Raw genomic sequence first — 72,089 nt, 5'->3', positions numbered from 1 at the left:
GGTGTTCTCCACAATCTTTCTTAGAGATAGGACTTCAAGTCGAAGTTGAGTTGCAGAATGCCTTTCTGCTAGAACTTGGGACTGAAGTAGTCGAACTGATTCAGACAACGAATTATGTGAGCTTGTCTGACTGCTAGTCTCAAGTAACTTGAACACTGCATCAAGTCCAGACTTTGGGGTTGTCTCGCTATCTTCAAGATGTTTTGCCTTCTTTGCTGCAATATATGTTGGGTTTGTCTCACAACCTTCAGCAGACTTGTGCATGCCATCAGGCATTTCACCCTGAAACAAATAGAGAGATGACAGGTTTTGCACGTGTATAAACAAAGATGGTAACTGTGCTGTCAATTCCGTCCAATTTCAAAATAGAAAATAAAGAGTAAATTCAAAATATCAATAGCATAATTTGGCATAGTTCATAATGCGGGGAGCTTCACCACACTACTGGATTACCATGTCAACATAACAAGCATAGATGAAGGGCAAAGACAATCATTGTATCTATTTTGGTTAATGTGCATGGCATGTTGTTCATATCATCAACCACATCAGTAAGATAAAACAGGAGATGACAAGGTGCAAACATGGGCTGCTTCACCACACACTGGATTATAGATCCACAAAAACAAGCATACATATAGGGAGTATTGAGTAATGTACATGGTATGCATAAGGAATTTGGTTTTACAAGTAAAACTTGGAACTTACAGTTGTTGTGAATATGCATTTTGATACAAACAACAAACTAAACAACAGTTGGCAATAGGGAGTATGAGCAAATGAAACAGCAGCTGAGGATAAACGCTTTAGAAGGACTGACTTACATTAACAGTTAACACCGGCTTTATAATGCCCTTCTCCATGTCAAGGGAAGGATAACTCAAGAATTTCAACATAGAATCTTCTTGATAAGCATTACCTATACTCTACACTTTGTAGAGAGTAATTATAGATATGATAATACTGGAAGAGATAGAGGATAATGAAGATAAGACGCAGATTGATGCTACATAATCAACTACCAATCCCTAGAAGTACAAGTGTTACAGGACAAAATGTACTAAGATGAGCAATGGGCTACACTTCTGCACTGGCATTGTCTGTGTACTCAACTTTTTCGTAAGATTAAACATAGATCTGATATTTTTTAGTAAATGGTGGGCGAGGGAGATAAGATGTGGAATGGTACACAATGAACCAATCCCTCTTCCCATAATATAAGAGTGTTTTGAATGCCGGTTGAGGGAGTCCTGGATTAGGGGGTCTCCGGACAGCCGGACTATATCCTTTGGCCGGACTGTTGGACTATGAAGATACAAGATTGAAGACTTCGTCCCGTGTCCGGATAGGACTCTACTTGGCGTGGAAGGCAAGCTAGGCAGTACGGATATGGATATCTCCTCCTTTGTAACCGACCTTGTGTAACCCTAGCCCCCTCCGGTGTCTATATAAACCGGAGGGTTTTAGTCCGTAGGACAACATATACTCATACCATAGGCTAGCTTCTAGGGTTTAGCCTCTCCGATCTTGTGGTAGATCAACTCTTGTAATACTCATATCATCAAGAATAAATCAAGCAGGACGTAGGGTTTTACCTCCATCAAGAGGGCCCGAACCTGGGTAAAACATCGAGTCCCGTGCCTCCTGTTACCATCTACCTTAGACGCACAGTTCGGGACCCCCTACTGAGATCCACCGGTTTTGACACCGACATTGATGCTTTCATTGAGAGTTCCTCTGTGTCGTCGCCATTAGCTTGATGGCTCCTACGATCATCGATAGCGATGCAGTCCAAGGTGAGACTTTTCTCCCTGGACAGATCTTTGTGTTCGGCGGCTTCGCACTACAGGCCAACTCGCTTGGCCATCTGGAGCAGATCGAAAGTTACGCCCCTGGCCACCAGTTCAGGTTTGGAAGCCTAAACTACACAGCCGATATCCACGGAGACTTGATCTTCGACGGATTCGAGCCTCTGCCTTGTGCGCCATGCGGTCACAATGAGTACGATTTAGCTCTACCATCGGACAGTGTTCAAGAAATTGCACCAGCAGCCGCTCCGACCCTCAATTCGGAGCCAGTTGCGCCATCCATGGACGGGTGGATAGACCCCGCCACGGAGGCCGAATCCTCTGTGGTGATCGAGCCAAATATCAACCTTACCCTTCACGAGAGCCGTGTTGCCAAACTGCCGGATCCTTCTCCGGCCACGGACTCCGAGCCGCCTGCGCCCGTTCCTGTCGAATCTGATTGGGCGCCGATCATGGAGTTTACCTCCGTGGATATTTTTCAGCACTCGCCCTTTGGCGACATACTGAACTCATTAAGGTCTCTCTCCTTGTCAGGAGAGTCCTGGCTGAACTACATCCGGTAGGATTGGGATGTGTATGACGAAGAAATTCGCCGCCCACCCACCACCCACTTAGTAGCCACTGTCGATTACTTAATCGACATGCTCGACTTCGACTCCGAAGACATCGACGATATGGACGACGATGCGGGAGGCGAAGAGGAACCACTGCCCACAGGGCACTGGACAACCACCTCATCATATGACATATACATGGTGGACACACCCAAAGAAGGCAATGGCGACGGGATAGCGGAGGATGACCCTTCCAAGAAGCAACCCAAGCACCGGCGTCAGCGGCGCCGCTCTAAGTCCCGCCAAGGCAAAAGCGGTGATACCGGCACCGGAGATAATAGCACTCCGGACAGTGCCGAAGGCAACAACAATCCCCTCCAGCAAGATTTAGAGCAGGAGGATGGAGAAGACAGCCCTCCTAAGGGAGCGGCAGATGGAGAGGCGGAGGATTATAATTACATGCCTCCCTTCGAAGACGAGGCAAGCCTCGACGATGACGAATTCGTCATGCCAGAGGATCCTGTCGAACAAGAGTGCTTCAAGCGCCGGCTTATAGCCACGACAAATAGCCTTAAGAAAAAGCAGCAACAGCTTCAAGTTGATCAAGATTTGCTAGCTGACAGATGGACTGAAGTCCTGGCAGCCGAGAAATATAAACTCGAACGCCCCTCCAAGAGTTACCCAAAGTGCAGGTTGCTACCCCGACTGGAGGAGGAAGCACCGAAACCTAAATCCCCGGCGTATGACACGGCTGACCGGCCACCTCGTGGCCACGACAGAGAGGCATTCCAGCCAAAAGCTCAGCCCGCACCCCGACGCCACTCAAATAACAAGGCATGGGGAAATACGCCAGACCTGCGAGACATATTGGAGGACAAAGCAAAACACGCAAGATCGATCTACGGATCACAAGGGCGCGCCACTATGCGAGACGATAATCGTCACGCCGGATACAGTAAAAGTAAGTCCGTCCGGGCCGAACACAGCGGGCAAGACTCATTTGAGCTGCGTCGCGATATAGCCCAGTACAGAGGCACCGCACACCCCTTATGCTTCACAGACGAAGTAATGGATCATCAAATCCCAGAGGGTTTCAAACCCATAAATATAGAATCATACGACAGCACAGATCCCGCGGTATGCATCGAGGATTTCCTCCTGCACATACACATGGCCCGCGGTGATGACCTACACGCCATCAAATACCTCCCACTCAAACTCAAAGGACCAGCTCAGCATTGGCTCAACAACTTGCCAGCAGAGTCCATTGGCTGTTGGGAAGATCTGGAAGCCGCATTCCTCGACAACCTTCAGGGCACTTATGTGCGACCACCAGATGCCGATGACTTGAGCCACATAATTCAGCAATAACATCAAAGAACCATGGTACTTCGGATACTAAGGACGGCAACGGCAGGTCATGTCGCAACAAACATAAGCGCCGCATTAACAGCGACAATACCGAGGATACGGCAGTCAATGCCGGATTCAAAGGCTCTAAACCCGGTCGGCGGAAAAAGCCATTCAAAAGAAGCACTCCGGGCCCGTCCAGTTTGGACCGTATACTCGATCGCTCATGTCAAATACACGGCACCCCCGACAAGCCAGCCAATCACACCAACAGGGATTGTTGGGTGTTCAAGCGGGCCGGCAAGTTAAATGCCGAAAACAAAGATAAGGGATCTAATAGCGATGACGAGGAGGAGCCCCGGCAGCCGAACACCGGAGGACAGAATAGGTTCCGCCCACAAGTGCGGACGGTGAACATGATATACGCAACCCACATCCCCAAGAGGGAGTGGAAGCGTGCGCTCAGGGACGTATATGCGTTGGAGCCAGTCGCCCCAAAGTTCAACCCATGGTCCTCCTGTCCGATCACCTTCGATCGTAGGGACCACCCCACTAGTATCCGTCATGGCGGATTCACCGCACTAGTCCTAGACCCAATCATTGACGGATTTCACCTCACTCGAGTCCTTATGGATGGTGGCAGTAGCCTAAACCTGCTTTATCAGGATATAGTGCGCAAAATGGGCATAGACCCCTCAAGGATCAAACCCACAAAACGACCTTTAAAGGCGTCATACCAGGTGTAGGGGCCCATTGCATAGGCTCAGTCACACTGGAAGTGGTCTTCGGATCCCCGGATAACTTCCGAAGCGAAGAGTTAATCTTCGACATAGTCTCGTTCCGCAGTGGCTACCATGCACTGCTCGGGCGAACTGCATTTGCAAGATTCATTGCGGTACCACATTATGCATATCTCAAGCTCAAGATGCCAGGACCTCGGGGGATCATCACGGTCAATGGAAACACAGAGCGCTCTCTCCGCATGGAGGAGCACACTGTGGCCCTCGCAGCAGAAGCGCAAAGCAGCTTCTTAAGGAAATCCACTAGTTCGGCGATTAAGGACCCGGACACCTTCAAGCGTGCTCGGGGTAATCGGCAACTAGACCGCCTGGCACGTTCCGAGCTTGCATAGCAATGCGGCCCCACCCCGGTCCCAGCCAAATGGTGAAATCCGTGCCACGTGTACATAATTACGCATTAAAAATACCATGGGCACATGTGGGGAGGGGGGCACGACTACGGCACGCTCCAAGACACGGCTTAAACCGCACTAGGGGCTTCCCGCTCTGTTATTTTTCTCTTTCAGGACTTTAATCTCTAAAACCCTGTCCGGCAGCATGATTGTTGAACACATGATGCAACAACCAAGGAGGCAGAAAGCTACGTCACACCACGGAACTCCCAGGTGGATTAGGATAACGAGTCAAATATTTGCTTTAATACTATTCCTCAGCATGCCCTTGGAAGGGACATGCCAAACAGTCCTACTGTTTGCTTATCGCACTACTTGTATCATTCTGCTTTAACGCACCTTTTTGAATAAACAAGGCATAGCATTAAGACTATTATTGCATTCTTCCTTATATATATATGTTCATTCATGACATCTAGCACCCGTACATTCTGGTACGGCCAATACGCTAGGGGCTTAGGCATACCCCATAATACGGCGTGAGAAGTCCGCACACTTTAGACAGTGTGGCACCCTGAACTTATAGCATTATATGCATCAGCTCCGAATCATGTCTCGGGTCAATAGTTGGGTTTGCCCGGCTCCCATGTTTTGGTACCTTACGTTCCGCTATATCGGCTAAGGTAGCACTGGGAGAACTACTGTGATTGTGCCCTGGTTCTGCTGGGCTATGTACCTCATTAGAGAAAGCTAAAACTAACTGTCATGATAAGGCAAGAGACTGGTCGCTGTTCGAGAGGTCTCAAGTCCCTAAAGACTTATGCCGCTTCGAGCGAGGAGTCGGCCCTGTCCGGCTTAAGGCGTGTATAGCACCCCAAAATCGGCCTTCCGAATACTAGGGGCTTCGCCGAAATTTAAAATTATAGAATTCTATGGCTAAGTGAGAGTGATAACGCATTATAGTCCAATTGCCTTGTTCGTTGTGCTGAGCACCTCCCTCGAAGGACCCAAAAATGGGAACAAGAGTGCTCAGGTTTATCCCGAACACCCCAGCACTCGTGGTGTTGGGGCAGAAGCCGACGACTAGCCATCTCTCAGATTTGATAAATAGCCGAACAGAAGGCAATATTCTAAATTCAAACAAGCGTTGCATAGCGCATATGAACTAGTTTTCATATTACAGGATTATACGAGCAAGTTTATTCAAATATTAAATCTTTCTCACACTCGTCTGCTACAAGACGGGCACCCTTCAGGACACCCTCATAGTACATCTCTGGGTGGCGATGCTCCTTGCCCTGCGGCGGCCCTTCCATCACCAGCTTCACGGCATCCATCTTGGCTTGTTTTGATTTGGTTTAAAATACCAAATAACTTTTATAAATCCTGCAAATAATTGTCGGAACTATTTGAGTTATTTTCAACAGCCCACATTTAGTTCCATAATTATTTGAGCAATTGACATAACTATAGCAGTTAAATGCCCAAATTCAAATACATAATGATTTAATTCAAAATCCAGAGTGACCTAGAAAAATGTGTACCATTTTTGGTAGAGGTTCTGGACCAATTCAAAAATGATGAACTTTTCAGAAGGGCATTTTGGGTTTATTGAAACAATTTCAAATTGAGCCTGGTTGAATTCTATTTGGTGCTAGGATTTGAACATCCCCATTTCAAGTTTAAGAAAAATTTAAACATGATGCATGGATGCCGATGCAACTAATTATAAACAATTCTGGGGTTGTGACATGTGTCACCCTAGGTTATGACTGCTACATGATGAATATCATCCAACACAACTATCATTATCGACCCATTGCCTACGAGTTTTTCATATATTGATCATTGCTAAGTTACTTTCGTTGCTACTGCTGTTACAATCACTACAAACTGCTATTGTTACTTTTTCCACTGTTACCGTTACTTCCATATTACTTTGCTACTAAATACTTTGCTGCAGATATTAAGACTTCTAGGTGTGGTTGAATTGACAACTTAGCTACTAATACTCATGAATATTCTTTGGCTCCCCTTCTGTCGAATCAATATTTTTGTTGAATACTCTACCCTCGAAAACTGTTGTGATCCCCTATACTTGTGGGTTATCAAGAAGTTTTTCTTGCGTCATTGCCGAGGAGCATAGCTCTATTCTTTGAGTCACTTGGGATTTATATCTGTTGATCACTATGAGGAATTTGAAAGATACCAAAACCAAGATTTTCCCCTCTACTACGAGAGGAGGTAAGGAACTGACATCACACTCTACACTTGATTCACCTTTTGTTTTGAGTAAGCTGGCGACACCTACACCTGCTATTGATTCTAATATGTCGCATGTTATTGATGATGCTACTTTGCTATATGATGATACTACTACTTTTCTTGATAGTAATATGCCACTGGGTGAATTTCTTGATGAACAACTTGCTGGAGCTAAAAATATTGAGAAGGCTGAAGATGATGATATTTCTGAGACTGATGAAATTATTGAAACTGAACACTTTGAAACACCTATTAGACCTTGCTCTCCTAGATATGAATTTCATGTTATGCCTGAGTGTTATGTTATGGATGGAGAGGTAGCTAGGGACTTTTTTGCTTGTAAGGATAGAGATGATCTTAAGAAATTAGAAATTACTATGCAAGTGGAAAGAAAAATCTTTGAACGCTAGAATGCAATATGATCCTAAGTTTGCTACTTCACCTATCTTCGTTACTAATAAGGATTATGAATTCTCTGTCAATCCTGAGTTAATTACTTTGGTTGATTCTGATCCTTTCCATGGTTATAAATTGAATGACATGGCCACCCTATTTGCTCATGAGGAAAAAAATTGCTATTACTATATTCTTAAATTGTTTCCTTTCTTGTTAAAGGGTGATGCTAAGTTATGGTTTAATTCTCTTGCTCCTGGTTGTGTGCGTCGTCCCCAGGATATGATATATTACTTCTCTAAAAAATATTTTCCTGCTCATAAGAAACAAGCTGCTTTACAGGAAATATTTAACTTTGTGTAAATTGAAGAAGAGAATCTCCCACAAGTTTGGGGGAGGCTTCTCCAATTACTTAATGCTTTTCCTGATCATCCTCTCAAGAAAAATGAAATACTTGATATCTTTTATAATGGACTAACTGATGCTTCTAGGGACGACCACCTAGATAGTTGTGCTGGTTGTGTTTTCACGGAACAAACTGTTAAACAAGTTGAAGTGCTATTGAATAATATATTGAGAAATGATAATGATTGGACTCTTCTCAAAACACCTCCTAAGCCAACTCCGAAGACGAGAGGTATTCTATTTATCAGTCCTGGAGATATGCAAGAGGAAAAGAAATCTATGAAAGAAAAAGGTATTAAAGCTGAAGATGTTAAGAATTTCCCACCTATTGAAGAAATAGATGGCCTTGATAACCCGACTATCGCGGGAAACCACGGCCACCGATGGGACCAAGACTCCCTTTCTGGTTCGGCGGGGGGGGGGGTGGCACGTTGTTCAAAGAGCGGAAGAGCGTGGAACAACACAGCAGAGATCACACAGACAGTATTTACCCAGGTTCGGGCCGCCACGAGTCGTAAAACCCTACTCCTGCTTTGGTGGATTGATGGTGGAAAATATGATGGTGAGCATAGCATGTTTTCCCAGCAGGGTTGCCTCTGGGTGAGAACGGCTACACGCGTACGAGTGTTTGAGGGTGTGGATCAGCCAACCCTTTCTACGGTTGCCTTGGGCCTCATTTTATAGATCAAGGGGTCACCACAATGGCAAATCAGTCATTGCCCACTGATTAGATAGCAAACATTGCTATCATACCTAACTCTGCAAGCTGACGGGGCGCATTAAATGCGCCGCTCAACGCCACATCATAGCATGCTCGGCAGACCCTGCCGAGCTGTTCTGCTAGCTTCGTACTTGCTCGACACGTCTCAGGATGGGTGTCACTTGGACGTATTTTCTGTAGGAAGTGGCTTCCATGTGGAAAATAGGAGCCACTTAGTCACCTTCGAGCTTGACACTGCACTGATCGACGACGTGTGTCATGGTGAGGTGGTGCGGTAGAGCGGTTTGCCTCCATAAGCCCCGGCAGGCCTGCCAGGACGATCCAAAGGCTTGCTTCTGGGGGCAACTCCACCTTTGCTAGGCTCGCCTTGACGAGGACATCAATACAATTGTTACACCCACAGCCCCTGCTGCTATACACACTAGACCAATTACTAGAGCTCGCGCACGCCAATTGAATTATCAGGTACTTTCGTTTCTTGGTAACGATTCTAATGTTCATGAGAATATGATGCTGCCTAAATTGGATACATTTGTTTTGCTTACAAATGAAGGGCCTAGCTTGGACAAGAAAGATGAACCTTGGAGCAAGTTCAAGCATGGAGATGATGGCATGCGCAAGGGGAACAAGAACGGAGTTACAAGTGATGATCCCAGGACTCTGAAGCCACCATAGTGAGTGCATGAAGCATGGGACGAAATATACAAGATGCCACTTCATAAATTTCGTCCAGAGGCTATTTTAGGTGCTGCGTCACCTTATTATTGGGCCAGGCCCATGTATTTTCGAAGTACTTAAGTATAGGCTGTTTTTAGAGTCCGTATGTGTGGGGAAACAAGAGTTAGGGTTGGTTTCGGACCCCTCCACCAAGGGTCACGAAATTCCCCCTCTCTCCTCCATATATACAGCCCTTAGGGCATCGTTTAGGCTTTGGGTTTTGTTTAGATTAAAAGTTCGCCATAGCTGCAACTTCGCGTACTTCGTTTGTGTCCAACGACCAGACCAAGACGTCACAGAACCCCACCTTGATCAATAAAGCTTTCATCTTATATTCGCAATATCCAGATTGCAATCTCAGTTTCTTGCTTGTTCTTCGTTTGCTCGCAGGAAACAGACCCTCGTGGTCAGGTTGATCGTGCTCCGGCGTGGTCAATAACCCTCGGAAGTTGGTTTAGCAATTGCTAAGGCGCGACGTCTCGCACGTTCGTAGTCGGATCGTCAAGGTCGACTCCCACAGAAAACGATAGCCACCATCTCATCGAAACATCGGGACACCTTTGCCTCTATCAAGTGGTATCAGATTTTCAGGTTGCTCGGTGAGATTTTACAGTTTTTCGTAGATTAGATCGAGTCTGTTCTTCATACCTACAGTCCACGAAAAAGCCAAAAAAAATTAGGGTTAGTTCATCCTATCCGAACCAATCTGAGCCTTTGCATAATCTTTTCTGTATTTGCTTTGTTGAATTTGCGGTTGCATCGTCGTGTCAAGTTGCTGGTCTTAGCGTCTAGTCCTTTAGAGTTTCGAGTTCTGTTCACAGGTTGTCACGCCGCCGCCGCACCATCGTCATCATCATTACCATATACCACCACCCCACCATATACATCGCCGTTGCCATATACAACCACCAATCCGAGTCCACATATACCATCGCCATATACCACCACCAATCCGAGTCCAGATATACCATCGCCATATACCACCACCAATCCGAGTCCAGATATACCACCACAGTCCGAGTTCCACCAGATTCATCTCCGCCACCAGTCCTAGTCCGGGTCCAGTATTTGTTGCTTTGTTTTCGAGTTCCAAATCACGCCATACTCCGAGTCGTGAGAGAGTAAGACTCCTGGGATTCCATGCTACCCGTAGAAGAAAAATAGTTCCAAACTCAAAAAAAACTAAGTCTGGAAAATTCTGGCTAGGCAGTTTTTAGACCATTTGTAGACTTTTTCGAAAAAAAATTGTTGCGGAGCAAAAAAAAGAGGAAAAAAGTGCAAAAAAAAGTGAAAAAAGGAAAAAAAATTCAGTGTGTGCTCCTCCATTGTTTACGTGCAGCGCCGTGATTTTGTTAGTGTTCTAGGCTCGCGTCTCTAGCACGGTCTAGCCTAGGACCAGCACAGTACCGTCGTTGAGCGTTTATTCAACTTTGCATCTCTGAATTGATTATTGCTGACCCTTTTTGCTACCATATTATAAGCCTTCCCAGCTCCACATACATCTACGTCGTGCGTTTGACTCTCCCTGGTAATCACTCTATACAAGCTTTGAGAGTTTTGACTACGACGGTTGCCGATCACCGCCTGCTGCTGGGTAAGAACTGGTAAGAATTTGAGATTGGCTTGACGGATTTGTGACACCACCACCACCTCTTGTTAGTATTCTGTAGGATCATATTCTTGTGTGTTTCTATTGTTGCTAACCATGGCAGGATCACAAGCCGACGAGACTGACTGGGAGAACATGACGAATAAGGAGTTGCATGATAAATTTCAGCAAATGATGAGTGGACAGGTGCAAGATGTGCTAAACAGATTTGAAGAGGCCATGGAGAAGATAGATGGCATGGAGAAGACGTCCGAAACAAAGCTCGATAACAGGTTTAATGAATTGCTCGCGCGTCTTCCACCACCACCACCGGCTGCACCTAACGCACCTCTACAACAACAACAACAACAACGACTACCTACACATCGTGAAACAGCCCTCCGCCGAGCGAGCCGTCTCCCTCTTGCACCTGGCCAAACTGTTGGTGCTGCTGTTGATACTTCTGTGGCTCCTGCTGCTGATGCGGAGGAGGATGATTTTGCGGAGATTACGAGGATGAGGTTGATCAAAATCAGAACTACGTGCCACCACCAGCACAACAACCACCAGGTCGTCCACATGCAAATAATGGCAATGGTAGGGCTCACCCTCAGGTACGAGATCATGACCATCTCCCTAAACTAAAATTGAATATTCCACCATTTGAGGGTAGATATGTTCCTGATATATATCTTACTTGGGAGTTAGAAACTGAACAACGATTTACATGTTTACAATATCCCGAGGAGAGACGTGTTCCTGCTGCTGTTTGTGCATTCACTAGTTTTGCATGTGTTTGGTGGTCTGAGCATTGTAGATTATATCCTATTCCAGCTACTTGGGCTGCTTTGAAAACTGCTATGCATACTCGTTGGGTTCCGCCATATTATCAACGTGAATTACTTCAAAAATTGCAGCGTTTAAGACAAGGAAAAAATTCTGTAGAAGAATATTATCAGGAATTACAAACTGGCATGATTAGATGTGGTATTGTTGAGGAGAATGAAGCTATGCTTGCACGTTTTATGGGTGGATTAAATAGAGAGATTCAGACCATCCTAGAGTATAAGGAGTATAATAATATCACTCGTTTATTCCATCTTGCTTGTAAAGCTGAACGTGAAGTGCAGGATCGACAGGCATTGGCGCGAACTAACTTTTCTGCAGGTCGATCTTCATCATGGACACCACGTGCATCCTCTACTTCCACTCCACCAGCACCTCCATCAGGTGCCACCTCCAGCCGTGATACAAGAAAGCAGGCACAACCACCACTATCTGCCAAGAGCACACCTGCTGGACCTGCGCAGAGCTCTTCTTCTTCCATGGCATCAACAGGGCACACAAGTGATATTATTTGTCGTCGTTGTAAGGGAAGAGGACATTTTGCGAGAGAATGCCAATCTCAGCGTGTGATGATTGCTACTGAGGATGGTGGGTATGAGTCCGCTAGTGACTATGATGAGGAGACTTTGGCTCTTATTACACGTGAAGAACACGGTGGAGATGATTCTGATCATGAGACGCAATACATGGCTGCTGAAGATGCTGACAGGTATGAATGTTTAGTTGCTCAACGTGTTTTGAGTGTGCAGGTTACACAAGCTGAGCAAAATCAGAGGCATAATTTGTTCCATACAAAGGGAGTTGTGAAGGAACGTTCTGTTCGCGTCATCATAGATGGAGGGAGCTGCAATAACTTGGCTAGCATGGAGATGGTGGAGAAGCTATCTCTCACCACAAGACCACATCCACATCCTTACTACATCCAATGGTTCAACAACAGCGGCAAGGTTAAGGTAACACGTACTGTTCGTGTGCATTTTAGTATCTCTACATATGCTGATTATGTTGATTGTGATGTGGTACCTATGCAAGCATGTTCCTTATTACTTGGTAGACCATGGCAATTTGATAAAAATTCTGTACACCATGGTAGAAACAATCAGTATACTCTTGTTCATAAGGATAAAAATATTACTTTGCTTCCTATGACTCCTGATTCCATTTTGAAAGATGATATTAATAGAGCTAATAAAGCAAAACAGGAGAAAAATAAGAGTGAAAATCAGATTGTGGCAAAAGAATTTGAGCAACAAATGCAGCCTAATAATAAACAATCTAGTGTTGCTTCTGAAATTAAATTGAAAAGTGCATGTTTACTTGCCACCAAATCTGATATTGATGATCTAGATTTTAGCAAATCTGTTTGCTATGCTTTTGTGTGCAAAGAGGCATTATTTTCATTCGAGGACGTGCCTTCCTCTTTGCCTCCTGCTGTCACTAACATTTTGCAGGAGTTCGCTGACGTCTTTCCACAAGACGTGCCACCGGGATTACCACCTATTCGAGGGATTGAGCATCAAATTGACTTAATTCCCGGTGCATCATTACCCAACCGTGCACCATACCGTACCAATCCAGAGGAGACGAAGGAGATTATGCGTCAAGTACAAGAACTGCTCGACAAAGGTTATATACGCGAATCCCTTAGTCCTTGTGCTGTTCCTATCATTTTAGTGCCGAAAAAGGATGGTACGTCGCGTATGTGCGTTGATTGTAGAGGCATTAATAATATTACTATTCGTTATCGTCATCCTATTCCTAGGCTAGATGATATGCTTGATGAATTGAGTGGCTCTACAATATTCTCCAAAGTTGATTTGCGTAGTGGATACCATCAAATTCGTATGAAATTGGGAGATGAATGGAAAACAGCATTTAAAACTAAGTTTGGATTATATGAGTGGTTAGTCATGCCTTTTGGGTTAACTAATGCACCTAGTACTTTCATGAGGTTAATGAACGAAGTTTTACGTGCTTTCATTGGACGATTTGTGGTAGTTTACTTTGATGACATATTGATTTATAGCAAATCTTTGGAGGAACATTTGGAACATTTACGTGCTGTTTTTATTGCTCTACGTGATGCACGTTTGTTTGGTAACCTTGGAAAGTGCACCTTTTGCACCGACCGAGTATCTTTTCTTGGCTATGTTGTTACTCCACAGGGAATTGAAGTTGATAAAGCCAAGATTGAAGCTATTGAGAGTTGGCCGCAGCCCAAAACGGTCACACAAGTGAGGAGTTTCCTTGGCCTCGCTGGTTTCTATAGGCGTTTTGTGAGAGATTTCAGCACCATTGCTGCACCTCTCAACGAGCTTACAAAGAAGGATGTGCCTTTTGTTTGGGGTACCGCACAGGAAGAAGCCTTCACGGTATTGAAAGATAAGTTGACACATGCTCCTTTACTCCAACTTCCTAATTTCAATAAGACTTTTGAGCTTGAATGTGATGCTAGTGGAATTGGATTAGGAGGTGTGTTATTACAAGATGGCAAACCTGTTGCATACTTTTCTGAAAAATTGAGTGGGCCTAGTCTGAACTATTCTACTTATGATAAAGAATTATATGCTCTTGTTCGGACCTTAGAAACATGGCAACATTATTTATGGCCCAAGGAATTTGTTATACATTCTGATCATGAATCTTTGAAACACATTAAAAGTCAAGCAAAACTGAACCGTAGACATGCTAAATGGGTTGAATTCATTGAGACTTTCCCTTATGTCATTAAACACAAGAAGGGTAAAGAAAATGTTATTGCTGATGCATTGTCTCGTCGTTATACTATGCTTTCACAACTTGACTTTAAAATATTTGGTTTGGAGACCATCAAAGATCAATATGTTCATGATGCTGAATTTAAAGATGTATTGCAGAATTGTAAGGAAGGGAGAACTTGGAACAAGTTCGTTCTTAACGATGGATTTGTGTTTCGTGCTAACAAGCTATGCATTCCAGCTAGCTCCGTTCGTCTTTTGTTGTTGCAGGAGGCGCATGGAGGAGGATTAATGGGACACTTTGGCGTCAAGAAGACGGAGGATATACTTGCTACACATTTCTTTTGGCCAAAGATGAGACGGGATGTTGAGCGTTTTGTTGCTCGCTGCACTACATGTCAAAAAGCTAAGTCACGACTCAATCCTCATGGTTTATATATGCCTTTGCCTGTACCTAGTGTTCCTTGGGAGGATATATCTATGGACTTTGTTTTAGGTTTACCTCGAACAAAGAAGGGGAGGGATAGCATATTTGTTGTCGTGGATAGGTTCTCGAAAATGGCACACTTTATACCATGTCATAAAAGCGATGATGCTGTTAATGTTGCTGATTTGTTCTTTCGTGAAATTATTCGCTTGCATGGTGTGCCAAATACTATTGTTTCAGATCGTGATACTAAATTTCTTAGCCACTTTTGGAGATGTTTATGGGCTAAGTTGGGGACTAAGCTGCTTTTTAGTACTACTTGTCACCCCCAAACTGATGGACAAACTGAAGTAGTCAATAGAACATTGTCTACTATGCTTAGGGCTGTTTTGAAGAATAACAAGAAAATGTGGGAAGAATGCTTGCCTCATATTGAATTTGCTTATAATCGTTCATTGCATTCTACTACTAAGATGTGCCCTTTTGAAATTGTGTATGGTTTCCTACCTCGTGCACCTATTGATTTGTTGCCTCTTCCATCTTCGGAGAAGGTTAATTTTGATGCTAAAGAACGTGCTGAATTGATTTTAAAAATGCATGAGTTAACTAAGGAAAACATTGAGCGTATGAATGCTAAATATAAACTTGCTGGAGATAAGGGTAGAAAACATGTTGTGTTTGCACCTGGAGATCTTGTTTGGTTACATTTGCGTAAGGATAGATTTCCTAATTTGCGCAAATCAAAGCTAATGCCACGTGCTGATGGTCCTTTTAAGGTGTTAGAGAAAATAAATGATAATGCATATAAACTTGAGCTGCCTGCAGATTTTGGGGTTAGTCCCACTTTTAACATTGCAGATTTGAAGCCTTATTTGGGTGAGGACGATGAACTTTCGTCGAGGACGACTTCATTTCAAGAAGGGGAGGATGATGAGGACATCAATACCATTGTTACACCCACAGCCCCTGCTGCTATACACACTGGACCGATTACTAGAGCTCGCGCACGCCAATTGAATTATCAGGTACTTTCGTTTCTTGGTAACGATTCTAATGTTCATGAGAATATGATGCTGCCTAAATTGGATACATTTGTTTTGCTTACAAATGAAGGGCCTAGCTTGGACAAGAAAGATGAACCTTGGAGCAAGTTCAAGCATGGAGATGATGGCATGCGCAAGGGGAACAAGAACGGAGTTACAAGTGATGATTCCAGGACTCTGAAGCCACCATAATGAGTGCATGAAGCATGGGACGAAATATACAAGATGCCACTTCATAAATTTCGTCCAGAGGCTATTTTAGGTGCTGCGTCACCTTATTATTGGGCCAGGCCCATGTATTTTCGAAGTACTTAAGTATAGGCTGTTTTTAGAGTCCGTATGTGTGGGGAAACAAGAGTTAGGGTTGGTTTCGGACCCCTCCACCAAGGGCCACGAAATTCCCCCTCTCTCCTCCATATATACAGCCCTTAGGGCATCGTTTAGACTTTGGGTTTTGTTTAGATTAAAAGTTCGCCATAGCTGCAACTTCGCGTACTTCATTTGTGTCCAACGACCAGACCAAGACATCACAGAACCCCACCTTGATCAATAAAGCTTTCATCTTATATTCGCAATATCCAGATTGCAATCTCAGTTTCTTGCTTGTTCTTCGTTTGCTCGCAGGAAACAGACCCTCGTGGTCAGGTTGATCGTGCTCCGGCGTGGTCAATAACCCTCGGAAGTTGGTTTAGCGATTGCTAAGGCGCGACGTCTCGCACGTTCGTAGTCGGATCATCAAGGTCGACTCCCACAGATAACGATAGCCACCATCTCATCGAAACATCAGGACACCTTTGCCTCTATCACGCCACCTGGCAAGGGAGGTCATTTCCCTCAGTGATATCTGGTCTCTCTAGCTAGTCTTGGTCCTCTTGATCTTCACATTGGTGCTTAGAAGAACAGTTCCCTTGTGCTCTAATCTGATTATGGTGTTGTGATCTTGTTATTGTGCATGTGCACAGTCTGGGCAACAGACCCAGGGTTTGTTGCACCGACAGGAGCCCCCGTGACAGGCCCGACGCGCTGCCGGGCGTCGTTGGGGTAGGCCATATCCAGTGCACAGGCAGGGGTGTAGAAGTGGTTGGCCCCTTGAGATCTTCGTTACTCCTCCATTAACTCAAGTTCGGGCTAGTTTCCAGTTCTCATGCATGCCGTGCAACGCCAATCATGGTGGGGCCATTCTTGTAATGGCTCATGAATGACTTTGACGCACGGGCGAGTAACTGCCAATTCACTCTTCCCACCACGCCCTTATCCTTAGCCACGTATGTTGCATGCGTCGAGCGGGGTAGGTAACGGAGGCGCGTGGTGCGAGAGAGCATCAAGGCAGGGGCGCGGTCTTCTTGCATTGGTGGAGGAGGGCGGCGGTTACCTGTTGAGGGATCGGTGAAAATCTCGGTCACACCGAAGCACTTAATAGAGTCTAAACATATAGCATCGCTCAGACCGAGTTGTGGTTCGGTGACTCCGCGACGCTAGGGTTTCACAGAGAATTCGCTTTCAGTCTCACCGATCAGTACACTTCGGTCAGACCGAGTTGTACTTAGTGCAATGGCCAAGGACAATTGGTGGGACCGAAAACTTCATTTCGTTTGGTCCATGATGAGTTCGGCGGAAACCTAACCCTAAGATTTTTCATCGAATCTAATCTAAAAGAACTTTTTGCTGGATAGAATGATTTCATACATGGAAAGAAAGCAGGCAAACACTTTGTGCAATGAATCGGAAAGGGGAATAGGCACAAAGTGGTTGAACCGTACCCTAACTCAGTGACGATTCGCTACAGCGGCAACAACGATGGAGAAATCTGTTGATCGTGGCGGAGACCTACGGCGGAGGTGCACAAGCGGAGACGCCGACGATCCGAAGACCAAGGGGCAGCAACAATGGGGCGTGTGGCTCGAGAGGTTTGAAGGAATTTTCAACCGAACGGGCCACAGAGTATGTATACCCATATGCTGTCGGTGGCACCAAATGGAATGTCTCGGTGGCACCAAGATGCACAACTGCATGCATTTACTGCAACTTGGTGAGACCGAGTCGTTCTAATCGGTAGAACTGAGATGAAAACCTAGATCAATCTAGTGGTTTCGGTGGGACCGAATATGAGTGTGTTGGTCTGACCGAAATTCACAAGAAGATTTTGGAAGACAACCCTTGACGGATCAGTGGCTCCTCGTGCTCCTCACCCGGAGGGTTCGAAAAAGAGTTGTTCATTTTTTGTGATGTAGCATGAATATAGTTTGAGAAGAGAAAAGGCATAGATATCTAGAGAAGGTTCTTAGGCATTCTTGTCCATCCATTTGGCCAATAAAAACCAAACAATCAAAACCACAAATGGATGTCCTCAAATGGAGAAATAATGCAACCAACATGCTCACACAATAAGATAGCAAAAGAAATATGTGACAAAGCATGCACAAACACTTCTAGCATCTACCAAGCAATTGGCGATGACCAGGTCATCTATATATGTAATGCCCAAGATGCGGCTATATCTCCCATGTGTCGAGGCATGACTTAGAGGCATAACTGCATTTTGGTTTTGTCGCAAGAAGGGTCATCTTCACACAATCCCATGTAATTGACAAGGAAGTAAATAGTTGGCTTACAATCGCCATATCACACAATGATCAAATAATTCAAGCATCATTCAGAGTACACACAAAGTCCGACTACGGACGAATCCAAATGAAAAGAAGACAACCCCAAATGCTAAATCCCAATTGTCCCAACTGGACACCACTACTGATCATCCGGAAATGAAACATAGTAATGCCCAAGGTCTTCGTCAAACTCCCACTTGAGTCCGGTGGCATCACCTGCACTGGTATCATCGGCACCTGCAACTGTTTTGGTAGTATCTGTGAGTCATGAGGACTCAGCAATCTCAAAACCCGCGAGATCAAAACTATTTAAGCTTATAGGTAGGATGTGGTTATGAGGTCGAGTTGCAGCAAGCACTAAGCAAATATGGTAGCTAACATATGAGTACAAGAGTAAGATGAGAGACTACGCAACGGTCGTAAGCTAGAAGTGATCAAGAAGTGATCCTGAACTACTTACATTCAAACATAACCCGACCATGTTCACTTCCTGAACTCCATCGAAAAGAGACCATCATGGTTACACACGTGGTTGATGCATTTTTAATTAAGTCAAGTGTCAAGTTCTCTACAACCGAATATTAACAGATTCCCATCTGTCACATAACCGCGGGCACGGCTCTCGAAAGTATCGCCAGAGTTCGCTGGATCCAGTTGCCGCGCCACAGATCTATGGTTTGACAGCACGGAAACTGAGGAGGAGCAGATCGGGCGACGAGGGCGGCGCGCCGGTGATGAGGTGTAGGAGGAGGATGCCGGCGATGGCGAGGGACGTCGGGGATGGCGGGATCCAGTGAAGGATGGCGGTTCTCGGCGTCGGGGACGGCGCGGCGCGGGCGACGGCGCTCGGCGGTTGCAGAGTGGCGAGGAGGTGGCGCGGCAACGGGGTCCAGCGAACTCCGGTGATACTTTCGAGAGCCATGCCCGCGGTTATGTGGCAGATGGGAATTTGTTAATATCCGGTTGTAGAGAACTTGACACTTGACTTAATTAAAAATGCATCAACCGCATGTGTAACCGTGATGGTCTCTTTTCTACGGAGTTCGGGAAGTGAACATGGTTGGGTTATGTTTGAACGTAAGTAGTTCAGGATCACTTCTTGATCACTTATAGCTTACGGCCGTTGCGTAGTATCTCATCTTACACTCTTGTACTCATATGTTAGCTACCATCTTTGCCTAGTGCTTGCTGCAACTCCACCTCATAAACACATCCTACCTATAAGCTTAAATAGTCTTGATCTCGCGGATTTTGAGATTGTTGAGTCCTCGTGACTCACAGATACTACCAAAACAGTTGCAGGTGCCGATGATACCAGTGCAGGTGATGCCACCGAATTCAAGTGGGAGTTCGACGAAGACCTTGGGCGTTACTATGTTTCGTTTCCGGATGATCAGTAGTGGTGCCCAGTTGGGACGATCGGGATTTAGAATTTGGGGTTGTCTTATTTTCATTTGGATTTGTCTGTAGTCGTACTTTGTGTGTACTCTGAATGATGTATGAATTATTTGATCATAGTGTGAGGTGGTGATTGTAAGCCAACTATTTACTTCCTATGATTTCATTTTCATATAACTGGTGGGAATTTTTCATTATAGAACTTGGCTTGTATATTCCAATGATGGGCATCCTCAAATGCCCGAGGACTTCATGAGAAAGCAAGTTGGATGCACACCCACTTAGTTTTGTTTTTAAACTTTCATACACTTATAAGTCTTAGTGCATCTGTTACATGGCAATCCCTACTCCTTGCATTGACATTAATTGACGGGCATCTTCATAGCCCGTTGATTAGCCTCGTCGATGTGAGACTTTCTTTTATCTTCTCCATATTATCTCTATCACCATACTCTATTCCACCCATAGTGTACCAATTGCTCGGCTTGTTGTCGGGGTTGTGCATGACAAATACTTTGTGTTAAGAAGATGGAGCATGACAAGGCTATATGATTTTGTAGGGATAACATTCTATAGCATTGATATTTTGAAAGGCATAATTGTTTGTTGGTATGCCTTATTATTATTGTTTTTATGTCAATTTATAGACTATTGCTTTGAATAATTCAGAACTTAATATTCATGCTACAAAAGAGAGATTGCATGATGAATATGTTAGGTAGCATTCCACATCAAAAATTCTGTTTTCATCATTTACCTACTCGAGGACAAGCAGGAATTAAGCTTGGGGATGCTAGATACGTCCCCAACGTATCTATTATTTTTTATTGTTGCATGTTATTATAGTATCAATCTTGGATGTTTTATACGCAATTATATATCATTTTCTGGGACTAACCTATTGACTTAGTGCCGAGTGCCAGTTTTTTTGCCTGTTTTTGGTTTTCTAGGAAATCACTACCAAACAAAGTCCAAATGCCATGAAACTTTTTGACGGTTTTTTTCTGGACATAAGAGGCACTAGAAGCTTTGGCAAGAAGTCAGAAGACAAAGGGGGTGGCCACGAGCCACCAGCGCGTGCCCTGGTGCCTTGTGGGCCCCTCGTTTCTCTGTTTAACCTAATTCTTCCTCTATAAATTCTCAAAAACCAAGAAACCAACAGAGAGCCACCCAAAACACTTTTTTCGCCTCCGCAAGTATCTGTTATTGCAAGATCCCATCTGGAGGCCTTTTCCGGTACTCTGTGGGAGGGGGAATCGACCACCTTGTTGCCCCTCCGATGATGTGTGAGTAGTTTACCACAGACCTAAGGGTCCATAGCTAGTAGCTAGATGGCTTCTTCTCTCTCTTTGATCTTCAATACAATGTTCTCCTCGATGTTCTTGGAGATCTATTCGATGTAATCTTCTTGCGGTGTGTTTGTTGGGATTCGATAAATTGTGGGTTTATGATCAGATTATCCATGAATATATTATTTGAGTCTTCTCTAAACTCTTTTATGCATGATTTTTATAGCTTTGTATTTCTCTCCGATCTATCTGTTTGGTTTGCCCAACTAGATTGATTTACCTAACAATGGGAGAGGTGCTTTGTGATGGGTTCTATCTTGCGGTGCTCAATCCCAGTGACAGAAGAGGACATGGCACCTATTTGTATCATTGCATTAATGGTAAAACGGCAGGGTTTATTCATATTAATTGAATTTACTTTGTCTACATCATATCATCTTACTTAAGGCGTTACTCTGTTGTTTATGAACTTAATATTCTAGATGCATGTTGGATAGCGGTTGATGTGTGGAGTAATAGTAGTAGATGCAGACAGAAGTAGGTCTACTTGTCTCGGACATGATGCCTATACACATGATCATTGCCTTGGATATCATCATGATTATTCACTTTTCTATCAATTGCCCAATAGTAATTTGTTTACCCACTGTATGCTATGTTCAAGAGAGAAGCCTCTAGTGAAAACTATGGCCCCCGGGTCTATTTTTCTCATATAATAAAATCCAAAAATACCTTGCTACAATTTTATTTTGTGTTTTTTATCTATCTATCACTATGAGATTTGATCCTTGCAATTAACCACCAAGGGATTGACAACCCCTTGTTTGCATTGGGTGCAAGTATTTGTTATTTTGTGTGTAGGTACTGCTAGCAAGGTGTAGCGTGTTTCTCCTACTGGATTGATAATCTTGGTTCTTAACTGAGGGAAATACTTATCTCTACTATATTGCATCATCCTCTCCTCTTCGGGGAAATCCTAACGCAGCTCACAAGTATCACACAATTGGCGCAGAGACTCGCTAAAGCCATGTTGTCGATAAAAATAGTTTCATTTTGCAAGGACCTATTCAATATTTGTAGTAGAATGCCATATTGAAAATATGGTTATCAAGCTACGAAACCCGTTGCGCCAAATGGTGCAGAGACCTGCTGATTGCATGTTAGCGATGAAAAGAAATCCATGCTTTAGTTCATTTTGTTACAGGCAAGCACATATGACAACAAATTTAATCTCTCTTAGTTGGGGAAAATGGGGGCTTGTTGTCTACAATAGATGTATATACACATTTAAACTTGATAGTATAGAGTTCTATTTGAAAAAAAAATATGTATTAAATCTAATCCACTTTTATGAAACAACGGTATTATATTGTCTGTAATGAGATGTATATACACATTCTAATTTGGTAGCACAATGTCCCATTCAAAATCGTGTTGCTGAAAGTACATGTATCTTTTTGAATCCGTGTGCTCATTATAAAAACATGTATTAGTTGTTTTAATTATGAGCATTCACATACGATAAAAACAATAAGAATACTATACTTCTCAACATTTACACCTTGATGTAAAAACAAAGGCAGTATAATGTGTTTTTTGGATAATAGAAAACTTGGCCTACATCTAAACGAGCACTACAAAGAGTCAATCTGCTATATAATCTCATCGGACTTCAAAAACTCATTTTCTCTCCCACCTTTATTCATTATTCAACAACAACATTTAATATGGGTTATTTTTGCACAACATTTAATATGGGTTATTAAGTGATGTCACTTCTTACAAATGTATCCACAAAAGACAAAACCCAAAGTTACATAGTAGACCGACTCAACAATCAAATTAATATACTTCTCAACATCTACATCTTTATGTAAAAAAAACAAAGGCAATATAATGTGTGTTTTTGGATAATAGAAAAACCTAGACTACATCTGATTGACAGATTGATAAACTATCGGGCTAATTTGCAGGCGCATGCTAAATAAATTATAATGCTTGCCACGGATAAGTAAAATAATCTATGATCAGTAGTACATATATCCACTATCCAGATAGTACGTGTATCCACTATGAAGAGAACAATTTTCTTTGCCAAGTAACTTGAATGAATCATAATAATTTCAATTCATTTTTGGAAGAACACCAGAGCCAAGTTCTTAGGGCACTCGTAAGAACTTTACGATGAACAAGATGGAGTACTCAAAGTGAGAAATAGTCTGTCCAATCTACACGCAAGATTACAGTTTTGATCTAAACAACTAAACCTGAATCAATAATATAAACCTAAATGCAAAGACTCTAGATGGCAAAAAGACGTGCATATCTGAACAAAAATTAGGTTCTTCATAACTTCGGACCACCGTCGCATACTTTAGTTCGATATTTAGCCTCTGGCAGGCCCAATGATTCTAGAAGGACATCCAGCATTATTCTGTAGGGCATTTTCACCAATGGTGGAGTAGCATGTGGCTTTAAATGGATGCTATTAATTTGCGAAGTATGAAAAGAATGTAAGGCATAGCCTAAAATGGCCTATTTATTTGACACCCAAAGCACAAGAATAGTATAATCCTATTGTTAAACCATGCGTGCTAGGCTGCTACTGCAAAAAGTAGGAATAGCAAGACGCCCACAATAAACTGAAGGCAACCATTGTAATTCTAAGCAACAAATGTATTGTAGGAAATTATATCTACCTATGGTTAAACCATGCCTGCTAGGCTGCTACTGCAAAAAATAGGAATAGCAAAGACGCCCACAATAAACTGAAGGCAACCATCGAAATTCTAAGCAACAAATGTACTGTAGGAAATTATATCTAAAAAAGGAATCCCGGTGCATATTAAGCAGTGATCAATTCAAGTTGTTCCATTCACAATAGTGTTTACGGGGAACATTAGAAATGAGGCAAACTGTATCTGTTGTTCATAGCCAAGGTCATAGCGACAGGAACTAATTTAGTTTGTTTTTACTTGATCTAATTCACGAAATGATCAAGACTAACTAACATAACTTGTAACTAAGAGCATGCAATAAGATAAGACAATCCTAAAGAAGTAAGATATATAGTAAAACCTTTTAATTGCAATAACCAACCTCAGTAGACTATTGTGTATCCTTAGAGTCAGTGTAATACACTGGATCCGAGGGAAATTGGCTCTGCATTTCTTCTATGCTTGCCACTTCATTCTACAACAATTATTCAGAGTAGTGTGAGTGTACACCAAAGAACTTCTTTTATTTTCGTGTTTCTTTGGTCTTGCTAGCATAGGAAGTAACTTAGGTGGTTGCATAGGTAGATTGACAGCATAGAAAGTAGCACCTTTTGTTTTTGGTCACTTGATCCTGGTAATTATTATCATCCTTTTAGTTTCAGCTTTACCACCGGAGCTCGCCTTGTGCATGAGACAAAACCAATCAAGTGCGAGACATGTGTGTATATATGGGTATATAGCATGAGGGGTTGAAAGTAGTTGCACCTTGGCGTCTTCATCAAGCTTCTCCATAGGACCAGAACTGTCCCACTAGGAGCTCGAGTTCTACACCAGCAACAAAGCCATCCTCTGCGACCACACACAGATACGAAAGAAACAGCAAAAGCATCGAGCAACCACGACCTCCAAAACAGATATAACAACGGAAACAAGCGTACACATCATGCTAACACGCATACATGAAATATAAGTACCACGAGAATGAACAACACACAACGCCCGACCATATCTAGAACATTTAAATGATCAGCATGACATACATATATTTAAAAGATAAGGCAGACAACATGACATAGGGGATACTGAAAGTAAAACACGCACACATTTAGTAGAAAGGAAAGAAGAAAACCTTGATGAGTCGAACGACGCAGTGACAGAAGAGATCCTACAACCTAAGAAATACACACAAAAAAACAAGTGATCAGAGAACGACGACACACAGGCATGCAATGAACACTCGTCGGTCATAGAAGCAACAAAATGGCCTATTTACCCGAGGCAGCAAGCAGAAGCACGTTGGGTAAGCAGCAGGACAGATGAGAAGAAGAAGCGCCAGCGACAGGAGAAGTAGACTGAACCATAGAACAAGCGCTAGCACACACGCGTTTCATCGAGCAGCACATACGCATTTCATCGAGCATTCTATAGGCAAACACAAGAGGAAGTGGACTAACCTCAATGCGAAGGAGGCACGGACCCAAGGCTTGACCCAAACGACAATAGGAAATGGTACCAAACTGCACATGAACGAAATGAAGGCAAACATGCAAAATTAGCACGACAAATCCAAAGCAGTGGCGAAGAACATGTGAACCAGAGAAGGGCAAACCTCAACCAGTGGCAACCATCGAGCAGAGGAGGCCCATCAAAATAGAGCATGGGGCCGCCGCATCTCGGCCACCATGCGACACGGCGAGGCATGCCGCCTGGCGCGGCTGCTGTTCCCTTCCTCCTGCCAACGAAGACCATAAGATTTCCCCGAAATCTAAGCACCAGCAGCACGATGATATTCATCGGAGCGGTTAAAAACCGAGAGGAGGAGGCGGCGGCGGTGAAGATTGGAGAGAGGGAAAGGGAAACTGGAGGCACCTAGGGCTGGCAAGATATTTTTGAAGGAAATATGCCCTAGAGGCAATAATAAAGTTATTATTTATTTCCTTATATCATGATAAATTTTTATTATTCATGCTAGAATTGTATTAACCGGAAACATAATACATGTGTGAATACATAGACAAACAGAGTGTCACTAGTATGCCTCTACTTGACTAGCTCGTTGATCAAAGATGGTTATGTTTCCTAACCATAGACATGAGTTGTCATTTGATTAACGGGATCACATCATTAGGAGAATGATGTGATTGACTTGACCCATTCCGTTAGCATAGCACTTGATCGTTTAGTTTGTTGCTATTGCTTTCTTCATGACTTATACATGTTCCTATGACTATGAGATTATGCAACTCCCGTTTACCAGAGGAACACTTTGTGTGCTACCAAACATCACAACGTAACTGGGTGATTATAAAGGTGCTCTATAGGTGTCTCCGAAGGTACTTGTTGGGTTGGCGTATTTTGAGATTAGAATTTGTCACTCCGATTGTCGGAAAGGTATCTCTAGGCCCTCTCGGTAATGCACATCACTAAATCCTTGCAAGCATTGCAACTAATAAGTTAGTTGCGGGATGATGTATTACAGAACGAGTAAAGAGACTTGCCGGTAACGAGATTGAACTAGGTATTGAGATACCAATGATCGAATCTCGGGCAAGTAACATACCGATAACAAAGGGAATAACATATATTGTTATGCGGTTTGACCGATAAAGATCTTCGTAGAATATGTAGGAGCCAATAAGAGCATCCAGGTTCCGCTATTGGTTATTGACCGGAGACGTATCTCGGTCATGTCTACATAGTTCTCGAACCCATAGGGTCCGCATGCTTAAAAGTTCGATGACGGTTATATTACGAGTTTATGTGTTTTGATGTACCGAAGGAGTTCGGAGTCCCGGATGAGATCGGGGACATGACGAGGAGTCTCGAAATGGTCGAGACATAAAGATCGATATATTGGACGACTATATTCGGACATCGGAAAGGTTCCGAGTGATTCGGGTATTTTCGGGAGTACCGGGGAGTTACGGGAATTCGTATTGGGCCTTAATGGGCCATACGGGAAAGGAGAGAAAGGCCTCAAAGGGTGGCCGCACCCCTCCCCATGGGCTGGTCCGAATTGTACTAGGGAGGGCGGGCGCCCCCTTCCTTCCTTCTCCTTTTCCCTTCCCCTTCCTTCTCTCCTACTCCTACTACTTGGAAGGGATCCTAGTTCTACTAGGAAAGGGGGAATCCTACTCCCGGTGGGAGTAGGACTCCCCTAGGGCGCGCCATAGAGAGGGCCGACCCCTCCCCTCCTCCACTCCTTTATATACGTGGCCAGGGGGCACCCCATAGACACAAGTTGATCTTCGTAATCGTTCCTTAGCCGTGTGCGGTGCCCTCTTCCACCATATTCCACCTCGGTCATATTATAGCGGTGCTTAGGTGAAGCCCTACGTCGGTAGAACATCATCACTGTCATCACGCTGTCGTGCTGACGAAACTCTCCCTCAACACTTTGCTGGATCAGAGCTCGAGGGACGTCACCGAGTTGAACGTGTGCAGAACTCAGAGGTGCCGTACGTTCGGTACTTGGATCGGTCGGATCGGGAAGACGTTCGACTACTTCCTCTATGTTGTGTCAAGGCTTCCGTTGCCGGTCTACGAGGGTACGTAGACAACACTCTCCTCTCTCGTTGCTATGCATCACCATGATCTTGCGTGTGCATAGGAATTTTTTTGAAATTACTACGTTCCCCAACAGTGGCATCCGAGCCTAGGTTTTATGCGTTGATGTTATATGCACGAGTAGAACACAAGTGAGTAGTGGGCGATATAAGTCATACTGCTTACCAGCATGTCATACTTTGGTTCGGTGGTATTGTTGGATGAAGCGGCCCGGACCGACATTACGCGTACGCTTACGCGAGACAGGTTCTACCGACGTGCTTTGCACACAGGTGGCTAGCGGGTGTCAGTTTCTCCAACTTTAGTTGAACCGAGTGTGGCTACGCCCGGTCCTTGCGAAGGTTAAAACAGCACCAACTTGACAAACTATCGTTGTGGTTTTGATGCGTAGGTAAGAACGGTTCTTGCTAAGCCCGTAGTAGCCACGTAAAACTTGCAACAACAAAGTAGAGGACGTCTAACTTGTTTTTGCAGGGCATGTTGTGATGTGATATGGTTAAGACGTGATGAGATATAAGTTGTTGTATAAGATGATCATGTTTTGTTGAAGTTATCGGCAACTGGCAGAAGCCTTATGGTTGTCTCTTTATTGCATAAGATGCAAGCGCCAAATAATTGCTTTACTTTATCGCTATGCAATAGCAATAGTTGCAAGAGCAGTAGTTGGCGAGACGACCATGTGACGACACATTGATATAGATCAAGATGATGGAGATCATGGTGTCATGCCGGTGACGATGGAAATCATGACGATACTTTGGAGATGGAGATCAAAGGCTCAAGATGATGATGGCCATATCATGTCACATATTTTGATTGCATGTGATGTTTATCTTTTATGCATCTTATCTTGCTTTGATTGACGGTAGCATTATAAGATGATCCCTCACTAAATTATCAAAGTATAAGTGTTCTCCCTGAGTATGCACCGTTGCGAAAGTTCTTCGTGCTGAGACACCACGTGATGATCAGGTGTGATAGGCTCTACGTTCAAATACAACGGGTGCAAAACAGTTGCACACGCGGAATACTCAGGTTAAACTTGACGAGCCTAGCATATAACAGATATTGCCTCGGAACACGGAGACCGAAAGGTCGAGCGTGAATCATATAGCAGATATGATCAACATAGTGATGTTCACCATTGAAACTACTCCATCTCACATGATGATCGGACATGGTTTAGTTGATTTGGATCACGTGATCACTTAGAGGATTAGAGGGATGTCTATCTAAGTGGGAGTTCTTAAGTAATATGATTAATTGAACTTTAATTTATCATGAACTTAGTCTTGGTAGTATTAACATATCTATGTTGTATATCAATAGCTCGCGTTTAGCTCCCCTGTTTTATTTTTGATATGTTCCTAGAGAAAACTAAGTTGAAAGATGTTAGTAGCAATGATGCAGATTGGATCCGTGATCTGAGGTTTATCCTCATTGCTGCACAGAAGAATTATGTCTTTGATGCACCGCTATGTGACAAACCTATTGCAGGAGCAGATGCAGATGTTATGAACATTTGGCTAGCTCAACATGATGACTACTTGATAGTTTAGTGCACCATGCTTAAACGACTTAGAATCGGGACTTCAAAGACGTTTTGAACGTCATGTACCATATGAGATGTTCCAGGAGTTGAAGTTAATATTTCAAGCAAATACCCGAGTTGAAAGATATGAAGTCTCCAACAAGTTCTATAGCTAAAAGATGGAGGAGAATAGCTCAAGCAGTGAGCATGTGCTCAGATTGTCTAGGTGCTACAATCGCTTGAATCAATTGGGAGTTAATCTTCTAGATAAAATAGTGATTGACAGAATTCTCTAGTCACCATCACCAAGTTAGTAGAACTTCGTGATGAACTATGATATGCAAGGGATAACGGAAATGATTCCCAAGCTCTTTGTAATGCTGAAATCGACGAAGGTAGAAATCAAGAAAAATATCAAGTGTTGATGGTAGACAAGACCACTAGTTTCAAGAAAAGGGCAAAGGAAAGAAGGGGAACTTCAAGAAGAACGGCAAGCAAGTTGCTGCTCAAGTGAAGAAGCCCAAGTCTGGTCCTAAGCCTGAGACTAAGTGCTTCTACTGCAAAGGGACTGGTCATTGGAAGCGGAACTGCCCCAAGTATTTGGCGGATAAGAAGGATGGCAAAGTGAACAAAGGTATATTTGATATACAGATTATTGATGTGTATTTTACTAGTGTTCATAGCAACCCCTCGGTATTTGATACTGGTTCAGTTGCTAAGAGTAGTAACTCGAAATAGGAGTTGCAGAATGAACATAGACTAGTTAAGGATGAAGTGACGATGTGTGTTGGAAGTGTATCCAAGATTGATATGATCATCATCGCACACTCCCTATACTTTTGGGATTTGTGTTGAACCTAAATAGGTGTTATTTGGTGTTTGCGTTGAGCATGAATATGATTTGATCATGTTTATTGCAATACAGTTATTCATTTAAGTAAGAGAATAAATTGTTGTTCTGTTTACATGAATAAAACCTTATATGGTTACACACCCAATGAAAATGGTTCGTTGGATCTTGATCGTAGTGATACACATATTCATAATATTGAAACCAAAAGATGCAAAGTTAATAATGATAAGTGCAACTTATTTGTGGCACTGCCGTTTAGGTCATATTGGTGTAAAGCGCATGAAGAAAATCCATACTGATGGGCTTTTGGAATCACTTGATTATGAATCAGTTGATGCTTGCGAACCATACCTCATGGGCAAGATGACTTAGACTCCGTTCTCGGAACGATGGAGCGAGCAACAGATTTGTTGGAAATCATACATACTGATGTATGTGGTCCGATGAATATTGAGGCTTGCGGCAGGTATCATTATTTTCTGATCTTCATAGATGATTTGAGCAGATATGAGTATATCTACTTGATGAAACACAAGTCTGAAACATTTGAAAAGTTCAAAAAAATTCAGAGTGAAGTGGAGAATCATTGTAACAAAAACAAAAGTTTCGACGATATGATCGCAGAAGTAAAATATTTGAGTTACGAGTTTGGCGTTCAGTTAAAAACAATATGAAATAGTTTCACTACTCATCCACCTAGAACACCACAGTGTAATGGTGTGTCCGAACGTCATAACCGTACTTTATTAGATATGGTGCGATCTATGATGTCTCTTACCGATCTACCACTATCATTTTGGGGTTATGCATTAGAGACAGCTGCATTCACGTTAAATAGGGCACCATTTAAATCCGTTGAGACGACACCGTATGAACTATGGTTTGGCAAGAAACCTAAGCTGACGTTTCTTAAAATTTGAGGTTGCAATGCTTATGTGAAAAATTTCAACCTGATAAGCTCAAACCCAAATCGGAGAAGTGCGTCTTCATAGGATACCCAAAAGAAAATGTTGGGTACACCTTCTATCACAGATCTGAAGGCAAGATATTCATTGCTGAGAATGGATCCTTTCTAGAGAAGGAGTTTCTCTCAAAAGAAGTGAGTGGGAGGAAAGTAGAACTTGATGAGGTAACTGTACCTGCTCCCTTATTGGAAAGTAGTTCATCACAGAAATATGTTCCTGTGACTACTACACCAATTAGTGAGGAAGCTAATGATGATGATCATGTAACTTCAGATCAAGTTACTACCGAACCTCGTAGGTAAACCAGAGTGAGATCTGCACCAGAGTGGTACGGTAATCCTATTTTAGAGGTCATATTACTTGACCATGACAAGCCTACGAACTATGAGGAAGCGATGATGAGCTCAGATTCCGCGAAATGGCTTGAGGCCATGAAATCTGAGATGAGATCCATGTATGAGAACAAAGTATGGGCTTTGATTGACTTCCCCAATGATCGGCGAGCCATTAAGATTAAATGGATCTTCAAGAGGAAGACGGACGCTGATAGTAGTGTTACTATCTACAAAGCTAGAATTATCGCAAAAAGGTTTTTGACAAGTTCAAGGTGTTGACCATGATGAGAATTTCTCACTCGTATCTATGCTTAAGTCTGTCCGAATCATGTTAGCTATTGCCACATTTTATGAAATCTGGCAAATGGATAAACAAAACTGCATTCCTTAAAAGGATTTATTAAAGAAGAGTTGTATATGATGCAACCAGAAGGTTTTGTCGATCCTAAAGGTACTAACAAAATATGCAAGCTCCAGCGATCCATCTATGGACTGGTGCAAGCATCTCGGAGTTGGAATATATGCTTTGATAAGTTGATCAAAGCATATAGTTTTATACAGACTTGCGATGAGGCCTGTATTTACAAGAAAGTGAGTGGGAGCACTACAGCATTTCTGATAAGTATATGTATGACATATTGTTGTTCGGAGATGATGTAGAATTATTCTGCAAAGCATAAAGGAATGTTTGAAAGGAATTTTTTCAAAGAAAGACCTCGGTGAAGCTTCTTACATATTGAGCATCAAGATCTATAGAGATAGATCAAGACGCTTGATAAGTTTTTTCAATGAGTACATACCTTGACAAGATTTTGAAGTAGTTCAAAATGGAACAGTCAAAGAAAGAGTTCTTGCATGTGTTACAAGGTGTGAAGTTGAGTAAAACTCAAAACCCGACCACGGCAGAAGATAGAGAGAGAATGAAAGTCATTCCCTATGCCTCAGCCATAGGTTCTATAAAGTATGCCATGCTGTGTACCAGACCTATTGTATACCCTGCCCTGACTTTGGCAAAGGAGTACAATAGTGATCTAGGAGTAGATCACTGGACATTGGTCAAAATTATCCTTAGTGGAATAAGGATATGTTTCTCGATTATGGAAGTTATAAAAGGTTTGTCGTAAAGGGTTATGTCGATGCAAATTTTGACACTGATCCAGATGACTCAAAATCTCAATATGGATACATATTGAAAGTGGGAGCAATTAGCTAGAGTAGCTCTGTGCAGAGCATTGTTGACATAGAAATTTGCAAAATACTTACGGATCTGAATGTGGCAGACCCGTTGACTAAACTTCTCTCACAAGCAAAACATGATCACACCTCAGTACTCTTTGGGTGTTAATCACATAGCGATGTGAACTAGATTATTGACTCTAGTAAACCCTTTGGGTGTTGGTCACATGTCGATGTGAACTATGGGTGTTAATCACATGGTGATGTGAACTATTGGTATTAAATCACACGGCGATGTGAACTAGATTATTGACTCTAGTGCAAGTGGGAGACTGAAGGAAATATGCCCTAGAAGCAATAATAAAGTTATTATTTATTTCCTTATATCATGATAAATGTTTATTATTCATGCTAGAATTGTATTAACCGGAAACATAATACATGTGTGAATACATAGACAAACAGAGTGTCACTAGTATGCCTCTACTTGACTAGCTCGTTGATCAAAGATGGTTATGTTTCCTAACCATAGACATGAGTTGTCATTTGATTAACGGGATCACATCATTAGGAGAATGATGTGATTGACTTGACCCATTCCGTTAGCATAGCACTTGATCGTTTAGTTTGTTGCTATTGCTTTCTTCATGACTTATACATGTTCCTATGACTATGAGATTATGCAACTCCCGTTTACCAGAGGAACACTTTGTGTGCTACCAAACGTCACAACGTAACTGGGTGATTATAAAGGTGCTCTATAGGTGTCTCCGAAGGTACTTGTTGGGTTGGCGTATTTTGAGATTAGAATTTGTCACTCCGATTGTCGGAAAGGTATCTCTAGGCCCTCTCGGTAATGCACATCACTAAAGCCTTGCAAGCATTGCAACTAATAAGTTAGTTGCGGGATGATGTATTACAGAACGAGTAAAGAGACTTGCCGGTAATGAGATTGAACTAGGTATTGAGATACCGATGATCGAATCTCGGGAAAGTAACATACCGATGACAAAGGGAATAACATATATTGTTATGCGGTTTGACCGATAAAGATCTTCGTAGAATATGTAGGAGCCAATAAGAGCATCCAGGTTCCGCTATTGGTTATTGACCGGAGACGTGTCTTGGTCATGTCTACATAGTTCTCGAACCCGTAGGGTCCGCATGCTTAAAAGTTCGATGACGGTTATATTATAAGTTTATGTGTTTTGATGTACTGAAGGAGTTCGGAGTCCCGGATGAGATCGGGGACATGACGAGGAGTCTCGAAATGGTCGAGACGTAAAGATTGATATATTGGACGACTATATTCGGACATCGGAAAGGTTCCGAGTGATTCGGGTATTTTCAGGAGTACCGGGGAGTTACGGGAATTCGTATTGGGCCTTAATGGGTCATACGTGAAAGGAGAGAAAGGCCTCAAAGGGTGGCCGCACCCCTCCCCATGGGCTGGTCCGAATTGGACTAGGGAGGGGGGCGCCCCCTTCCTTCCTTCTCCTTTTCCCTTCCCTTTCCTTCTCTCCTACTCCTACTACTTGGAAGGGATCCTAGTTCTACTTGAAAAAGGGGAATCCTACTCCCGGTGGGAGTAGGACTCCCCTAGGGCGCGCCATAGAGAGGGCTGGCACCTCCCCTCCTCCACTCATTTATATACGTGGCCAGGGGCACCCCATAGACACAAGTTGATCTTCGTGATCGTTCCTTAGCCGTGTGCGGTGCCCCCTTCCACCATATTCCACCTCGGTCATATAGTAGCGGTGCTTAGGCGAAGCCCTGCGTCAGTAGAACATCATCACCGTCATCACGCCGTCGTGCTGACGAAACTCTCCCTCAACACTTTGCTGGATCGGAGCTCGAGGGACATCACCGAGTTGAACGTGTGCAAAACTCGAAGGTGTCGTACGTTCGGTACTTGGATCGGTCGGATCAGGAAGACGTATGACTACTTCCTCTACGTTGTGTCAACGCTTCCGTTGCCGGTCTACGAGGGTACGTAGACAACACTCTCCTCTCTCGTTGCTATGCATCACCATGATCTTGCGTGTGCGTAGGAATTTTTTTGAAATTACTATGTTCCCCAACAATTTTCCCAGTCCATCTCTCTCTCCAACTGCAGATGAAGGTGAGGCGCGCACGATCCATCAGTCAGCAAGGCCCCACACGCACATGCATCGGGCAGCCCATCCCCCTCTCCAAAATCCAAATGCAGACAAGGTGCAACACTGTGGGCCAAATTTGGTGTTTTGACCTTTTGGGCAATGTTTAGCCAGATCTAACCCCCATCCAAAGTATTTCGGGATCTGACCGTTTTTGCTACCGCCATCCAACCCGACAGTAGGGTTAAACAAGCTACTACTGTATCCATTGGCGGTAGGCTGGCGGAAGGCCTCTGACGGCCATTTGTGTGTGCATACATGGCAAAGGACCCTACCGCCAGGGTTCTCGGTGGTAGAGAGCTCGAGCCTCCCGCCAAGAACCCTCGTGGCAGGATTGTGTGGTGGATAAGGTGTTGGTGGGGCCCACCCACCCATTCATCCCCAATCTCCTTCTTCCTCTTGAGCTCACCGTATTTCCCCCTCTCTCTCCCCCAGCAAAGCACCCACTAAATCTCTCTCCATTGCTAGAGATTTGTCTAGTGGATCCGGAGCATTTGCATCACCCAAGGTACCTCTCCCACTCCCCCTTCTTTTGGTTGGTTGGAATCATGTATTTATGTTGCATTGCTCACATTGTGAGAAACCCTAGTTATTGCTCTTGTTGTGCATTTATGATGTGTTTATTATGCATTTATGGCTATATTTGTGCTTGCCTATGTATTGTGTGCCTAGCATTGTTGTGGGTAGCAAGATCTTGTGCAATGGTTACTGGCTTTGTTTGGGAAGGGTTAGGGTTAAGGCTATGGATGTATTTGACCATTTTTGTCTGGTTGTTTGGATGCAATGCATACAATTTCATTGCTTGAATCTATGCATATTGTGGATAGTTCATCCATATGAATTGGCCGACCCATGGATGACTTGATTTTTTTCATTGTTCTTAGATGGATAGACTTTTTAATTTGCATTACTTGGACAAGGCGACATTTTTTAATGCAAATGCCGATGAAGGGGAGGAGGCCAGGGTTTTTGACACAAGCCCAAGCTATGATGATGTTGTAGTGAAAGTGAGAAGCGTGTTACATTGGATTAACACAAGTGATGAGGTGAAGCTTATTGGGAGGTATGATGTTGGAGTGTGAGTAAAGTCATGATTAAAGAGTATGCCCATCACCTCTGATTTTGCATTGGAATGTATAGAAGAATAAATTTGAAGGATCACATGACAAGTCACTTGAATTATTTGCCACAAAGGTTGAAGTTCCTTGCCTACAACTCAACTTGAACCGGAATGTGTCATCCCCAATACATGATGGTAGTCTCGAGGTGTATGTCGATAATTCTTCTAGCCAATCGCCAAGTAGCCAACCAAATGAAGAGAAGATCAATGTTAGAGCCATAATAGTTTGAGGTGATCCTATTGCTCATGTGGATGATGATGCTATTGCTACTGTTGATGATCATGCTATTTCTCAAGATGATGCATGCTTACGTGGAACAAGAAGAGATTCATTACCATCCCATTGGTGATTGGATATCATTGTGTACCAACAAGACATGGATTGTAACCTCCCTTATAGTCGTGTGTGCGGGTATGACTCGGATGATGAGGGTCTGAAGGAAGAATTGCACAAGGATGGATTCATGGCACAAGAAAATCAAGTCTACAAGAAAGTGAATGGCAAGGAAAGAGGACCCTCTTGGTTTTGTGATCCTAGTCTTGCCGACAAGGCCGTTGTTAATGGTGACATGAGATTGGGGTTGGTTGAACCATCACCTTGCCCTAAGGTTGGTGATCCAAGGCCCACGAAAGAGGACGAGAATGCTCATTTTAAGAAAGGCATCAAGTTTGGGTGCTTGCAAGAGTTCAAGATTTGGTTGAGTGACTATGCCATTAGGAACCATAGGTCATATGTTGTTGGTCATTCCGATCAAAATGTGCAGTACACCATCAAATGTGACAAAGAAGGTTTCCCCTGGAAGGTCCATGGAAGAAAATTTCATGAAACCAGGCAATGGGAGTTGAAGAGTTGTGTTACTACTCACACGGGCATACCACCGGACAAATCCTGTTGAAGCAAGGGACACCGTCAGCTCACCTCTGAGTTCTTATGCTACAAATTGTTGAATGAGATATCTGACGATCCAACCGTGAAGGTGAAGTTACTCATGAGTTCAGTCTTTGAATGATTCAGGTACGAGGTCAAGTATGGGAAGATATGGATGGCCAAGGCAAATGCTATTAGGATGTTGCATGGTGATTATGCGGCCTTGTACAATATTCTACCTAGGATGTTTGGAGCCATTTCTCATCAGCACCCGGGCATGCGCCATAGGGTCAAGTCAATTGACGAAGTGTTTCACCGAGCTTTCTAGAGCTTTGGCCAATGCATCGAGGCATTTAGGCAATGTCTCCCTGTCTTGTCTATTGCTGGCACATTCTTGATCGGCAAATATAAGAGCATGTTGATGGTGGCAATGTCCCACTCGTCCAATGACAACGTGTTTCCGGTGGCATTTTCCTTGGTGCCTTCCGAGCACGATGACAATTGGGAGTGGTTTATGGACCATGTAAGGACGAATGTGATTGGCAAGAGGTGTGCATCATATTGGATAGAAATCATGGGATTCTCAAAGCAATAGATGTTGATATTCATGGCTTTCGAAAGCTCCAACATCGTTGGAGCATGAGGTACTTCGTGGCAAACTTTTACCGGGCATGCAAGAGCCAGGAGTTTTGCAAAGACCTTACCCATGTTTGTGTGTCATTCAACAACGCACGTTCAAAAAACGACATGATAAATTCTACTTGGCATTGGAGAAGAGCAAAGGGGGAGAATTGATGTGGAGCATCCTACGATTATCCACATGTACAATACGTCTACTCTCCAAGTCCCAAGAGGACATAAGACGAGGCCTCAACTATACGCCATTGGACACAAGGTGAACTCGCTCCTCTCCGATCCTTCACTTTCCACATGTGAGACATGGATACTACCTCAAATCTATATGCTATGCATGACCAGGAACCAAGAGGGAGACCATGGAACAGCTAGGAGCATTGGACGAGAAGGCGAGGACACCAAGCGCAAGGAACAAGAGGAAGAGCTGCAATGAAGCTCCAGCGAGCGGACGTCCAGCCTCCAACAGACGACCGGCCACACCTCCCAACGAGCGGATGTCCGGCCCCCACCAGACGACCGACACATCTACACCCGAGCCAAATCAGCAGAAGACCGATGACACCGGATGACCGCCAGCTACCGGACGTCCGGTGCCACCTCAACCGAGCCAAAGTGAGCGAAAGTCCGGCGACTACCCGACGTCCGGAAGCCCACGAGCCACCGGACGACCGGTCCCTAGCAGACGTCTGGTACCTGCCTGTGCACAGTTTCAGGCTGAAGCCCATGTATCCCCCACTTACCCCTTCATGGCCCTAGAATATATATACTCCTCCACCTCCTCCTGGTTAGGGTCGGTGTTGTGTTAGCTCATATGTGAGATAGAGCTTCGCTCATCCATCCGGATCTACTCCATTGCGAGGGACTGTTACCTCTTCGGAGAAGATCCACCTTGGACTCAAGACCCCTTCATCGAAAGACCCCTCAAGACCTCCTCACGGAGAAGAATCGGTTACCTTTGTATCGTCCTTTGTCGATCGTCGATCTTGTATCTCTCTTTGTGTTTCGAGGATCTAGCACATGTGTGATTGTTTCTTGTTGATTTGAGTGATTCCTCTCTTTTCCCGTCGTGTTTTTTGTTGGAGATATGCCCTAGAGGCAATCATGTATGATGATATTTCCTATGTGTTTATGAATAAAGATAGTCCTTGTACATTATCAATGATGTGTATCAGCAAGTACGTGACTTGTTTGTGGGACTATGCATTATATGATGAGTGTCCTAAAAGGTCCCTAGTCGAAAGGGTTGTGTGGACGCGCATCCAACTAGACTAGCATATAACACGGTCGATGACTTGGTCTCACTAGCCATGGGTCATTGGATGCTAACCGGATAATATGGACTTGGAAGGATCTGGTCGGATTCGACGTAGTCGGATCCGAGTCGAGATAAGGTTCGAGTTGGACAGACCCAACTATGAGACGCAGCGATATATCATCTGTAAGTCTCTAGTACAACATACGTTCTATGTCCTAAGACCTCAGTTGGCGCATGTACTCGAGATGGTGACAGACTTGCTTTGGGCCAACCAAATTCTACTCCATGACTGGGTAGTAACAAAGGTAGGTTTCGGGCTTGCCCAGACCCATGCTGCGAGACATGGTCGATCAAGATGGGATTTGCCCCTCCGATCAGGAGAGATATACTCTGGGCCCCTTGTGTGATCCGACCAGGATAAGCATGGCCATGTGACAAGGATTATGAGACAATCTGGTTTGTGGTCGGCATCACTGGAACGAGAAAGAGGTCGGGCTAGCACAAGGATGAAAGACTCGCCTTGAGCCCGACAACATATATCGTGTGGCAAAAGGAATGGAAGTATGATGTACAGGTTCGCCTAACCAACTTCATAGTCTGCTTGGTGTTCGACATGCCTTGCTAGGTGCCGCTACCAACCATGCAGTTCAGAGGTGATCTGAACTGCGACCAAGCCGGCTTGAACCTAAGGGGGTCGTGCGCTTAAGGGAAGGAACCTACGAGGTTGGATCCGAGGACACTGGTCGGATGTGATCCGAGCTGTATTTGGATTGTGGCCGAGTAGACTTATGGGTTTTAGGGTCCGTGCGAGGCCCAAGTGTTGAGCCCATGATGGACGCCTATATAAAGTGGATGTGTCGCACACTCATGCGATTGATCGCTTCAGTGCTGTTAGTAGGGTTTGCATGTGTTGCGAATAGACACCTCCACTTGCCGCTGGTTGTGTGATCGGACCTAGCAGTCCGTCGCACGATGTTCCTCCTACATGCGCGAATACCATTAGAGGCGGTGCACCTGCGCCGCTCCAGCGAACTTGTACGTGGGATCCGGCAACCGGCTGTTCAAGGGAAATCGGACAAGGAGGAGACAATCCACGCGGACGCGCTGCACCAACTCTTCTTCCGTTTCACGGCACTGCGTGTCTAGTGGTAAAAAATTGTGATCCATCTCCCGTAGCATGTTCTTGGTTGTTCTGCGCGTAGGAAAATTTTAATTTGTAGTCGACGCACCCTACGTAGAACTCAACAATGGTATCAGAGCCTCTGCTATAGGATTTGAATTCAGATTGTATGCATATTAGATATGTGGAGGCGATAGATGAGATCTGTTGTTGTTGATGAGATTGGCTGTGTGCACGGTTGATGAGATCAACTGCACATGGGGATCGATGTGGCTATGTTCTCTGATGATCGGGACCGCCGTGTGCGTAGCGCCTTGTATTTCATACACGATCACTCAAACCGGTAGAATGCGAGTAACTTTGTTTTGCAAGTTTGATATGAATAGTATGGCTCATGTGTATGTGATGCATGTGTGTAATTTATACATGGCTTGCCTGTCATGTTTGTCAGCCAGCAGGAGCCAAAGTGTTGTCATTATAATGTATAATGACATGCGTGTTCATTACTAGTTGTAGTAGTTGGATTATAGAGATCGGGTTGGTAGCTTGGCGTCCCGGCGTGACAAACAAGATGGAGTTCCCAGATGGTCATCGGAGTTTGAGCCGACCTGGAAGAACTGCCATGAAGGAGTCATACTATTTCACAACATATGTTTATTTGTGATTGTTATGCTTCTTACTTTCTATGCATGTTTGAATGGTAGAAAGACCCCTCATGAATATCAATTAAATTGCCATTCCCAATGTTGCACCTTCGCACATCAAGTACGTCTAGTAGTGGGCTCATAAAATTGGGGTACTGCTAGGTGTCCTTGAACTGAAGAGTTCGTGTCGAACACGGACATGCACTGCATCAGGTTAACTTGATAAGGCTATCAAAACGGTTTTGGGCCTTGTGGCAAAGAAGGTTGGGGCGGGGTATGAGATACCTTCCCAACCGATAGGAGTCGTATAGAGATAAGATTAGCAAGGAGTTGCTTGCCGGATAGGCATGTTGTCTAGCAGTGATGCTAAAGCTCACTAGTCACATGTGCTAGTTGGATCTTGAATCACTGAGAGTTTGCAGAGGGATGCTAACTTCAGTGGGAGTATTTATATTTAAGGCTTAAATTATTTTAATAAACACATTGCTTAGTGATTGCATATTTTCTGTTGTAGATCAATGGTACCACCTGCTCAACCCAACTTTGCATTGAAATCAATTCTGGAAAATGATAAACTGAATGGAACAAACTTTACCACCTGGTATATAAATCTGAGAATTGTTCTCAAGCATGATAAAAAGGAACATGTTCTAGAGGATCCACTTCCAGAGGAACCTGCCGATAATGCTAATACCACAGCTAAGAATGCCAACCAGAAACTCGTTGATGAATCAACGGAGATCAGTTGTCTGATGCTGGCTTGTATGGAGCCCGATTTGCAATAGCATTTCGAAAATGTTGATTCTTACGATATGATCGAAAGTATCAAGAGCATGTTTCAGACAGAGGCTAGGACCGAAAGGTTCAATGTCTGGCAATCCTTGATGGATTGCAAGCTGAAGGAAGGTGATCCACTGAGCCCAGATGTGATAAAGATGATGGGATATGTGCAAGGTTTGGATCAGTTGGGCTTCCCGCTCTTGGATGAGCTGGCTACTGATGCAGTTCTGGGTTCTCTTCCGCCCAGCTATGGGACGTTCATCTCGAACTATCATATGCATGGCATGGATAAGAAGCTCACTGAATTGCATGAGATGCTCAAAGTGGCAGAGCGGGATATTAAGAAAGGCACACATCAAGTGTTGATGGTGCAGAAATCGGCTAAGTTCAAGAAGAGTTGGTCTAAGAAAAATGCTAAGGCAAAGGGCACGGAGACGGTAACCTCCGCCGTTGCGCCGAAGTCTGGACCGGACTCTAAGACCATTTGCTATCATTGCAAGGAGACCGGTCACTAGAAGAGGAATTGTAGCAAGTGGCTTGCAGATCATGGCAAGAAGGCCAGAAATGCTTCTTCGGGCAAAGGTACACTTGTTGCATATGTTATAGGCATTTACCTTGCTAACATACCTAGTAGCTCTTGGGTATTTGATACCGGATCAGTTGTTCATGTTTGCAACTTGATGCAGGGGCTGGTAAGAACTAGGCGTGTGGCACTAGGGGAGATTGACATCACGATCGGCAACAAAGCAAGAGTTGCTACGTTGGAGGTCGGCACAATACAGCTCAAGCTTCCTTCTGGATTTATTTTGGAATTTAATAATTGTTATTACATTCCAGCACTTAGTTGGAACATTATTTCTGCCTCATGCTTGATGAGTCAGGGTTATGAATTCAATTTAAAGGACAATGGTTGTTCATTGTATTTGAATGGTATGTTCCATGGCTATGCACCCATTGTTGATGGGCTATTTATATTGAATCTAAAAAAGGAACCGGTCTATAACGTGAATATCAAGAGGCATAAGCCTAATGAGATAAATCCGACATACTTCTGGCATTACCGGCTTGGACACATTAGTCTGGAATGCATGAACAAACTCCATGATGACGGGCTCCTAACTTCGTCCGACTTTGAGTCGTTCGAGACATGCGAATCATGCTTGCTCGGCAAGATGACCAAGTCTCCTTTCCCAAAGAGTTGCGAGAGGGCTTTCGAGTTGTTGGAACTGATACACGGTGATGTGTGTTGTGACGCCCCGAGACCGATGCGCCAGGTGTTTTCCAGTTATTCGCCACGTTGACATGTCTTTTGCTTGCGTGTTGCATTTTATCATGTCATCATGTGCATTGCATCATCATGTTTTCAAAACTTTCATCTGTCCCGGTGTCCCAGTTCTCCTCGTTGTCCGTTCTGAGCCCAGGCATACTTGCACACGCCCACGGCACGTCCGAAATATTATTTTATAAGTGGCCAGAAAATGTTCTCGGAATGAGTTGGAAGTTGGCGTGCAGTGTTGTTTTGTTGTCAGTAGACCGCCTGCCAAATTTCATCGCATTCGGAGTCTGTTTGACTCCCCGACAGATAACTATAGCGGCTTTATAGTCGGTCAAACGTCGGACGTTTCCGGTCTCCAGAAATGGTTGCCGGGTTGCTTTCCTCCTCTCTCTTCTCAGTCCAACCACACACTTGACCTTGTCCGTCTAAACCTCTTTGCACAATGCATCGACCCGTCACACGTGTTCGAAACTTTCCCGAACTAGACCCACTCAGTCGTCACCGATGGGTCCGGATCATCCCCAAACATCTATAAAACATCTCCATTTTCTTTGTTGGACTCTCCTAACCTTTTTATCTCGACCGTCTGATTTTGATCGGATGATCAAAACTCCCCTCCCTTTTCCTTTATATAGTCCATTTATAGTCCAAACTCTAGGCACTTGTCCCATCCCTTCACCGCCGTTAGCCCACTGTCTCCTCCTCGTCTTCCCCACCGAGCCAATCACCTTCGTTCCACGTATTCAGATCCACTCCACCAACCACTGTATGCCACCAGCCCCAATCCAGCCTTCCACCTATCCATCTGTGGCCGCCAGATGGAGATCCGACGACCACCAGCGCGCCTGGAGACCTCCTCTCGTGCCTCGCGATCCCCTCACGCTGACCAGCGACTGCCGCCGCCGCCGAGCTCCACCAGGAGCCTGGAGCCCCCCTGCCTCCTCTGCCTCGTCCCTGCCGCCGTAGTCATCCTCTGCTGCGACAAGCACCGTCGCGCCAAGATGCGGTCTCCTGCCTCGCCATCAATCCCCAGTTCGCCCGCCGCGCCAAGTCCCTCTAGCTATTCGGCCCCTTCGCTGCGTCGAGTAGCAGCAGTTCGGACAGAGGAGGGGGACGCCTCTGCCTCGACCACTCGCGTCGCCCTGCCGTCAAGCGCCGCCCCCATCCGGATCCGTCGGGCCCTGCCGTCCTCGACCTCCCCTGCGGTCCACCTCACCTCGCCGTCCCCTGCGCTTCAAGTCCCTCCCGCTGGAGCCCCAAGTCCAGTGCCGCCTCGCCCTACCTTGCATCGAGCCCCTGCTCGCGTTGACCACCTGCAGCTCGTCTCGAGGACCATCGCCAAGTTGCCCGCGCGAGGCCTCCTCCTCTGCTCCCGTCGCAGCCCATCTCCGTCGCCTTCCCTCGCTCCAGCTCTGCTGTTGCCTGTGTCCTCTGCTTCTTCCAGGACGACCAGCGCCTCGACCCCTCTCAACCTGTTGACCGCGCCTCCACGCGCCTGGGCCGCCTCCTCTTCGCCCATTGACCGAGGCCCAGTCCCCACCTCACCGATCTGGCCCGAGGCCTTTGGTGAGCAGCCCCTGGGCCTTTCCGCTGTTGGGCTTCCTGCTCAGATGCGGCCTGTATCATTTTTATCAATTGGACGGATTTAGCTAATTTTTCCAGAGACTAATAGTTTTGCAGAAAACCCCCCAAGCATCATGCATTTAATAACTCACAAACGGTGCATCATATTAAAACAAATTATACATGTTAAATGCTTAGAATTTCATCTAGTTTCATAATATGTTGTTTTCATTCATGTTTAAAATGTTTAAAATGTTATTTGTGTGAAGATTACCCCTCTTGCGACAAGCCTACCATGTGGCTATGCCTCTAAGTCATGCCCCGACACGTGGGAGATATAGCCGCATTGTGGGTGTTACATGTGTGGACCAATGAGCACAACTGTCAGAGGTGGCTATCAGTACTTCGTAACTTTTACCGACAACTTGAGTAGATATGCATATATCTATTTGATGAGGCACAAGTCGGAAACTTTTGAAAAGTTCAAAGAGTTTCAGAACGAGGTTGAGAATCAGCTCGGCAAGACTATAAAGCTTCTCCGATATGATCGTGGAGGTGAGTACATGAGCCAGGAGTTTGATGATCATCTGAAAAGCTGAGGTATAGTACCTCAGCTCACACCTCTAGGTACGCCACAGAGAAACGGCGTGTCGGAATAGAGGAATAGGACCTTGTTGGACATGGTCCGGTCAATGATGAGCAAATCGGATTTACCCTTGTCATTCTGGGGATACGCTCTAGAAACTGCAGCTTTCACACTTAACAGGGTACCATCAAAATCCGTAGATAAGACACCACATGAGATGTGGACCGGGAAGACTCCCAATTTGTCTTTTCTAAAGATTTGGGGTTGTGAAGCATTTGCCAAGCGACTTATGTCAGACAAGCTTACACCCAAGTCGGACAAATGCATACTCGTGGGATATCCGAGGGAAACCTTGGGATATAGCTTCTACAACCGGGAAGAGAACAAAGTGTTTGTTGCCTGGAACGGGGGTTTTCTTGAGAAAGAGTTTCTCAGTCGGGAGGCCAGTGGGAGGACGGTCTGACTCGAAGAAATTCGAGTACCACTCGGGGATGGTTCGGGAGGTGATGAGATCATACCGGAGTCAGTCAAGGAACCCGTAGTGGAAGCGGCACCGGAACCACGGAGGTCGGAAAGATTGCGCAGAGTGCGTGATGTATTGTTGCTAGAAAGCGACGAGCCAACCACGTATGCGGAAGTGATGGTGAGCCCAAATTCCGAGACATGGCTAAAGGCCATGAGATCTTGTCGGCGTCCTGGGAACGGGGGTCCCCAGACTTTCCTGCCTGTGGCCCGCTGTGTGGCTGAGCCAGCAGGCCGTACGGCCCATCTTCACCAACAAGGCATCCAAGACCCTCGCGAGGGGCCAAGCCTCGCGAGGCGGACGACACGAGACCTCCTCTGGAGCGGCCTAGTCAGGCAGGCTCACAAGGAGCGGAGATATCAAGGCAAGGCGAACCTCACGAGGCTCTCGTGACGTGAGCCATGACGATCGACACCAGGCGGGCACCAGCGTGCGCAGTGTCCTTATTTCCTCTTTGATTGATGCTAAGGAAACTAGCGCAGGCGAGGAGTACCAAGGCATCAGGCAAAGGTTGCCATTTTGGTGCAACAAGACCAAGACCAGAAGGACGGCAAGACGAAGGTCATCGTGGAGCCCAAGACGGCATCACCACCAGAGCCTTTCGCAGGCGCAGACCACCTTTTGTCAGGACGTCTTGTACTAGCTGTCCCCCTTCCAATTAGCCCGCCATTGTTGGCTCCCTTCCCGCTCAATATTTGGGAAGAGGACCAGGGCCTCTATAAGTAGGGCCAACCACCACCATAGAAAGGGGGCGGAGAAGAGAAAAGAGGGGCGGAGAAGAGAAAAGAGAGGCGGAGAAGAGAAGAGAGAGGCGAGGAAGAGAAGAGAGAGGCGAGGGCGAGAAGACGGCATCTTAGATCACTCTCTCGCCCGCACAAGTTAGCCACGCACAAGAACACCTCAACCTCAGGAGGCTGTTCTTCCCCTTGTATTGTTCATCATCAGCCCAAGAGGCAATCCACCACCACCACACTAGAGTAGGGTATTACACCGCAACGGTGGCCCGAACCAGTATAAATCCTGTGTCTTTCTGTGCTGCGAGTTCGTCGACTTCGTCCGTGAGATCTTAGCGAGCACCCCAGTGTTTGAACCTTAAGGGTTTGCCAGAACCCCACATCCGACGTTTGGCGCGCCAGGTAGGGGTGCGCCGAAGCTTTCCTTCTGTCAGTTCGTCGCTCCACCGCTCCATTGTCTCCATGGCGGACACTCACCATGCTCGAGCTGAGCGTCAGGCTGATCTCACCACCCGCGTTGCTCAGATAGCTCCCATCAGCGGGCTACCACGTCGTTCTCCGTCCCCCACCGCCAATGCTGCCACTGGCCCGGTGGGGAATGAGCAGCAAGCATCTTCGCTGCATCCTTCGGTGTGGCAGGACGGCCGCACCGCCACTCCATCGCTGGCCCCAGCCGGTTCTTCGTTTCACGCACACCGCGCTCCCATGGAGGCGCAGGCCGCACTCCTCGCTGCAAACGAGCTCCCGCGCTACCACCCAGTCGACGACCTCTATGAGGAGTGGCTCGACCGCGTCGCCGAGCTCATCCGCGCCGCAGGGGGCTCCCTAGCGTCGTCCCTCTCTCGGCCTCACCCTCAGCCAGCCACAGGCGACGAGGCCCGAGGCGCACCTCCACCACCCCAGCCCAAAGACGGCGCCTTGGCACCAAGGCACGCGGCCCCGCGATGCGATCCGCCACAATCGGTGCCCGCGCGCGAAGAGAGGAGCTACCAAGAAATCCCACGGCCGCGAGAAGCTACACCCGCGCTTCCTGCACCGCCTCGTCAAGACCGTGCGCCGCTTGCGGCGGTGCCGCGCGGACCTCGACAAGACCAGGCTCCACCTCCGAGCGGGCCCCGGTAACCACGGCCGGCTGTCGCGCCTTCACCCCCGAGCTCCGTAGCGTCGCCTGGCCAGGCAAGTTCAAGCCGGATCTGCCTCCTCGCTACGATGGCACCGCCGACCCCGCAGAGGTCCTGCAGCTCTACGAGCTGAGCATCGAAGCAGCCAATGGCGACGAGAAAGTCATGGCAAACTGGTTTCTCATGGCTCTCAAGGATGGGGCCCGCACCTGGCTCCTGAACTTGCAGCACGGCTCGATCTCCTCCTGGGACGAGATGCGCGACCGCTTCATCGCCAACTTCCAGGGCACTCGCGACCGCCCGCCGGCCGCGACCGATCTGCGCCGCATCAAGCAACAACGGGGGGAGACCCTCCAGAAGTACATCTAGCGCTTCAACAACACCCGCATCAAGATCCCCAAGGTCACGGATGAGGCCATCATCTCTGCGTTCTCCGACGGCCTCCGTGATGTCAAGATGAAGGAAGAGCTCGCCATCCACAAGGAGCTCTACACATCACAGGAGCTGTTCAACCTGGCGACCAGGTGCGCAAGAGCTGAGGGGGGGGGCTTTCCCTCCTTGAGCTGCCAGCCACAGGCATAGAGGAGAAGAAAGCCAAGGCCAAGGATGTGAAGCGCAAGGAAGCGTAGTGCTAGCTGCGGATCCCGACACCAAACGGGGCAGAGATCAGCCCGAGTCATCCAAGAACAGCTGACCGTTCTACGCCTTCCACAACCTGAACATCCACAACACCAGCGACTGCCAAGAGCTCCGATCCCTACGCGAGGGACGCTACGGTCGACGCCCCGAGTGCGGCGACCGGGGCTACGGCCGTGGAGGAGGACGAGGGGCAGACGCTGGGACGACCGCGGCCCGCGCCAGGAATGGCGCGACAGGCCTCGTGAGGACCGCTGGCAGGACCATCCTCGCGAGGGGCCCTGGAGGGACCACCCTCGTGAGGATCGCCCCCAAGGCAACACCAGTCTTCCCCCACTGCCGCCACCAAGAAGGAACGACGAACATCATCAGGACGAGGGGCTGGGGGCTTCCAGGAGCCGCGTGCAATCGCCTGCATCTTGGGCGGCGCCCAGGCCCCAGCCTCTCAACGCATTTTCAAACGATTCACTCGCGAGGTGAACGCGGCGCTCCCCAAGCTTGAGGCCGCGCGCCCACTCAAGTGGTCCCAGTGCGCCATCACTTTCAACTCGGCAGATCAGCTCAAGTGCGCGGCCACCGCCGGCGTCCTCCCGATGTTGTGTTCCCCAGTCATCAGCAATGTGCAGGTTACCAAGCCTCTCATCGATGGCGGTGCAGGACTCAACATCCTGTCCGTCATCACTTTCGACAACCTCCAAGTGCCATATGAGCAGCTCCAGCCTACCAAACCTTTCTCGGGAGTGACCGACGACTCCACCACACCGATAGGGCAGGTCCGCCTACCTGTCACCTTCGGCACATGCGAAAATTACCGCACCGAGCTCATCGGCTTCGACGTCGCGCACATCTGCCTGCCGTACAATGCCATCCTTGGGTATCTGGCCCTAGCGAAGATCATGGCGGTCACCCACCACGGCTACAACGTCCTCAAGATGCCTGGAAGTGGAGGGGTCATCACGGTCCTGTGTGAAGAGAGGGATGCGGTGTGATCCCTTGAGCACGCCTTCCAAGCTGCAGCAATCGTCGACCCCTACATTAGAAGTGAGGGTCCTCCGGAGGCCATTCCCAAGAAGAAGCAGCTGCATCGTGCAGGACCTCAGGAGGATGGCGTCGCGGCAGGAGCCTCGTTAGGATCAGCGTCCGTCCCAGGGGCGCCTCCCTCCATCACATGGGGAGGCGCACCCGACACCCTCCTCGGGCAGGGTTCGGGGGCTCTCTTCTGGAGGGCCTAAGACCTTGCCCACCTCACGAGGGAGGCGCTTGGGCACCACTTGGAGGCGTGCTACGCGGCACACTTTCCTCAAGAGAACATAGGGCAAGGGGTTCCCACCACTCAGGAGTTCATCACCAAGACCACACAGGAACTACAAGACGCAGGGCCATGCGCGGCGATAGCCGCACACAGGGCGCGGCTCACCACCCACGCGAGGATGCCGAGCTGCGTGTCTGCATTGACATTCCAGGGCTTAACAGGGCCGCGTCTCAGGAGCGCTTCTGGCCTTCATGGGTGGGTCGTTGCGGAGGCCCGCCACACAGCTACGTTCGCATGCCCCTCGGCTTGCCCAGCATGCCGTCGGCCTATCAGCGTGCCATGCGGTGTGACATGGCGGCTCAAGAGGCCAGGTACGGCATCGTCCTGGAGGGAATGGAGATGGTCTTCAGGGAGCCTCCTGAGCCCCCAGAGCCTCCCGAGGCTCAGGGCTCCGGTGGCTCATGAGGAGTCGTTTCTCGACGCACGCCTTTAGCTGCACCAACTCTGCTTCGTCTACAGAACCAGGTGACATCTTTCGAGCTCGTTAAGCTGGGAGCGCCCCTTCGGTTGCATCATTCCCGAGCCGTGTGGGTCCGTCCCTACGGCATGTATCCCGTTTGCTGGGGGCGCCCCTCGGGCTGCATCATCCCCAAGCCGTTCAGGCCAGACCCAGTGGCATGTATCTTCCTGCATTTACCCAAGCTGATTTGCCTTCCCTGCTTAACCTGCCTATGGTGATCATCTGCCCGATCATCGCCTCCCACGGGGTCTCCTCACAGGCACGACATTGGTGCATGGGTTCGTCCCTGCCACGTCGACAAACCTGAGCGGTTAAGCTCTGGCTCACGGCACGCCCCGTGCATGTCAGCTCACCAGGCCCTTAGTGCCTTCATTTCATTCGGACCAACCAGTGCCAGGCTGATGGCTGTAACAACAAACCCTGTTATTCTTGTGCCTGTTCACAGGGACCCCGCGGGAAGATAGCAGGCGGCACCACAAGTCTCCTTTTCTCTCGTGCAATTCGCTTGCGCGTTAAAAGGGGGGCTCCTGAGCATCGCGACTCAGGAGCTATTAGTGGCTCTCTAGCCCTCACCCCCTGGCCTTGACCACGGCATCACGACCTGGCATACCAGTGGCAGCTGAGCTCGCTCGAGGGCCGGGACCTGAGGACGCAGAGCACCAAGGAGAGCATGGGAGGAGGGAAACTTGTATGGGCTGGCCTAGCTGTGCCGCACAAGTTGGCGCGCATCCCCAGCGCAACATCGGGAATCGTCATGAAGTTCGCAAGATAAGTCTCGCCCTCGGATTGGCTAAATGTTTGGGCCTCATGGACACTCACGCCTTACCGCAATCCCATTGCGGCAACGTCAACTCCCTTTCTTCCCTAACCATGGCTGCTTGAGCGCTAAGGGGGACCTCCTGAGCATCGCGCCTCAGGGGCTCTTACTGGACCTCGGGCCGCACGCCTCCTGGCCTTGACCACGGCACGCGATCGGGCATACCAGCGACGGCTGTAGCCCGCCTGGGGACCGGGACCTGTTGGCGTAGAGCAACAAGCTATCGCGAGGAAAGAAAGGGGGACCGAGCCTTAACAGGACGCGTGTTCATCAAATCTTCATAACAGGGAAGAAAAGCACAAAAGACATTACAGACCCTTACATGCCCCCACGGGGCGCTTCATGGTTCTTCACAGGAAACAAAAGCTAAAACTAAGGAGGATCCTATCTACACCCCCCGTGGCAGACGCCATCATCAAGAGTGGGCCACGGGAGGCCGGCGCCAACCGCATCCAGATCAGCGGCGGCGGCGGCCGGACGCGGCAGCACTGCCCCGAGCGCGGCGAGAGCTCGGGGGCATGTAGCCGTCGTTGCTCGTCTCCAGAGTCTCGTAGAGCTCAGGAGAGCTGCTGGACTCCCAAGGGCTGCTGCTGCTGGAGTGGTCGCGAGCGGAGCGCGCATCAGCCTCGCATTCCTCTCCGGAGAAGCACTCTAGGCGGCGGCCCTCGGCATTGAAGACCTTGAATAAGAGCTGGAGACGCTGTCATACTCAAGATGGATCGCGAGGGCGCCCCTCGCGCGGCAGACCAGCACGATCTCGCCCCAGCCGCGGGTCATGAAGAACTTGCCGGAGGGGACTGCTTCGATCTCCGCTCCATTTGCAGGAGCGCCGCAGTTGGTGTGTTGCAACCAGAGCTCCAGAGGCCCCCTCGGCGGCATCACGTCGGAGAAGAACCGCGGGAAGCGGATCCAAGAGCTTGGCGGCATCGGTGCCCACAGCACCAGCTCACGCGAGGAGTCCGCGACGTGGATTCTGGGGGTGACGGTGCGCATCGCCGTGGCGTGGCGACCCCAAGCACGGCGCCGTGGTGCGGCGACCCCAAGTGCGGCGCCGGCGGCGTTGCTCGTCGCCCCGCCCTCCTGAGCCCTCGGCTTGGGCGTACAAGGGTAGCGGGTACCCTGGAGGAGGCCGCTCGCACCAAGGCCTCGCCACCACCTGCATCGCCGCTTCTTCATGGCGGTGGATCGCCCTCTTCTTCGGCGGGAGTTGCTCCGGGACATCCCGGGGGCTTTCCCCTTTTCTTCAGTGGAGAACCTTCTTATAGGCGCCATTGGTGGCACAGTGAGCAACGAAGCGAGGAATAAGAAGCTAGGAGTGGAGCGAGGAAGAAGAAGCAGCAAGCGCGGAAGAGATGGGAGACGGGGGCTCCGCCCCCTCCCCATTTATAGCAAAAGAAGGCCAACCGGCACCTCCCAGGACTGCAGGTAATGATGGTTTCCCTTGCATGTCGCAGGGACTCGTCAAGTCGTGCAGTCGCCCAGGCAGCGTGGGGAAGTGGAGACGCCCACGACCAATCAACCGACACGCGTCAACCAAGGCGGTAGGCTTTTGGGGCCCACAACGCTCCGTAATTGGCCTTTGGCTTCGCCACGAAGCCAAGCCCGAGCGCACCTTGGGCCCAGGGCTACTGTCGGCGTCCTGGGAATGGGGGTCCCCAGACTTGCCTGCCTGCGGCCCGCTGCATGGCTGAGCCAGCAGGCTGTACGGCCCATCTTCACCAACAAGGCATCCAAGACCCTCGCGAGGGGCCAAGCCTCACGAGGCGGATGACATGAGACCTCCTTTGGAGCGGCCTAGTCAGGCAGGCTCACGGGGAGCGGAGATATCAAGGCAAGGCGAACCTCACGAGGCTCTCGTGACGTGAGCCATGACGATCGACACCAGGCGGGCGCCAGCGCGCGCAGTGTCCTTATTTCCTCTTTGATGCTAAGGAAACTAGCGCAAGCAAGGAGTACCAAGGCATCAGGCAAAGGTTGCCATTTTGGTGCAACAAGACCAAGACTAGAAGGACGGCAAGACAGAGGTCATTGTGGAGCCCAAAGGCGTCACCACCAGAGCCTTTCGTAGGCGCAGGCCACCTTTTGTCAGGACGGCTTGTACTAGCTGCCCCCCTTCAAATTAGCCCACCAATGTTGGCTCCCTTCCCGCTCAATATTTGGGAAGAGGACCAGGGCTTCTATAAGTAGCACTACAGGAATCAGCTACTTTGCCGTCGGCCACGGCGGACGGCAAAGGCATGAACGGCGGACGGCAAAGGTCTTTGCCGTCAGCCGCGGACAGCAAAAGGCTCCGGCAAAGTAGGCTACGGTAAACAGCTACTTTGCCGTCCGCCCCTCTTTGCCGTCCGCCTTTTTGCCTCTTTGCCGTCTGCTGGCAGACGGCAAAGAGGTGGGCCGTTACGTTTTTCCCAAACGGGCGGGGGGTGGGGGCCACCTCTCTCTTTGCCATCCGCCAGCTGACGGCAAAGATTCTTTGTCGTCTGCTGGCGGACGGTAAAGATCAGGCGGACGGCAAAGAGCTTCTTTGCCGTCCGCCTGATCTTTGACGTCCGCTTTTTGGTAGCTGATGGCAAAGAGCTTCTTTGCCGTCAGCTAGCAGACGGTAAAGAGCTGGCAGATGGCAAATTAGCTGATTCCAGTAGTGTAGGGCTAGCCACAACCATAGAAAGGGGGCGGATAAGAGAAAAGAGAGGCGGAGAAGAGAAAAGAGAGGCGGAGAAGAGAAGAGAGAGGCGAGGAAGAGAAGAGGGAGGCGAGGGTGAGAAGACGGCATCTTAGATCTGTTGACACCTGATTTTGGCAAGATACAGATTGCAATGAAGATGGTCTCGAATGAATGAGTTTTCAGCATAAAAATATTCACGTCACCGAGTGGAACCACTTTGATGTTTCGGTTATATTCATTCGACTTTATCTTACGGACCGAAACTATACTCCGAGTGGCATAGTTCAATGTTCCGAGTGGTTTTTGGCCAATCACGTCTTCAATATGACCTCGGATGAAGGAGCACTCTTAAGGAATTGTCTTCGTCTCGTCGAGGCAATCGATTTTGATATATAAATCATCTCAATCCGAGTTCATATGCAAAAGTTAGAGGCAATATACTGCAAACTGAACCTCAGCGGAAATATGGCGCGAGGTGCCAGACACTTGTCTGATAGGTTGCGCGAGTAATTCGGCCATCAATACGGCCTTGAATCGAAAAACCTTCAACATGGAAAAGTTTCGTCTCGTCGATCCGATCGATTTTCATATATAATTCGTCTCAATCCAAGATCATATGAGGCCTGGAGAGACAAATCAAGATCGGGCTATGTTTTCAGTCGGAAATCCGAGTGAAAAGATTACCATCCGAGTGAAAGTTTACGGTCGAGTGAAAGTTCACGGTCGAGTGAAATTTTACGGTCGAGTGAAAGTTTGCTGACCGGATGAACTTATTATTATCCAAGTGGAAATATAGTCATCCGAGTGAAAATATGATCATCCGAGTGAAATTGTCGTCCAGGTGAAAATATTCCGAGTGAAAAGATTACCATCGGGACGAAAACTTGCCGATTGAATAAGATAGTGCCTTCCGAGTGGAAATATAGTCATCCGAGTGAATAAGATAGTGCCTTCCGAGTGGAAATATAGTCATCCGAGTGAAAGATTGTCTTTCGAGTGAAAAAGTCCAATCGGACGTTCCGAGTGAAAGTATCTAATATCCGAGTGGTTGAGCTCAAGTCCGAGTGAAATTGAACATGTGCTCGAAAGTTTATCAAAATGACCTTGGATGAAGAAGTGTTCAATACAGAAGTTATGTGTATCATCAAGACGGTAAATTTTGATTTTGGAGTCATCATCATCAAAAATAATATATAGCCTAGAAATTCACTACGAGACTCGAATAATCTAGTCTACTGCAAAACCGAGTCCGACTAGAAGATAAAGATGACCTCGAAAAGTATTCAAGATGGCCTTATTTGAAAAAATGATCAACATGAGAGTTGTTCGTATCGTCGAGGCGCATAAGTTTGATATTTGGGCCGTCTCGATCGGAGATCATATGCAAGCCCGGCGGCCCGCGCAAGAAGGAAGATAGAGTTTGGGCCAGATTCAGACTAAATCCGAGTTGGAATAGAATTAGGACTCTAGGACGTGAATTGATGTATTTTTTCTTGTAAGGAAAGCCTAGATGAATCCTTTACTTGTACGGGAAGTCCAGCCGCCTCTTATGTATGTTGGGGGTGACTGCCGATTGAACAACACACAATCGAACAAATCAATATACTACTTTTTCATCTACGTTTTATCTCTCCACCGTTTTTCTATCTCGTTCTTCGCTGTTCTTCGTGTTTGAGAGCTGCGAATCCCGAGGCTCTAGGGGCGAGCGAATCGACCTAGGGCAGCCCATAGCCGCTGCACTCCCTGACGGGGTCCCTCCCAGGGGTGTTGGGTTTTTGGGTCTGCAAAAGCGCCCATCGACTGTCTTGCGTATCGCGCTGTCGGTCGGGTCTCCTTCGACGTGAGCTGCGGTGCATCACCCCCGGCATCAAGGGTACACATGACGTGTTCGTGTGTCAACAAGATCACTCTCTCGCCCGCACAAGTTAGCCACGCACAAGAACACCTCAACCTCAGGAGGCTGTTCTTCCCCTTGTATTGTTCATCATCAGCCCAAGAGGGAATCCACCACCACCACACTGGAGTAGGGTATTACACCGTAACGGTGGCCCGAACCAGTATAAATCCTGTGTCTTTCTGTGCTGCGAGTTCATCGAGTTCGTCCGCGAGATCTCAGCGAGCTAAGGCGTAGATTGGTAGGTGGTAGAGACTTCGCGCGCACCCCAGTGTTTGAACCTTAAGGGTTTTTCGGAACCCCACATCCGACAGGTCTGAGTTAAAGTCCATGGATGAAAATCAAGTCTGGAACTTGGTTGATCTGCCGCCTGGCATAAAGGCCATTGGCTGCAAATGGGTCTTTAAGAAGAAAACCGATGTGGATGGAAATCTTCAGATCCACAAAGCTCGGGTCGTCGCTAAAGGTTATGGACAAATTCAAGGAATTGACTACGACAAGACTTCCTTGCCGGTAGCGAAGTTCAAGTCGGTGAGGATCGTACTAGCTATAGTTGCATATTTCTATTATGAGATATGGCAGATGGATGTTAAAACGGCTTTCCTTCACGGAAATTTAACCGAGGATGTGTATATGATACAGCCCGAGGGTTTTTTCGATCTGGCTAGCACTAATAAAGTATGCAAGCTCAAGAGATCCATTTATGGGTTGAGGCAAGCATCTCGGAGTTGGAACATTCGTTTTGATGAGGTCGTCACTGGTCGCGGTTTCATCATAAGTGATGATGACGCTTGTTTATACAAGCAGTTAAGTGGGAGCTCGATTGTGTTTTTGATCTTGTATGTGGATGACATACTACTAATCGGAAATGATGTTTCGATGTTGAACTCGGTCAAGGAATCATTGAATGGCAAGTTTTCAATGAAGGACCTTGGTGAGTCAGTTTACATTGTAGGCATCAAGATCTATAGAGATAGATCAAGGAGGCTGCTCGGCTTGAGCCAAAGCACGTACATAGATAAAGTGTTGAAGCGGTTCAACATGAGTGAGGCCAAGAAAGGGTTCTTGCCTGTTTCACATGGTATAAGGCTAAGCGAGACCCAGAGTCCTTCGACATCTGATGAGCGAGGCGGGATGAGTCAGATTCCGTATTCCTCGACAATTGGATCCATCATGAATGCCATGATATGTACATGTCCTGATGTTGCTTTTGTAATAAGCCTAAGAAGTAGATACTAGGCCAACCCAGGTGAGGGTCACTGGGCAGCGGTAAAGACTATTTTAAAGTACCTGAAAAGGACTAAAGAGATGTTCCTAATTTATGGAGGTGAGGAAAAGCTCGTCGTAAGGGGTTATGCTGATGCTGGTTTCCAAACCGACAGAGATGATTGTCGATCATAGTCTGGATTCGTGTATGTCATGAATAGAGGAGCAGTGAGCTGGATGAGTTCCAAGAAAGATACGGTGGCTGATTCTACCACAGAAGCCGAATACATTGCGGCTTGTGAAGCTGCAAAGGAAGGTGTTTGGATCCGGAACTTTTTGGATGATCTTGGTATTTTTCCAGCCTCGGTAAAACTGTTGAACCTTTATTGTGATAATTCTAGTGCCATCGCACAAGCCAAGGAGCCGAGGGATCACCACAAGACCAGACACATAGATCAGAAATATCACCTGATATGAAAGATCGTAAAGAATGGTAATGTTGAGTTATGCAAAATTCACACAGATGCAAATATTGCATATCCCTTAACTAAGCTGCTTCCACAATCCAAGCATGAGGGGCACGTTAGAGCTATGGGCATTCGATGTCTATTTGATTTACTCTAGTGCAAGTGGGAGACAGTTGGAGATATGCCCTAGAGGCAATCATGTATGATGGTATTTCCTATGTGTTTATAAATAAAGATAGTCCTTGGACATTATCAGTGATGTGTATTATCAAGTATGTAACTTGTTTGTGGGACTATGCATTGTATGATGACTATCCTAAAAGGTCCTAGTCGAAAGGGCTGTGTTGACGCGCAGCCAACTAGACTAGCATATAACACGGTCGATGGCTTGGTCTCACTAGCCATGGGGCATTGGATGCTAACCGGATAATATGGACATGGAAGGATCTGGTCGGATTCGACGTAGTCGGTTCCGAGTCGAGATAAGGTCCGAGTCGGACAGATCCAACTATGAGACGCAGCGATATGTCATCTGTGAGTCTCTAGTACAACATACGTTCTATGTCCTAAGACCTGAGCCGGCGCATGTACTTGGGATGGTGATAGACTTGCTCTGGGCCAACCAAACGCTACTCCGTGACTGGGTAGTTACAAAGATAGGTTTCGGGCTTGTCCAGAGCCATGCTGCGAGACAAGGTCGAGCAAGATGGGATTTACCCCTCCAATCAGGACAGATGTACTCTGGTCCTCTTGTGTGATCCGACCAGGATAAGCATGGCCATGTGACAAGGATTATGAGATAATCTGGTTTGTGGTCAGCATCAAAGAGGTCGGGCTAGCACAAGGATGACAGACTCGCCTTGAGCCTGACAACATATATCGTGTGGCAAAAGGAATGGAAGTATGATTTACATGTTCGCCTAACCAGCTTCATAGTCTGCTTGGTGTTCGGCATGCCTTGCTAGGGGCCGCTACCAACCATGTAGTTCGGAGGTGATCCGAACTGCGACCAAGCCGGCTTGAACCTAAGGGGTCACGTGCTTAAGGGAAGGAACATACGAGGTCGGATCCGTGGACACTGGTCGGATGTGATCCGAGCTGTATTCGGATTGTGGCCGAGTAGACTTATGGGTTTTAGGGTCCGTGTGAGGCCCAAGTGTTGAGCCCACAACGGACGCCTATATAAAGTGGATGTGCCACACACTCATGCGATTGATCGCTTTAGCGCTGTCACTAGGGTTTGCATGTGTTGCGAATAGACATCTCCACTTGCCGCCGGTTGTGTGATCGGACCTAGCAGTCCACCGTATAACGTTCCTCCTGCACGCACGAATACCGTTAGAGGCGGTGCCCCTGCGCCGCTCCGGCGAACTTGTACGTGGGATCTGGTGACCGGCTGTTCGAGGGAGATCGGACGAGGAGGAGACGATCCACGCGGACGCGCTGCACCAACTCTTCTTCTGCTGCACGGCACTGTGTGTCTAGTGGTAACGAACTGTGATCCATCTCCCGTAGCATGTTCTTGGTTGTTCTGCGCGTAGGAAAATTTTAATTTGCAGTCGATGCACCCTACATAGAACTCAACATTTTCCCCCTCGTATTCTTCATTTCTTCGTAGGATCTGCTCCAATCATGAAAGATCGGTCGTATAGGGTTTCACCCTACATCATCTTGGATCAGAGCAAGGTTGATCATGAATTTGGAGCCCCTACCCCTCTTTTTCTAGCTTGATTTTGTTGTGTTCTTCCCCAATTTCAGAAATCCACACCAAAAATAGCCCTAAATTTTTGTATGATTTGTTGGTACGATGAAGTTTTGTTGATTTTGATCCATGGATTTTCTTGGTTTCGAGTGGATCTAGCATTTCCCCAAGTTTCCCCATCTTTCATCGACGAAATCTCCTCAATTTTGACCCCAAAATCCCCAATTTCCGCCCAAAATCGTGTCCCGAATCTCGGATCTCGAGTTAACCCCGACCCACCGGACGACCGACGTGTTTACGAACGTTCGGAGCCCTTTGAGCCACCGGAAGTCCGACACTTATCGGACGACCGGAACCCCAAAACCGAGCTGAATCAGTGGATTTCCGACCCGACCGGACGTCATACGACCGGACATCCGTCCATTTCCGGACGTCCGCTACCTGTAGATATCAACTTCGGTTGATTTTTGTTTCGGCCATAACTAATTCATCCGAACTTCGATTTTGATGTTCTTTAGCTCGTTTTGAAGCTATTGACATCGCCCTTCCCACAAAAATACTTCCAACATCATTTGACTCCATCAAATTTTTGGAACTTTGGCATCTTTTCCTAGGGCCTTCACCACATCATCCGCATTACCACCACCGACTTCCGCAACCTAAACGTTTTTGTTCCCCATAGCATTAGTGGTTGCTTGAGTAGTGATTCGAGTGTCCTAAGGTGTTTCGGCTGCTTAGGGACGGTTTCTTCTTCATCAATCACCACCACCATTTTCGTATGGGCTTGCCCACCATACACTTCCTCCACCCCAACTTAACGCAATTTTGTTCGAGTTGTGAGTTGTGTCTCCTAAGGTGTTTCGGCTACTTAGGGACGGTGACCTTCAAATCCGACTCACATAACCCAACATAAGCTTCATTTCCGCAAAACCACCACCGCATTCCCGCTACCACCATTTTGACATTTTCCCTTGATATTTTGAGTTCGCGGTTTTTCTGTTTCCTAAGGTGTTTCGGCTAATTAGGAATGGTTCTACATCAAGAACACCGCCACTCATCATCGCCAAGCACGGTAACCTCGACGAGACCATTCTATATTCCCCTTTCCATTACATTGATAACCCCTAGCCTATTTTGCGTCACTTGCCTATCAAGAATTGCCATTTAAGTATTGCTGGCAACGTTACTTGTGCACATTAGTGGTCTACACCATCCATTGCATACATACCATATCATATTGGTATCATATCATCTCATGTGCCTCAAGTTTGTTCCCGCATATACACAATTGCTATCTTGGTTTGTGCATTGTGCAAAAGTGGCCATACACAAAAAAAATAAGCTTTTAAGCAAAATAGAAAGAGCAAAGAAGCTTGTAAGCAATAGCCATAGCATCATACTATATTGCATATAAGATTGTCATATCCGATCATCTTGGATCATCGTGTGAGAAACACCGGGAACCATACATAGCATACTTGGGATAGAAAGCTCATACATTTTGCATATCATAGTTGTGCACAAGTGTCGTATCCGCCTGTTGAGCAATCGTGCTAGCGTCTCTCTTGAGTTTTGCAACACGAGCGTTTTCCTAGGATTCCACATTTTGTGCTCATTCCTTGGTTGCACGACCCCATTTATCTATCTCTGTGTGTGTTGTCGTGTGCCACATATTGCTATTGGTCTACTTGTTTTACTTGTGAATTTTTTAATCTCTTTCAACATTATTGACTCTTGCTAACATTTTGCATCAAATTTTTGTGCCACTATCCTCACCGAGCTCCACCATAAGCCTTACTTGTGTAGGTGTGAGAATTGATGAGATTGGTACCAATTGTGCTATTTACTTGTTACATTATTGAGTGATCATTGATCCATCTTCAACATTGGTTAAGGTATATTTGGTCTAGTTCTTCTCTTTCACCCACTCACATTTTCCCGAGTCTTGTGATGGATAGGCAAGGCATTTCATCTTCGGTCTTCAACAACAACAACGGCGTGAACAACACCAACACTCCCCACTTCGGACTACAACGAGCAATGCAAGTCATCGACAACATCACCACCGACTTACGACATTCCGAAGCTAGGAGAAGGGACTACTTCGATAACAAGTTTTCTTCACAAAAGGAGGAGCAAGATGCAAGGATGGAGGAGATTCAGACCTTGTTGATCAACCGTTCTTCCCCTTCATCATCCTTAGTGCGGTGGCATTCAAGTCACAAGTCTTCAGAGCGCGAAAATGATACAAGCACAAGTCGTCCACGTCCACATCTCCATGGCGACCACCATCACGTTCGTGATCCACATCGTCATGAAGGGAAAGTCAACTCCAAGCATCATGTGCACGACGACGACGAACGACATCTACTACGAACTCAAGCACGACAACGACATCATCAACATGAAGATGCTCGCCAAGTGCAAATGCACAAGTCCCAACAAGCCCTACTTCACGCCAAGGCCAACCTTCATGAGCATAAGAAAAGATCGCGAGACGAGCACCACCAAGACGGAGCTACGGCTACACCAACCACTTCGGCATCTTCTCCAAGTGTTCTCAAGGCATCTTCGCCTTCGGACGTACGACATCTTCGCCTACTTCCCACGAGTTAACCTACATCGACATCTTCAACAACGAGGCGACAAACTACGAGTGAGGGCGACCCTTCCATCTTCAGAAGCCCCTCAAGGAAGATGGCCGAGCATGGAAAATTCCCTTCGGTCATGGAGACGAGCTATGAGGTGCCACGTCATATGGTCCTCCAACAACAAGATGGTGACAAGAAGGTCGGGCAAGGGCCATCCCCTTCGACCAAGGCGGCGAGCATGAACCTCTTCAACAACATGAAGACGGCACCCATATTGGACTCATACTCCGAGTCAAGCTACGCAAGCGCACTTGAGACATTATCTTTGGTCTCGGAGGAGAGTGATGATTTGCTACATCCTACGACATTCATCTTTGGAGGCGTTATGGACGAGGAGGCTGAGCATGGGACTATCCCTTCAACCAAGGCGGTGATAGGAGTTGAACATGGAGACATTTGCACCTACATCTCTCCGACACCCACATATGACGAGATGCCCCAATTGCCATGTGAGGAGAGCCACCAGCCCATGAGTGAGATGAGTGACTCCACCATACGTGACATTGAGAGCATTTCCTATGAGGATGAGTGTGACCACCACTAGCCCCACACATGAGAGCATGCCACACATCCTATGTGAGGTTGAGGGCCATTTGAGTGACTCCACCAACAATACGAGTGAGAGCATCTAAGAGGGAGGGAGTGAGCCACAACACTTAGTGAGTGAGGTAATTGACACGGCATGTGAGGCCACTATGATTTCTAACGACCTAACCTCTACTCCGAGTGTGTTTTCTTCTTTGGTGCTAGGTCTCCTACATGACGACATGCCTACCCTCGACGAGTCCATACCTCCAAGGAGACGACGATGGCCATGGTGGAAGAAGATGCACCCCACACATGGTACCATCAAGTTGCAACCTTACCTACAACACATGAGTGATGCTCCAAAGGTAACATGGGTGATGGTGCTTCTCTTGTCCCACTAGTGTACTATATTACCAATTATTTCTTGCATGATGTTGACACACCTATCACCATGCTTCATGCTAGTGTGACTTCCTCATGTCATGACTTACTAATTTATGATGAATATGATGATGAGAATCTTGAATTGCCTAGTTGTGATGCTATGCTCCATAGGATATCATATGAAAATTCTTTTGGTCACATCATGTTCGACGACCCTTTAAACTTGTCATATGCTATGAGTGAGATCTCCCATATTGCATCATTTCAATCTCAACATAGTATCTATGCATGCCCCATTAAAATAAATCCCATTTGCACTTATGGCATAGATGACGAGATGATGGTCATTGGCTTTTGTTTTTCATGTGATTATATTGCCATGCTTCCTTTATATTATTTGCACAATTCATCTAATATACCATGCGATGATCACATACAACCAAATATGCTTTGTTTTGGATGTTGTCAATATTCTCCAAGTGATGTTTCCATTAATGCTCATGAAGAGACCCCCATAGTTTCCTCATACATATTAGGAGATTTTGATGCATTCCATACTTTGCATGATTCCCATGATAGTGTACACCGTATGCATTCCATGAATAACAATGACCTACATATTTCTTGTGATGCATTACACAATTTGAGTCTCCATTATGCTATACATAACAACAAACCTACCATGATGGATGACATGTTTCTATATCACGCATCTCATTTATTTGAGCATTGGGTATTTTGTGCTAACCAACACAAGCACGTGCGCATCATAATGGATGATGTGTACATATACCACACACACACAATTTTCCTTTTGCCTTTGTTTTGTGTAGGTATTCACGTATACTCGTCAACCTCTCAATCCCAAGAGTTGACGAAACAAGCTCTTGAGAGCAACAACGATTTGGGATCCCGTGGACTATCCTTACCACCATTCCCTTCGCGCAAGGACTACGCGCATCTCTTTTACTTGTCTCTCACATGGCTATGGGCTATATATCTCTTGTTACTTTATACCCATTGTAGCATGTTCACTTTGCATGATACACCTCTTTCTATGATTTTGCCATGCAATTGTGACCCTTGCGTGCATTTACCCATGATTCACCATTATACTACTTCTATGTGTATTTGCATGCTTGGTGGAGATACTTGTTACTATTGCCATGTTCTATACATGCTCCATTCTATTGTTGATTCTTGTGTTGGGAGAGTCATGATATCCCATTGTTATTTACATATGGCCTCTCGCCAATACATTGATGATATTTTGCTCATATCTTGCTTCCATACTTGTCATATGTCATGTGCATTATGTATGCCCACCATTTGCACACATGACATGCTTGACATGATTCCTTCTAGTATGTTGCATCTTCGCACTACTAGCTTGCTTGACTTGATCACTATAATTACTTGCTTTGTCGCATCGCCCATGTTACATTCTTACTCGCTTTCTTGGGTTGATGACATATATGTTCATGCCTCTGACATGATTTATCTTGATCATTGTCTCTTGTCTCCATTAGTGCCATCTCTCATATACCCTTGTATTGAGTGCCAACTTTCTATGCTCATTGATCGTGGAGACTTGGACATATTACTTGCGATGCATGCTTGTTTGATTGAGCCTATTGTATTTGGTTGTTACCGCATCATATGCCTCCGTACTATGAAATGCTCCCTTGTACTTTCTTATGATGAGCATGATGCATACACTTGTTGGGTATCTTACCACACGAATGATAGGTTTTGCATTTTCGCTAACCTCGTTTGTTTTTCCAAGTGTTTGTCATTTTCTTTCATTTTGAAGGATTCACAAGGCGATACCATCGTGAGACAATTTGGTCATGTGAAGGCATACACGATGCGCGACACCAACATTTTCGACATTCTCATAAAAGTGAACTCCTTCCCTTTGAGACATCCTCACATATGCATATTGGATGGGTCACTCTTTCATTGTTGTCTCCTTCTTGTTGTCTACATGATACATCTCGCGACTGGAGGAGCGACATTGGAGATTGGCTCTATGGACCTTCAAATTGAGGAGCGCTCGGACTTATTGGATGCACCTTCCAACCTCCACTCATGCCACGACATCGAGCATTGGTACACCAACACCTCCATATTTGTTGATTGTGCTCACACATGTCATGCTCGATGGACATATTATACACATGACAAATTTGCATCTTATGCATGGATTGACTCATGTTATGATTGCCTTGTTGCATCTTGTGTTCCCATGTCATCCATGATATATGAGCTTGTGCATTTTCTTAGCAAATTTGTTGTGATCTTCCTTGATGGCATATTCATACATCATGATCATATTGTCCACCATCAATTGCATGATAACATAATCATATTGAGCATCCATTGCCATGTTCATGCTTTTGATACACCGTCCCATTATGACATCATTTTGCACAATGGTCGCATTAATTACATTCACCACACCTTTGTGCATATGACAAATGAATTTGCTCACATGAATGCTTTACATCTCATTCTACATCTTTTGGATAAGCATCTTGTGCCTTGCCATGCACTATCTCTTTGCACGGACTCATTCTTCTATGATGGACACTTTGTGTGCGCTAACCATTGTATTTCTGAGTGTCGCTTGTGTTTACTCTTTTTGCATGAATACCACTCTGGATACACCTTGGAGTACTTGGATTACGCCATGACTCCCACTTCGTTCAACTACAAGTCTATCCACGGCAACCGTTTCCATGGTGACGAGGATCACGATCCAAGGTCGGATCTTTCCCAAGGGGGGAGATGATGCAGAGCATCCTACAATCATCCCCATGTACACTACGTCTACTCTCCAAGCCCCAAGAGGACATAAGACGAGGCCTCAACTATATGCCATTGGACACAAGGTGAACTTTATCCTTTCCGAACCTTCACTTTCCACATGTGAGACATGGCTACTACCTCAAATCTATATGCTATGCATGACCAGGAACCAAGAGGGAGACCATGGAACAGCTAGGAGCATTGGATGAGAAGGCAAGGACACCAAGCGCGAGGAACAAGAGGAAGAGTTGCCAATGAAGCTCCAGCGAGCGGGCGTCCGGCCTCCAACAACGACCGGCCACACCTCCCATCGAGTGGACGTCTGACCCCCACCAGACGACATGCACATCTACACCCGAGCCAAATCAGTGGAAGACCGATGACACCGGATGACCGCCAGCTACCGGACGTCCGGTGCCACCTCAATCGAGCCAAAGTGAGCGGAAGTCCGGCGACTACCGGACGTCCGGAAGCCCACGAGCCACCGGACGACCGGTCCCCAGCGGACGTCTGGTACCTATCTGCGCACAGTTTCGGGCCGAGGCCCGTGTATCCCCCACTTACCCCTTCGTGGCCCTAGACTATATATACTCCTCCACCTCCTCCTAGTTAGGGTCAGCGTTGTGTTAGCTCATATGTGAGACAGAGCTTCGCTCATCCATCCGGATCTACTCCATTGTGAGGGACCGTACCTCTGCAGAGAAGATCCACCTTGGATTCAAGACCCCTTCATGGGAAGACCCCTCAAGACCTCCTCACGGAGAAGAACCGTTTACCTTTGTATCGTCCTTTGTTGATCGTGGATCTTGTATGTCTCTTTGTGTTTCAAGGATCTAGCACATGTGGGATTGTTTCTTGTTGATTTGAGTGATTCCTCTCTTTTCCCCTCGTGTTCTTCGTGTTCTTCATAGGATCCGCTCCAATCGTGAAAGATCCGCCATATAGGGTTCCACCCTACATCAATAATTATTAACAAGGCATCTTCCAGAGAAGCATACGTGGTCACGCGCTTACGACGAAGGTGGTTTGAGATACGGAGACATGACAAGTAACGTGGAAGAATGCTTCAACAATGTGCTCAAGGGTGTCCATTCCTTGTCAGTGACTGCCATTGTGAAATATATGTTCTTCAAGCTCAATGAGTATTTCCTAAGGCATTCCTGAATCACCGCCAAAAGGATAGGTGAAAAGACAGACTATCCCTTCAAGGTTGATGACTGGTTGAAGTATCAACATCGCAAGTCTTCGCATCAACAAATCATTAGATTCAATGAAAAATAAATGATCTACCAAGTTGACGAGCCTGGTGGCACAACAAGGGACAACGTGACGTACGCTGGTGTTTCATACGAGGTGCACCTCAAGAACCGGTGATGTTAGTGCGAGAGGCCTCATAAGTACCATTGGCCTTGCTCACATTTCATGACCGCGACTAGGGCGAGAAACTTGCGCATTTCAGATGGAACCACCGTGCGGCTGCATGAGTTCACATTGGAACAAATGAGGTTGACATGGGCGCCTCAGTTCCGTCCCTTTCTAGATCAGTCACAATGGCCTGAGTATATGGGCCACATATCATTCTCAATCCTGAACTCATGGTGCCTACCAAGGGAAGAAGTGGAAGGACATGGATGATCTAGCTGGATACACCGGAATGGAACAATTAGGTAGTTGTCATTTCATGGAGCCATTGGACATCAACAATTGTGAACAATGTGACGACCCGGGACACAATGCTAGGAATTGCACCAAAAGGCCAAGGACCGATGCCAAGACTCCCACTAGTCAAATGGGTGGTCGGAGAGGAGGTTCCCATGGCACATGATGAGGTACGAATGGTGGCCATGGAAGACAGAGGAGTCTTAGAGGTAGTGCGCGAGGAGGCACGATTGGTGTGCGTGGAGGACGGACGAGTCTTAGAGGAGCCAGCGAAGGTTGTCATGGTCCCGGTTGAAATAATATGAGTCGTACTTGTTGTTTTGCTTTTTGTTTTATTGTCTCTATACACGTTTATTTACTTTACTAACAATCAATCTTTTCTTCGTAGGCATGGCTTCATCGCGTTCCATGACGTGGCCCCCGTGTGCTAACCGTGAAGACATGCCGAAGAAGTGGGGTGACACCAAGCTGGACAAGGTGAAGAAAAACGACATGAAAACTCCATCATGTTGGTGTGGAGATGTTTGCAAAGTGAAGGTATCCACCAACCTTAAGAAGTCATGGACTGAAGGAAGAAGATTTTTTGTGTGTCCCAACTATGCACATGATCGTGCGCGTCCAACTAACGCCTATCATGTGCCGCCAGTATGTTCAAAGGGTATTCTCAATCTTGCTTCATCTTGAACTCATGTTACTAACAACAAACTTGTTTTACCTATATAGTTTTACCTATGTAATCACCGCCTCCGCTTTGCAAGTACTTCACATGGATAGATCAAGATGTGCCAGAAGATGTCAAAAAGGATCAACATCGAGATTGTCTTAGGAGGCAAAGGTTATTTGAAGAAGCATTCCGAAGAGCCGAGGATGAAGAGCATCGTGAGAAGGAGAAGATGGAGCAGAAGAAGCGCGAGGAGGAGAGGGCACGCAAAGAGAAGGTTGCTCATGAAGAGGATAGGGCAAAAAGCTTGCAAGGGGTTGCGATGCCCAAGAGGAGGATGAGGCACGTCACAAGAAAGGGAGATGTCCTCGTGTGGTCCAATAAGTCCTTGTCAAGCACTATGTTTTTCATTCGCGAACTTGTCATGAACTATCTCTTTCATTCCCACACTTGTCATGAAATGTGTCTTTCATTCGTGCACTTGTCATGAACTACGAACTATGTATTTAATTTTTGAATCATGAACTATGTCGTAGACCTATATTTTCCATGACTATGATGTTGTTGTTGCTATGCATGATGTTAACAACAAGAAAAAATAGAGGATAATCTGTTTTCTACCCTTACTGCCACAGGATTTGGCGGTAGGTGTAACAAGCCTACCGCCATGGACCTCGGTGGTAGGCTAGGCGCCATGCAGTGGAACCGTGCTGAGACGGAGAAACTGTCTTTTTTACAGTAGCCACCCCACCGCCATAGGCCTCTGCGGTAGGCCTACCACCATTGACCTCGGCGGTAGGGTAGGCACCGTGCAATGGAACCGTTCTGAGATAGGAAAATTGTTTTTTTACAGTAGGGGTATCCTACCGCCAGAGACACCGGCGGTAGGGTTGCCTAACCTACCATCTACGTTCGTGGCGATAGGGTACTCCCCGTGTAGAGCAACCGTTCTGAGATGAGATTACTGGGTTTTTTTGCAGTACGGTAGACTACCCTACCACCAAGGGCCCTAACGGTAGGGCAGTGGTTATCGTATTATGCATATCCTCTTGTTTGATTGATTCATTACATCAACAACAAATGACATATGTTCAAATACTAATGACTGACATCATTCATGACATCATCAAATGAAAAAAAAATAACATAAAACATTCCCGAGTAATTCAAATGACTTAGAGCATTACTCCAATAACACGAGTTCAAATGACATGAGCATTAGTCCAATTACATGAGTTCAAATGACATGATTTCGAACTAGAGAAGCGCAAGCATAAATGTTCTACCCCGGAAAGTAGCCCCTAATAAGAGTAATATGTTCGGCTTGTGCATCATGCTCTAGATTAGGCATCAGTTGAAACATGGAAGATCATGGCCAATGGATCATCGCACCCTTTACGTCGCAGAACCAGGACCATCAAGCACGTCGGTTTGGATTCTCCGACACTCCTCGTTCGATTGCCCATCCAATGACCTGCCCGGGCATTGCCAATTCCAGCTTGTGGAATTCATCAATGCTTACGGAGAACCCTATGTCCATTGCCAAACTATATCTACAACCATCTTCCTTCTCCTGCAACTCGTGGGGTATTGATTGCTCTCTGACTATAGCGCTAGAAAAGCTCCTGTCTGCTAGCACTACGTCGGTATTTCCCCAAGGAGGAAGGGATGATGCAGCACAGCGAAGGTAGGTATTTCCCTCAGTGAAGAAACCAAGGTTATCGAACCAGTAGGAGAACCAAGAAACACAACGTAAACATCATCTGCACACAAATAACAACACCTCGCAACCCAACGTGTTAAAGGGGTTGTCAATCCCTTTCGGGTCACGATGCCAAAAAATTGTAGTAGATTGAAATAATAAATCACAAATAAAATAAAGTGCAGCAAAGTATTTAGGTTTTTTTGGTTTAATATATCTGAATAAAAATGCAAAGGAAAAGTAGATCGCAAGCAAATATATGAGGAAGAAGACCCGGGGGCCGTAGGTTTCACTAGTGGCTTCTCTCGAGAAAGATAGCAAACGGTGGGTAAACAAATTACTGTTCGGCAATTGATAGAACCTCAAATGATTATGACGATATCCAGGAAATGACCATTACATAGGCATCACGTCCAAGATTAGTATACCGACTCCTGCTTGCATCTACTACTATTACTCCACACATCGACCGCTATCCAACATGCATCTAGTGTATTAAGTTCATGGAAAAACAGAGTAATGCAATAAGAATGATGAAATGATGTAGACAAGATCCATTTATCTATTGCGTAGATATAGGTCCCATCTTTTTATCCTTAGTAGCAACGATACATATGTGTCGGTTCCCTTTCTGTCACTAGGATCAACCACCATAAGATCGAACCCACTACTGGGCACCTCTTCCCATTGCAAGATAAATAGATCAAGTTTGCCAAACAAAACCCAAATATCGGAGAAGAAATATGAGGCTATAAGAGATCATGCATATAAGAGATCAAAGAAACTCAAATAATTTTCATGGATATAAAAAGATATGATTGATCATAAACTCAAAGTTCATCAGATCCCAACAAACACACCGCAAAAAAAGTTACATCATATGAATCTCCAAGAGATCATTGTATTGAGAATCAAGAGAGAGAGATGAAGCCATCTAGCCACAAACTATGGACCCGAACGTCTACAAAGAACTGCTCACGCATCATCGAAGAGGAACCAATGGAGGTGGTGAACCCCATCCGAGATGGTGTCTAGATTGGATCTGGTGGTTCTAGACTCCGCGGCGGATGGATGGTAAAACAAGTCCAGCAACACTGCCCGAATGGGTCGACAAATCCCAATAGGAGCTGCACATATCCTGTTCTCAGGGCACACTCAGATGAGCTCTCCATACAACTAAAACCAAACCTCGAGTTTCCCCGAGGGGGCGCTGCACAGGGCTCTAGTTTGGACCAACACTTAGAGGAGCATTGGCCCGGGGGGGTTTAAATAAAGATGACCCTTGGGCTCCGGAAACCCAAGGGAAAAAGAGGCTAGGTGGCAAATGGTAAAACCAAGGTTGGGCATTGCTGGAGGAGTTTTATTCAAGGCGAACTGTCAAGGGGTTCCCATTATAACCCAAACGCGCAAGGAATGCAAAATCCGGGAACATAACACCGATATGACGGAAACTAGGGCGGCAAGAGTGGAACAAAACACCAGGCATAAGGCCGAGCCTTCCACCCTTTACCAAGTATATATATGCATTAATTAGATAAGAGATATTGTGATATCCCAATAAGTAAACATGTTCCAACAAGGAACAACATCTCCATGTTCCAACAAGGAACAAACTTCAATCTTCACCTACAACTAACAATGCTATAAGAGGGGCTGAGCAAAGCGGTAACATAGCCAAACAACGGTTTGCTAGGACAAGGTGGGTTAGAGGCTTGGCTTAACAATATGGGAGGCATGATAAGCAAGTGGTAGGTATCGCAGCATAGGCATAGCAAAAGAGCAAGAAACTAAGCAAGCAAAGATAGAAGTGATTTCGAGGGTATGGTCATCTTGCCTGAAATCCCGCAAGGAAGAAGAACGAGTCCATGAAGAAGACAAACGGACGTAGTCGAACGAATCCTCACAAACGCAATGTTATCGGAACCAACCCGAAGAAGCAACACCGGAAAGAAGCAAACAACACAGTCAACAATCATCACATAAGCATGGCACAATGCGCAAACAAGTATGATGCATGTCCAGTTTAATGGGGCATGGCATGGCAAAATGCACAAACAACCCTACAAATTAAGTGGAGCTCAACATGCAACCCCGTTGCATATTGACGAAACACCACGTTCAAGTTATTTAGTTCGATCTCGTTTATGTACCCAACAATATTAAATGTTGTTAACCATGGCAAGAGGGTGAAGCAAAAGTAAACTAAACCTTTAGGCATGTTTAAATGAGGCCGGAAATAACAAACAACAATTCCGGTAAAACCCCATATGCATATTATAAGGTTTGGTACTGTTCTGCCCTAAACACAATTTTAGAGTTATTAAACATGCAAGATGAGGCCACCATGTTAAACTAGGCATTTTTCTACCCCAATTACATATAAAGTTTGTTAAATTTGGAGCTACGGTTAAATACTTATGAATTAAAACATTTTAACAAGTTATTTGAGCAAATTTAAACAAACAACATTTTAAGCATTTTAACATGGCAAGAAAGTGGCATATTATTAATCTACACATAATTTTAAGCATTTTAATCCGACGCACAGTTTGTGAGTTATTAAATGCATGAAGATGAAGGTCTTTTCTGCAATTCTGCCTTTACTGGATAAAAGAGAAAATCACAGCAGCAGGAAAAAAACAATTCTGGGCCGAGTCTTGTTGGCCCAACAGGAACAGGGGAGAGGTTGGGCGTGTCCTCACCCATGGGCCTTGGCCCGGCTGGTGCTGGGCTGGCCTACTGGCGCAGGACGCGGGCTGCTGGGCTGGAGGCGATCGAGGCCTGGTCTGTGTGGGCACGGTCAACGTACGCGGGCAAGCACCCGTTCGTCTCTAATCAGAGGAAATCAGGCACAGCGGGACTTGCAGCACCGATGGACCTCCGAGAAGAAGATGGCGGCGACTGGGCGGAGCTGTGGGCGAGGAGCGGCAGCGCGGTGGCGGGATACGGCCAGGAAGGGCCTAGAGACGGCGGATCTGGCGGAACTGGAGGCGGCGCGATGAACTAAGGAGGCAACGGCCTCGGCTACAGGGCGGTGAGGACGACGCAGAGGCGAGGAGGAGGTCCTGCGGGGCCCGAGAGTACAGTGCGTTGAGGTGGCCGGATCCGGTTGCGGGAGATCGCCGGGATCCCGTTCCCTGCCGGATCGAAGCGGAGGCGAGCCGGTGGACAGGGTGCTCCATGGCGCGGGGCCCCTGGTCCAAAACAGAGTGAGGGGGACAGAGGTGAGACGAGGTAGTAGCACGGGAGAAAAGAAGAAGGCAGGGGCGACGTTGCTGCTAGTTTGGTCGCCGGCGGCGGTGCCGGTCGCCGGACGACGAGGTGTGGTGGAGTCGCACAGGGAGGCTCGGGGCTCCGAGGATACCAGCGCGAGAGGAGCTTGGGGAAAGAACAGCGAAGGGGCTCGGGCGACCCAATTCGTCAAGCGCGCAAAAAGAGGGAGACTGTCGGGAAGGATTTGGATCATGGTTGCGGGCTCCGGTTGGTGGTGCTGAAAACGAGGGAGGGAGAGGATGGCTGCGGGTTGGATCTCGGTGAAGATTTGGTGGAGTGTGGCGGCGGCTGAGGGAGGAAAAATGATCTAGTTTTTTAGGGTTTGGCCTAACATATAAATAGCAAAAGGATTTTTGGGTAGGGGCTAATCCGTCCCTCCGATCGTAATCGGACGGTCGGAAAAAAATAGGCTAGGGAGCCCAAATAAGAAAACAGAGACGTTTTGTAGATGTTCGGGGATGATCCGGACACGACGG

This window comes from Triticum aestivum, chromosome 7A (genome assembly GCF_018294505.1).
Source record: "Triticum aestivum cultivar Chinese Spring chromosome 7A, IWGSC CS RefSeq v2.1, whole genome shotgun sequence".
Classification (NCBI taxonomy): domain Eukaryota; kingdom Viridiplantae; phylum Streptophyta; class Magnoliopsida; order Poales; family Poaceae; genus Triticum; species Triticum aestivum.
The sequence above is the reverse complement of the archived record's forward strand: the minus strand, read 5'-3'. Positions refer to the sequence as shown.